This window comes from Rhinoraja longicauda, chromosome 29 (assembly GCF_053455715.1).
Source record: "Rhinoraja longicauda isolate Sanriku21f chromosome 29, sRhiLon1.1, whole genome shotgun sequence".
In the NCBI taxonomy this organism is placed as follows: Eukaryota; Metazoa; Chordata; class Chondrichthyes; order Rajiformes; family Arhynchobatidae; genus Rhinoraja; species Rhinoraja longicauda.
Window position 1 is genome coordinate 10,476,104 of NC_135981.1, and position 72,089 is coordinate 10,548,192.

At 42.5% G+C, this 72,089-nt stretch overlaps 1 protein-coding gene across 1 annotated transcript; it reads left to right on the forward strand.

Annotated features, from left to right (window-relative positions):
* Positions 1–3,749: 3,749 nt before the first annotated feature.
* Positions 3,750–35,425, forward strand: LOC144607504 (protein Wnt-9b-like). The gene is given in 5 exon segments (XM_078424392.1): positions 3,750–3,783; positions 3,786–3,963; positions 4,469–4,722; positions 23,985–24,250; positions 34,472–35,425. Coding segments are annotated over 5 exon segments (1,176 nt in total). The 5' UTR covers positions 3,750–3,779; the 3' UTR covers positions 34,946–35,425.
* The last annotated feature ends 36,664 nt before the right edge of the window (positions 35,426–72,089 follow it).

The following is a 72,089-nucleotide window of genomic DNA, read 5'->3' on the forward strand; positions in this document are numbered from 1 at the left end:
TTTATATATCAGATGAAAAACAAGGCAATTTTTAAATTCGTGCGTAAAGCAACTTGTGAACATTTAAATTCACGGGTAAAATAAAATGGATAATAAGAGTATTAGATCGTGGAGCATCGAAAACTTTGTGATGACGTATGCCTTGAGTCTCCTTGTAAAAATAAGGAACTGCAGATGCTGTTTAATACACAAAAGGACACAGAGTACTGGAGTAACTGAACCGGTCAGGCAGCATCTCTGGAGAACATAGATATGTGATATTTCGGGTCGAGATCCTTCTTCAGACTACTAAAATCCTTAACAAACGTGTTTAAATCTCGAAAATCTGCAGACAAACGGGATTTAGACATTTGAAATTTCAATCGCTCTTTTCCTTTACATCCGAACTGCGTGACTATCTGCAGAATTTCATTCTGGTTTACCTTTTGAGTTTTTTCCACGTAAATTCGTGATCTTCTAAAAACTCGAATTGGACATACTGCTAAATAATCGTTTCCGAACCAGACCCACACAGAGAACAGGCTTCACAAAATCATCTTTTTATACACCGTCGGTTCTTTTAGGGCACTTTCCATCGCTGACTAAATACCTGTGGCAGAACATCGTGGGATACTGTCGAACACTGATGCGTCGTAGTTTTAATTCAAACCATCGGAGGAGATGTCTTTACGCCAGGATATGATTTAATGTAGTTCGCGCCTCAATATCTGAGATACTGATCTAACGCCGCAGCTTGCTTGCAATATTCAAGGAGGATTGAAGTTTTTTTAAAACCCGTTTTCAGTTTTGTTAATTCGTTTTCTTACACACACTATCTGAAATAAACTGCGCGTGTTTTGCAAATCAAACTGATGAACCTCATCAACGTCGAAGGTTTTCTGCCCTCGAATTAAAGTTAAATCCACAAGATAGACACAAAAAGCTGGATTAACTCAGCGGGACAGGCAGCATTTCCAGAGAGAAGGAATGGGTGACGTTTCGGTTCGAGACCCTTCTTCAGACATATTCTGAAGTCGAGCAATTATGGCTATTTTCACTTTTCATTAATGAGAGCGAACGAAACGACTGCGGATACCAGCCCCTGTTTATAAATGACCCAGAGGATGGTTCTGCATCACGTAATTTAGTTCATATCGCGATATTCTGTTGGATTATTTTTGGATTGTAATAGTCGATCAAATTGTTTTATAACCGATTAATTTAATTGGAAACGAATACTTTTAAAATGTTTATGTTTTCATTGAGTTAATCGTTCAATCTCTTTTCTCTGCACGATAAGCAGAGTGTTTCCGACCGACACGACGAGATAAGATATAAATGATACTAATACTTATTCCAGGTGGAAATAGCAAATCGAGAACAAGTTGATTACAAAAGGAATAGAAGGCCGGGTTGTTTGAGCTTGTTTTTGATCTGCGCAAGATGTGTGAAATATAGTTCAGGAAGATCTTATAATTCTCAAATAATCTGCAAGGACTTTTGGGAAGGTTTTATTACTTCTGCGTGCTACGACACTTGAATTTACTGGAGGTGCGAATCGGATTGGTCTTGTGAGTTTTGCAACATAAATCGAAGTCTGAGAGATTATGTGAAATTCACCGGCGCTGATTCCGTTTCTGGCCGCCGTTACTTTCCTGAAATATTAGACAAAGTTTGACAAGTGTTCTGCAAAACACAAAATGCCGGGGAAACTCAGCGGGCCAGGCGGCATCTGTGGAGGGAATGGACAGGCAACGTTTCGGGTCGGGACCCTTCCTCGGACATAAAATGACCTGAAACGTCCCATGTCCATTCTCTCCACATATGCTGCCTGACACGTTGAATTTGTCCAGCGCTTGATGCTTTGCTGAAGATTCCAGCATCTGATATGTCTTGTGTCTCCATTGGAGAATGTTTAGGTTTATAGAATGTTGTTAACAATAGTCTCCAGCTGGAGCGCAATATTCACGCCCTTGGATCTGTGGACCTGTTGCCCCGGTGCGAACAGCAGGACCACGGTCTGAAGAAGGGTCTCGAACCGAAACGTCACCCATTCCTTCTCTCCTAGATGCTGCCTGACCTGCTGGGTTACTCCAGCATTTTGTAGTAGCTCCGTTGCGAGTGCGGGTATCCTTTCCTTTTGGGATAAGTTGGTCATTCTAAATCTTATCGTTCTGCTAATGGGAAACTTATAGATCACACGAGATGCTGGAAAGAACTCGGGACGTTTACATCCTAACCAAGTCACTTAACCCGACGGTGTGATCGTTTCTTTCACTGCTGTTTGTGAAACGTTGCTGATTTTAGCCGACCAAAGTGGCCGTGAGCTGGTTTGCTGAGGATAACAGATGGATTGTTATTTCAACTGAAGTTTATTTTTAATTGTTTCAATCTTCAAAAGAAGGGACAATACTCGGCGCCTACGTTGGCGTTGAGCAACGAACCGATCTTCCAGCACGTTGAACACCCGAGGTATCCGAGGCAGGTTACCGCAGAAATAGGGCAGTGCAGCCCCATCTTTCTTAGTTGCTGCAATCGCTAAATATCCAGTCACCAAATATTGATCACACTAAGATTTGGATTTGGGGAATTCTACGATGCATTTTCAGTCTGGAAAGTCTTTCCACAGTCGGTTGTTTTTGGGATGCAGTGACTATTGAGGAGAGAAGTCCGTTTATGAGTTTGTATTGGGAACGTCCCACAAACAGCAGAAATGATTGGCCAATTCACTCCATTGTGTTTAGCATGAAGATTGAATGGCCGCGGTCATTGGTGTGGTCTTCCGCTCTCCTTCAACCGACAGATGGACTGGATTTGTAATTTAAAGACCACCCCCCACTCCCCCAATAATGTTGTGCCTCTCCAGTTCCATAAGAAATGAGCCTCTGAATGTGGGCTACCTCTGTGGTGACCCTCGGGCAACCCTTGATCGGGCTTTGCTGGCTTCACCTTGCACTAAGCGTTATTCCCTTGCCATGTACATGTACACTGTGAATGGCTCGATTGTAATCATGTATTGTTTTTCCGCTGACTGGAGAGCAGGGAACAAACGCTTTCCACGGTCCCTCGGTAAACAATAGACAATAGGTGCAGGAGGAGGCCATTCGGCCCTTCGAGCCAGCACCGCCATTCAATGTGATCATGGCTGATCATTCTCAATCAGTACCCCGTTCCTGCCTTCTCCCCATACCCCCTGACTCCGCTATCCTTAAGAGCTCTATCCAGCTCTCTCTTGAATGCATTCAGAGAATTGGCCTCCACTGCCTTCTGAGGCAGAGAATTCCACAGATTCACAACTCTCTGACTGAAAAAGTTTTTCCTCATCTCAGTTCTAAATGGCCTACCCCTTATTCTTAAACTGTGGCCCCTTGTTCTGGACTCCCCCAACATTGGGAACATGTTTCCTGCCTCTAACGTGTCCAACCCCTTAATAATCTTATACGTTTCGATAAGATCTCCTCTCATCCTTCTAAATTCCAGTGTATACAAGCCTAGTCGCTCCAGTCTTTCAACGCGTGACAAAAAGTAAACTGAGCTGAACTCAATGAAAACGGTTCTGACCATGTTATAAATATCGCCATTAATTCATCATGAAAGGGAGTGGGGCGACTGGCCGGACTGAATGGAAGCCCGAAAGGAAAGGAGATTGGAAAGAAAAGCATCTCTGAGGAGAGATCTCCAGGTGTGAGAAGGCGAGGCGCACCTGAGCCTCGGATCCCCGCCCTCTCACCGAGGCAACCTATGGCTCGTTGGATGGGCCGAGACAGCCCAATCGGAAGAGCTGTGGGACGGGGCTGGGGATGGGCACGCTCCTTTAGTGGAGGCAACGCCTGGCGAACTGAGCACAGGCACACAAGACACCGCCAAACGAGATGAGGAGCGGCAGAGATCCGACAAAATGCGCTGCCGGCTCCCAAGCTTTGGATCACTGATCACCCTGCTCACGGCAGCCAGCACCATCGCTCCAGGCTCGGCTTACTTCGGGTAGGAAGGAACTGCAGATGCTGGTTTACACCGAAGATAGACACAAAATGCTGGAGTAAAAATGGGTAGGCGACGTTTCGGGACGAGATCCATCTTCAGACTTCCAGTCACCAGAGATGCTGCCTGACCCGCTGAGTTACTCCGGCTTTTTGTGTCTATCTTCGGCTTACACTGATTGCTCATATCATTCCAACCCAGGTTAATGAGGAGACTGGTGGGAGAGTTGAAATGATTACATTTAGGCGTAAACCTCATAAAGCGTTTGAACAAATTGACATTCGATTTAAACGCGTAATGTAGAGTGTGGAAGGTAAGCGAGGCAGGAAGTCACACAGTACCCGTCCGTATAAAGTTGGGTATCTTCTGCGAGATGCGCGCCGTGCACTGACTGGGGAAGAGTTTGTTCAGCCCGTTAGCCCGCAGGTTCTGCGCAGCGGTGTGCGGCGAATGCCTTGTGTTTCCCCTTCCCGCTGCTCTGGTTGATTCCATTCTTTCCCTTAAGCAGACTGACCGGGAAGGAGCCATTGGCTGTGTACTCCACCCCCATCCTCGAGGACTTCGGCGCTGGGAAGGTTCATCTGAAGCAGTGCGACAGCTTGAAGCTGTTCCGCCGGCAGAAGCGGCTGTGCCGGAGAGAGCCCGGGTTAGCGGATGGTCTGCAGGACGCGATCCGCCTCAGCGCGCTCGAGTGCCGGTATCAATTCAGGTCGGACCGCTGGAACTGCAGCTTGGAGGGGAGAGGAAACCTCATCAAGCGCGGTAAGAGAGGGCGCAAACCGAGCGGGGAAACACCCCCATTGGAGTGCAAGGAAAAGAGTTGTGGTGGGATGTTAACTGGGTTAAACTTTAAACAGAACCACTAATCATTGCATTAAATTGTAATGACAGAGATTTAATCTAGCGAATAATCCGGTTCAGTCTGAGAAGGATGCAGCCTAATTCACGTGCGCATGAGTGGCGATGTGTAGGAGGCACTTTGCAACCGCTCAGCGCCTGTCTCTCTCTCTGTCACTCTCTCTCTCTCTCTCTCTGTCTCTCTCTCTGTCTCTCTCCGTTTCTCTCTCTCCGTTTCTCTCTCTCCGTCTCTCTCTCGCTCGCTCTCTCTCTCGCGTGGTCCATGTACTCGTGTTTCCAGCATCGCTGCCATTCCCCTTTGGTGAGATATTCTCCAATGGGCCTGGATGGTCCCCGTCACCACATTTCCCCGGAGATCCCACTAATGCTCACGCTCCCCACAAGTGGGAGCCTAATCCGCCGGTGTTCAATTTCACTGCCCCATTCTCCTCCAATAAACCTGTCAAACAAAACGCGCTGCGAGTAGCGCCCGTCACGGGAAGACTGGAGTTTCAGAGGGCAGGATAGACACACAACGCCGGAGTAACTCATCGGCACAGGCAGCATCTCTGGAGAGAGGGAAGGGGTGACGTTTCGGGTGGAGACCCTTCTTCAGAAGGCAGGGGTGGAAAGGGAGAGTTGGTGCGTGCGGCAACGAGAGGTGTGACTGTGTGACTGTGTGGTGGAAAATGTAAATACAGCCCCATTCTCAGTGAAGAAAAGCTGATATAATCGGGAACTTCCCAGGCTCGCTTCACATGGGAAACAAAACAAATATAAAGGCTGCAGATTTCACTCACACACTATATGACTGTGCCGCGATAGTTACATATTGTATCGCAGAATAATTACATTATTTTGCCCCATAAGATCCTCCAGTACGCTGCAGGATATTAACATTCTTGCAAGATACTAGAGAATAGTGCGCTGCTGAAAATAGTGTGTCACTTAACATTGGGTTTCACAGATCATAGCTTCAAAACGTGTTAAACATAAATACACGGATTATACCGGCTGTACTATCTTCGCTTGGTCTAAATTCTGGAACCAGAGTACAGTCTTCAGCGGGATTCGGGAAGGCGGGGTGTACAATGAACCTGGCCTTGCCAGCGACGCCCAAATGTCCTTTAATGATTAAAAAAAGCCACCGAATCCCTTGGCGTATTTGCGGATATGGGGTGTTACAGGAGATTATAGAAAATTAGACCGTATTCTCGAGATCAGTAAACTTTGTAGCACTTTAAAGCACGTTTGTGTACTGCGGCAGATTAGGATACATGACAATCCACTGAAGATTTCAGCATATCATTTGATATTTTGACCATGACACGGTATAATATTGGATGGTTCAATATGATCACACACAATGGTTAATGGATATAATCTACAGAGGATCATGTCATCATCCTTTGATAAACGAAAAATATTAACTTAAATTAACACCAGATTTTAATTTACTTTAGTCAAAGAACAACATCGTGCCTATGTTCTAGTGATTTAATGCTGTCGTGCTACAGTGTTACAGGCAGCACGGGGAATTGCTGGCAAGTTTCCCAGACATGGAATACGGCTTGTGTCCGTGTCCTGAATCGACCGGTAAGCGAGCGTCGTATTGCACAGGGTGCACAGCTCAAATCCGGTGAAGATTATAAGTAGATGCACATTCGGAGTCATTTTCGTCCCCCCCCTAAGGGCTACAGGCATCAGAAACAGCGCACTCCCACAACATAGGAGCCCCAGGGAGAAATTGAGTCTTGAATGTAAGATTGTGTCACAGGAGCTCTCTCCCTGTCTGGGTCGCCGCCAAACGAGGCCCACCTGACCTCCAGTGCTGTAGTTTGACTGCATATCATTTCCCTCCGCCCAACCTCGCCCCTCTTCACAGCCTCTTCTCCTATCTCGAGCGATGAAGTATCCGTGCGGTGATTCGCACTCATGTGATGTAACGCCATTGGAGATCTTTAGCGGCTTAGACGCCTAAGGCGAGCTGTGGTTTATCACTGCCCGTGCATTTTGCTATGAAATTGTTCTTCTGCTTAGAATTTCTGCGCGCAAGAGAGAGAGAGATGGGGGTGGGGTTGTCAACTTGGCTTTAACGCATTTAGGGTATTGGCAGGGTTAACAACTATATTATATTCCCGTTACCAACCGCGTCTGGATCAACCGGCCACGCTTTGTCCTGCCTCTCCCCTCCACCAGCTTTCTCCACCCCTCCCCTATAATCAGTCTGAAGAAGGGTCCCGACACGAAACGTCACATTTCCTCTTTCTCCAAGTAAAATTAGCATTAAGATTAAGGTAGATTGTCCTAAATTGATATCACGAATAGAATATTTATATAATTGTATCGACCTCTGGAGCTGTTCTTTTATTTACCTGTACAAGTTGACGCCTGGAAGAATATTTCATATTACATACTAGCCCTCTCTCAGTGCCATTTCTCCGCCCCACCCGCACACATATCATGTCACACACGCAGATACGTCCTGTAAGCTAAACAGCTCCCTTTTATTGCTAATTTACCGTTTCATTGATTTACATCATTAATAATTAATAAAGCCCAACCGGTTGGAACATTCTCTAATGTATTATCTATTAAACTTCAACAGTACATGTTTACAAATGGGGTGGAAGCGGGCGATTTCATTCAGCGGATAAATGCCTGATAACAGCTCTTCGAGGTAGCTGAGCGGTCTGGGAACCTCTCCGAGAACTCCAGAACCGAGAAATCGCCTTGCTTCCTGGTTATCATTGAAAATGTGAGATCGCAGGTCCCACAGCCCAGTTACCATAACCGCCCGGAGCTCAATAGTGAGGCAGAGGTGGTTTTGGAATATTTCACATTTGAGCCTTTGGAGAGAGTGCAGAAGAGGTTTTGCCAGATGCCTGGATTAGAGAATATTAGCGATTGGGAGAGGTTGAACAAAGCCTGGAACGTCGGAGGCTGAGAGGAGATCTGATAGAAGTATATAACATCATGAGAAGCATAGTTTAGTTTAGTTTAGAGATACAACGTAGAAACAAGCCTTTCGGACCACCGAGTCCACGCCGACCAGCGATACACTAACTCTGTGTAATCCCACTTTCACATACTACACACTAAGGACAAATTATAGAAGCCAATTAACCTACAAACCTACAAACGTCTTTGGAATGTGGGAGGAAACCGGAGGACCCGGAGGAGACCCTTGCAGTCATAGGTAGAATCGACACTCAAAACATTTTACCCTGGGTGGAAATTATCAATGGCTCGTGGGCTTACCTTTAAGGTAAGAGGGGCAAAGTTTAAAGGAGATGTCCCGGGCAAGTTTTGTGTTTACATAGAGAGTGATGGTCGCCTGGAAGGTGCTGCCGGGGGCGGTGGAGGAAGCAGCTACGACATTGGCCACACGCGGGCATGTGTAGATAGGACATGTTGGTCGGTGAGGACAAATTGGGCCGAAGGGCCTGTTTCCACGCTGTATGACTCTCTGATAGTAGCGTTTAAGTAGTTTGTAGATTGGTACATGGATTGGCACAGGAAACTACACTCCAGAGATGCTGCCTGTCCCGCAGAGTTGCTCTATGTCTATGCCGAGTGTCTATGCAGGAAATGGACCAAGAGCATTATGGACCAGGAGATGAAGAGGGATTAGTTTAATGTGGCATTATGTTCGGCACGGACATTGTGGGCCGAAGGGTCTGGTCCTGGATTGCATTGGTCCATATGTGCCATGAAAAAGGTTCCAAGGTCCACGGTTCGTATGTTGAAAGGCTGGAGCAATTAGGCTTGTATACACTGGAATTTAGAAGGATGAGGGGGGATCTTATTGAAACATATAAGATAATTAGGGGATTGGACACATTAGAGGCAGGAAACATGTTCCCAATGTTGGGGGAGTCCAGAACAAGGGGCCACAGTTTAAGAATAAGGGGTAGGCCATTTAGAACGGAGATGAGGAAGAACTTTTTCAGTCAGAGAGTGGTGAAGGTGTGGAATTCTCTGCCTCAGAAGGCAGTGGAGGCCAGTTCGTTGGATGCTTTCAAGAGAGAGCTGGATAGAGCTCTTAAGGATAGCGGAGTGAGGGGGTATGGGGAGAAGGCAGGAACGGGGTACTGATTGAGAGTGATCAGCCATGATCGTATTGAATGGCGGTGCTGGCTTGAAGGGCTGAATGGCCTACTCCTGCATCTATTGTCTATTGTCATTGAATTTCACCCAGTCAGTCGGTAGTCCAGTTAATACTATCACGGCGACGGGAAATACACGGGGGGTGGGGGGTAGTGAGGGGAGGGGGTGAGGACGTCCGGGATCTAACAGAACACAGCACCCAGCGAGGAACCCACTTCGAAAAAGGACCCAAAGTGCTGGAGTAACACAGCGGGTCCCTTGTGAACACGGATAGGTGGCGTTTCGGCTCGGGATTCTTCTTTTCGACTGACTCCGTTTATTTTTCGCTTCCCAGTACTAGCCATCCAATGTCACAAAGCGCTCACAAACAGTCCGAGTGATAGTGACTGACGAACGATTGGTTTACTCGACCCATGAACGACTTCCCCTCCCAAACACTCCTTCGGCCCACGATGTCGGTTCGCTCATCCTTGGCCCAACTTCTGGAAATCTCTCTAATCACCGGGATATTTTTAGATCGGAAAGGCGTTCGGTTCCCAGAGGAAAAGGGCGTGCGGATATGAGCCCCTGCACGCAAACAGCGCCTTTAATCTCGGCAGAATTTCAGAGTCAAAATAAAACGCGGGACCGCCTGGGATGGGCCGCGATGCCGATGCAATAACATCGGTTCAATCAATTTAATTAACTTTCAGTTTAATATTTCCTTCAAATGGATTAAAGTCCAGGTTTAGCATGAGGCCGGAACAGACAACGCACCCCCAACATGCACACATGGGCAGAGCAGAGTGCAAGTAGCTGGGTAGGAGTCTGATTGTAATCCACCCCTCCCACTCCGCTCCAGGCCGGGCCCAATCATGAGAAGTCAGGGAGGGAACGAGCTGCAGGTGTTGGAATTCATAAATCACAGGGGTAAAACTAGGCCATTCGGCCCATCGAGTCTACTCCGCCATTCAATCATGGCCCATCTATCTTTCCTTCTCAACCCCATTCCCCAGCCTTCTCCCCATAACCCCCGCCTATCACTGATCAAGAAGCTGCCAATCTCCGCCTTGAAAATACCCATTGACTTGGCCTCCACGGCCGTCTGTGGCAATGAATTCCACAGATTTACCACCCTGTGACTAAAGAAATTTCTCCTCGTCTCCTTTCTAAAGGCAGGTCATTTTATCCCGAGGCAATGTCCTCTGGTCTTAGACTCTCCCACCAGTGGAAACATCCTCTCCGCATTCACTCTGTCCAGGCCTTTCACTATTCCACATCTATTAGATTGTGCACGTTGGGTTGATTGCATTAGTCAAAACAGGGTGGACCACAGGAAGGTTGCAAGATCCAGACCAGATCATCCCACACATCGTGAATGACTGCTCACTGAGGCTTTTCCCTGGTGCCATCAAGGCCATCCACCCAGCAACTGATGCTGCCCTGCCCTGGATGTCCACCCTTGACTTACAACTTTAGGCTGTGCACGTCACACGCAACAAGAAGACCATTCCACAAGTTTCAATGAGGTCTCCCCTCATCCTTATAAGAACCCATTCAAGTCCATTTAAAACAACGCTTGCAACGCCAATCCAACCAAAGCAAAATATTTACTTCATCAATTTTGGATAATTCAAGTTACAGAACTGAACTCTGCACAATGCATTGGGCTATGAGTTGAACAGGCGATGTGCTAGTGTATCAGTAAAATAGCCACGTGCTCTAAAATACAGGCACAAAATGCTGGTGTAACTCAGCGGGACAGGCAGCATCTCTGGAGAGACCAATGGGTGACGTTTCGGGTCGAGACCCTTCTTCAGACTCAGAGTCAGGGGAGAGGGAGACTAGATGGAAGGGTGAGGTGTGAAAATGACAGATCAATGCAGGCGATGATCAAGGAAATGTAGAATGGTTCATTGTTAGCTGAGGGGAAAGTGACAACAAGGCATACAGCCAGTGAAATATAATCAGGAGGACAGTGAAACTAGTTGGAGAACACCAGAATACTGTAGATACAAGGAACTACATATGCCTGTTTACAACAAAAGACACAAAGGTGCTGGAGTAACACAGCATGCTGCCTGACCCGCTGAGTTACTGCTGCACTTTGTACCAGAATACTGCTACACAATGCACAGTATACATTGGGGCAAGGCTTCCCCGGGTGCAGGTATTTCAGAACGTCTTCCTAATCGGTTTTCTTCAACGCAATAATACAAAAACACAGCGCAGCAACCCAAGACTCATTAGGCTGTTTGAAACAAAATTGAATCCACATCAAGGTAGAATATCCAAATCTTGCCCAAGTAAGTACCGCCTTAAGAAGGTAGAGTTTTGGGGAGGAGATGTCAGAGAGGGTGTCGACAACTCCACGCCCCCGGCTACTTCTTTTTCCATCATAGACTTAAAATGTTCCAACTTTCTTCCGCTGTATCTTGTTCTTGGACCGGATTCGAGATCGCTGTTTGTTAACTCTTTTATCATCGAATTTCCAATTCACGTTCTTATATTACCTTGTTTTTTACAAACAAAGTTTCTTATTAGATAAACAACATTAATTCATTATCAGCGCAATTATCAAACATCTCGCCTCTGGCGCTTCACCTGCTCAGTATTTGGGACATTGGACAATTCCATCCATACCTCTGGATGGGAACTGGTTGAAAATTACTTCAAGTGACTCAGTCTAGATGACAATTTGATCATAGTTCATGGTTTTATGACCAGAGTGCTGTAATTAAAAGATGGAAGTAGCTATTCCGTGTTGCCGAGATAGGAAGGATATGTCTGAGGCAATCAGAGCGGACACCTCAAAATGCTTTCTCCCAATAGCATGCACATAACAAATGGGCTTTTCCTCCCATCGAGCTTCCAATGCTCTCCTTTCTTCACCTGCCATCTCTGCTCCCTTTCCAATTACTCGCGTCTAACTTTATTTCACTTCATATAATATTCTCGAAACATGTTGCAAACTTAAAAATAACAAAACAAGGACTTGCTCCTTTGTATCATTCAGGACCTGGTAGCCGGTTTATTTTAAGTGCTTTAAATCCACAGAGCAAAGACCCTTGAGCAATCAAGGTGTCGATTTTACACGCCTTTTCCAGCCCTGCAATTATCTGCTTTACCTCGATTGAAGTTACTCACTTTCCTCCAAGTCAAATTCCCCTCCAGTTGATAATATTCCCTCCACTCTCTCACCCCTCCCCTAATCATTCCTATGGTCACAGTTGTCGTTAATACTTGCCATGCCCATTGATTCCACTTTGAAATAACATGTGGGCCAGACCAGAGCAAAACGTGATCTTCCCAACATGCCTGTTCCTAATCCAAACATGTGCCTTAGGAACATTGACAGAGCAAAGTGCACCTCTCCTTCACCGATAACGATACACAGGGGTCTCATCTCCTGAAAACAACATTTAAAAAATAAAAACAACTAATGCATCTCAGTTTAAAACAGACATATAACGATCCCCAAAGACATGTATTCAAATTTTGGAAATTCAGTTCCCCAAAAGTGTGGACATGGAAAGGATGGATCCAGTAATGGAAGTCTAGAACCAGAGGGGGCAGTCTCAGAATAAAAGGACTTAGCTTTAGAATGGAGATGAGGAGGGATTTCATTAGCCAGAGGGTGGTGACTCTGTGGAATGCGTTGCCACAGATAGCTGAGGAGTCCACAACATGGGGTATTGCTAAAGCAGAGATTGATAAGTTCTTGATTGGTAAGAGTGGAGAATGGGATTGAGAGAGAAAATAGATCAGCCATGAGAGAACTGTGGAGCAGACATATATCCTTCCTTTGTCCCGCCCCCCTGACATCAGTCTGAAGAAGGGTCTCGACCCGAAACGTCACCCATTCCTTCTCTCCTGAGATGCTGCCTGACCTGCTGAGTTACTCCAGCATTTTGTGAATAAATTAATATGTGGAGCAGACATGATGGGCTGAATGGCCTAATTCTGCAGATAGACACCAAAAGCTGGAGTAACTCAGCGGAACAGGAAGCATCTCTGGAGGGAAAGAATGGGTGGCATTTCAGGTCAGGACCCTTCCTAATTCTGCTCCTGTTTTATGGTCTGAACAACCAATTGTGTCCCAAAACCGCACTGAATCTCTCCCCCATCGAAAATATATATTTGCATCTGGAAACCTGACAGTAGTCAGTTGTTCCACCGGTCTTAATGTACGATGGATGCTGTCTCAGAACACAAAGGGCTTCTCCCTAACTTTGCTGTGGTTTAGCAGATTATTGAAACAGTATCACTAAAGTAACAGGTATAGACAGCAGCAACATGCCTGTCCTTACGGGCATGCAATTTTGGCAGCAATTATGAAAATGTTTCTATACTTAGTGAAGAAGTATTCACCTAACAGCTATAATAATTTAAGTCAGTGTATATTACCTCAATAGAAACTGGTTCTCCATATCAATTTCCCTTCATCTTGCTGTTTCTGAAGGGAATGACCTGGACAGAATGGAAATATTACATTACAATAGCAACTACACATCAGAATCACTGAAACCCCAAAACATTGTATGGATTATTTTTATGAAAGGCCATACATATTTTTTTCCTGACGATTCCTTCTCTATGTGCCATTCCATGTTGCTGAGATCATGCTATCCAATGCCAAGACCCTAGCCACAGCATGGCAAGGCCAAAGACTTAGGCACTCTGGAGCCCCTATTACGACACACACTGAGATCAGTCATCTCAGCGTAAACCAGTGTTTTGAACATCAAAAACAAAACAGCCGATGTTGTAAATATGGAATACAAACAGAAAATACTGGAAACATTCAGCAGGTCAGGCAGCATCTGTAAAGAAAGAGAAACAGTGATTAATAAGGAGCCTTCAATATGAAATGTTGTTTCTCTTTCGACATGTACTGCCTCACCCGCTGAGTGTTTCTGTTAAAGCTTTGCAATTGATATGGTAGGGGTCAATAAACCAACACCATCTTAAAAGGTGCAGTTAACAAACAATGGATCAAGTTGTAAATCTGATTATTTTCAGTCCAGTAATTTTCTGTTAAAGTACTTTGGGAGTTTAATGACTTCACTATTATTGTGTAAATGGTAGAACAAATTACAGGGAAACATTTTTCAAGCTAAAGCACAAGGGAAATCAAGCCCAAGTTTTGTGCAGTTTTGGTCTCCAAATTTGAGGAAGGATAGTCTTGCTATTGAGGGCGTGCTGCGTAGGTTTACTAGGTTAATTCACGGAATGGCGGGACGGTCATATGTTGAAAGACTGGAGCGACTAGGCTTGTATACACTGGAATTCAGAAGGATGAGAGGGGATCTTATCGAAACATATAGGATTATTAAGGTGTTGGACACGTTAGAGGCAGGAAACAAGTTCCCAATGTTGGGGGAGTCCTGAACCAGGGGCCACAGTTTAAGAATAAGGGGTAGGCCATTTAGAACGGAGATGAGGAAAAACCTTTTCAGTCAGAGAGTTGTAAATCTGTGGAATTCTCTGCCTCAGAAGGCAGTGAAAACCAATTCTCTGAATGCATTCAAGAGAGAGCTAGATAGAGCTCTTAAGGATAGCGGAGTCAGGGGGTATGGGGAGAAGGCAGGAATGGGGCACTGATTGAGAATGATCAGCCATGATCACTTTGAATGGTGGTGCTGGCTCGAAGGGCCGAATGACCTACTCCTGCACCTATTGTATATTGTCTATTGTCTATTGACACATAAGGACACAATGTGCTGGAGTAGTTCAGTGGGTCGTGCAGCATCTCAGGAGAACATGGATAGGCGATGTTTCATGTCAGTACCCTTCTTCATACTCTGAGATCTAAAGAACTCTGGAGGCTGAAGAAGGGTCCTGACCCGAAACGTTGCCTATCCATGTTCTCCTGAGATGCAGCCTGATCGGCTGAGCTATTCCAGCACAGCGTGTCTTATTTTGTAAACCAGCATCTGCAGTTCCTTGTTTTTACTATCCTGACACATTGTGAGATGTTCTAGACCAGCAAGATTTTGACTCACGTTAATCATATTCTCTATAAATAAAAAATCGATTGAAAGAACCATTTATTAACATTTTCATGTTTGCTTGTGGTTACTCATATTGCTTATTATAACTCTGCAATATTGTATCTTTTTTGCAACTCGATGTGATGATATTTTTTGTAAATTCTGCAGCTTTTTTTCAGATTATTTCTTTAAAAAATCAGATTGTGGTCTGTGATGCATTACTGCATTCTAGCTAAGGGCAGCATATACTATATATTTCCCTATTTTGTGGCTTTTAATGAAAACAAAGCAGATCAAAGTTTGTCTCAAGGGGCCAGTCACCAAGTCTTCAGGAACTTGGTGAATGTAGTGGAGCATATTACAGGAAAGCCATGGAAGGTATAGGTTTAGAATGCCAATTGAAGAAGATATATTTCCTAAACCAATCCTAGGTCAAACAGTCATATCCTCTGGTATCCCAATTTCACTCGACCAGATGCGACCACGTCCAAAAAGCTTTACACCACAAGCAAGACCTCTAACCATCTCCACAGTATTTCTTCCATTTATGTTTCCAAAGCTGGGACCAGCCATCAGGTGTCCCTGGATATAACCAATGTTTTTACATTTAACATTATCTTAGTGATAGTATGATTTTAATGTAGGAAAATTCAGTTTTGGATAGAAGGAGTTTGAGTCATATGCTCTGAAAAGTATTCCATGCCATATATTTTATGAACATTAGCCTATTGAAATGGTGGACTAGAATAAATATTTGTTGGTAAATATAATATAGGCGAGGAAGGCTCGACTAGCAGATGGGTGGAGTGTGTGACAAAAACTAGAGATGAAAACACTGGAATTTAGAAGGATGAAAGGGGATCTTATAGAAATGTATAAAATTATAAAAGGAATGGACAAGCTAGATGCAGGAAAAAACGTTCCCGGTGTTGGGGGAGTCCAGAACCAGGGGCCACATTCTAAGAATAAAGGGGAAGCCACTTAAAACTGAGGTGAGAAAAAACTTTTTCACCCAGAGAGTTGTGAACTTGTGGCATTCTCTGCCACAGAAGGCAGTGGAGGCCAATTCACTGGATGAATCTATAAGAGAGTTAGATAGAGATCTAGGGGTTAGCGGAATCAAGAGATGTGGGGAGAAGGCAGGCACGGGTTACTGATTGTGGATGATCAGCCATGGTCACAATAAATGGCGGTGCTGGCTCGAAGGGCCAAATGGCCTGCTCCTGCACCTATTTGTATGTTTCTATGAAAAGGAGACAAAAGGGTCTCATGTAAGGCGAGAACAGAGGAGTGAAATGTAAAACCAGAAGGAGGGATATAAGTGGAGGGGATGGGAGGGGAGGTGGAAGTGGGGCAGGATAATGGGGGAAATAGGTGTGCATGGGGATGGGGCTAGCAGAGGAAAGAGAGGCAGTGAAGGGGAGGGGGGCAGCTATTACTTAAAATTGGAGAATTCAATGTTTATGGTGTTGAATTCTATTCAGTTTTATGAAGGAAGCCTACTTTATCCTTGACATGTGTTGAAATGACCAAATTCTTTAAGAGTAGAGAAATGGGGCATACATTCTCACATTCCATAGTGGATCCAACGGCAGGTCTCAAACATAAAGGGATAGTATTTTAATTCATTACACTGCCCAGATTCTACCTCAGTCACGTGTTAGAAACAGTTGGGGAGCATTACTACCTGATTCTAGAAATCAGCGTTAGACAAGGTTGTGGATGAACGCAATGCATTTCATTATTTCATAACTTTGGGAAAGCTTTGGCGACATTTATAGAGTTAATTCAGTTAAAAACTCCACAGGGCAAAGTTGAGTAAATGCGGTAGGTGCTCATGTATTACTAACACAAGATGTAGCCAATAATATTATCCCTTGTGCATGTCTAATACAATTGAGTATGGCCTTGCACTGTGTGAATTTACTTCATACTACCTTCCAATCTTAGCAAAAGCCTGGCTGGTTTTGATTGCTCCAAGGTGGAATGTCCAGATTTTCCCTTTACTTGTCTGTGTTTCTGTTGTACATTTTCCTCTGCTCTGAGATTATTCGGTGCAGGTCAGTTGGAAAGTTTCCGGATTATGGTATATAAATCTCCACAAATGTTTGTAACATTTTGGATGGTCCAGAAGATTTTTTTTCTTTTGGACTTCTTTCTTTTTAGCTTTAAAAATAACGCTGAAGTTGCGGACAGAGGGAATCGTCTGTGTTGTTCTCTACCTCTAAGAAATAGACAATAGACAATAGACAATAGGTGCAGGAGTAGGCCATTTGGCCCTTCGAGCCAGCACCGCCATTCAATGTGATCATGGCTGATCATTCTCAATCAGTACCCCGTTCCTGCCTTCTCCCCATACCCCCTGACTCCGCTATCCTTAAGAGCTCTATCTAGCACTCTCTTGAATGCATCCAGAGAATTGGCCTCCACTGCCTTCTGAGGCAGAGAATTCCACAGATTTACAACTCTCTGGCTGAAAATGTTTTTCCTCATCTCCGTTCTAAATGGCCTACCCCTTATTCTTACAGTTAAATAGAAAACAAGCACTGCAAAATGCTTAGGAAAATGGGTTACAACTGTGAAATACACTGAAACTATATTATGTGTAGCAGTCACAAACTGGAACTTCAAATGCAATATTGTATTCAGTTGCACTCTCTGATTTAACAAGCAGTTGGCATTCAATGGCTCAGCTGACATGGGGGGATTGGACATTTGAATAAGGGACTGCAGAACAGTGATGGCCAATGAAATATTCCAACGAGAGTGAAGGATTGGAGTGGGGAGATTAAAAAAAAATCTGAAAAGAAAAGTAGAAGAAAGGTCAACCTTTAAAACATTCCAAATTGTCACCTGTGCCTGAGAAGGTATGATTATTTCATTATCCGATTAAAGACCATTTCTAATTTGGAATAATTCCAAAGCATATTTTGATGGTTTTATTTGGCAGTTTCAAGAAAGCAGTAAAAATATCTCTTTTATCTTAACACACATAAAAAGATTGGATTAAGAACCTTTGATTTGAAAACTCGTTCAGTATTTCTCCTTGGGGCCATTCATCAGCTATGATTGAGATGAACAGATTTTCGCCAAACCTTTATAAAGGAAGATTTGTTTTTTTCTCCAAGGACATCAGTCTGAAATATTAGACGCGAGTAGGCGGGAACTGCAGATGCTGGTTTAAACTGAAGATAGACAGAAAATGCTGGAGTAACAGTGGGTCACTGAGGCAGCATCTCTGGAGTGAAGGAATGGGTGACGTTTCAGGTTGAGACCCTTCTACAGACCCTTCTTCAGTCTGAAACTTTAACTCTGTTTCTATCTCCACAAACTCTAATCTGTTGAGTGTTTCCTGCGTAACACCTCATAACTTTAACTCTGTTTCTATCTCCACAAACTCTAATCTGTTGAGTGTTTCCTGCGTCTCTATTTCAAATTTCCAGCATCTGGAGTTTGTTTTTCTTTTAGTTGTGAAACAAGCCACTGAATGTGTTATGGTGGGTGGTGGGTTGAGATGGAGTGGGGGGGGGATATTAATAATTAATTACCAGCTATCATTTATTCTGCATCCATAAACATTAATTCCACCTTAGTTTAACAGTTTGCATTCATTTTGTGAACTGAGCCTTCTGTTCCATTTAATTCTGCTACAAGAAAGCAGGATTAAGATGTTACTGTGACATACCTGTTGAGAAGTTGTGCTATGATTCTGTCAAAGGTATGTCTGTATTTACCCCCCAGCACTGTAAGTTATTATCGGAAGCAGTATGAGATTTTCCCTGGCAGTAAGATAAATCCCTCTACTGTCCAGCTGTTGTGATGAAGCAGACTCTCTTTCATCATTCTTCTCCTCAAGGCAATGACTCATGCAATTCTATTGAAGCCAACAGCCCTACAGCCTAACCCTGCTATGTGATCATCTGTGCAGTGCGATTTAGGCTTGGGATGGCCTGGAATCTGTGTTGGATGCTGACTACAAGGGTGTTATCCAGTTAGGAGTGGCACTCTGCTAGTCATAGAGCTGCAGCCCAGTAGATGTTGAGATGCAATCCTCTTTATCCTTGCTCAGTTGCTGCCACGTCTTTGCATGGGCTGGCAGACATGCTGGGAATGGCGATTCAACCCTTTGGAGGTGTTCTCTGACCTTCGGCATTTTCAACAGTGAGTTTCACTTCTACCAGCAGAGTGGGTCTCTAACAAGTTAGATTAGTTAGAATGTTGGGCACATTGTCCAGGCGTTTGAGGAGCAACTATCTCGCCATTCTTGCTCAGGGGCACTTTGCACGAGGTTAGGGGTCAGTGGATAGTGATCTGGTTCAGGAATCCTTCTGGTTTTGTGTATCCTCCCTAGCCTGAGGACTCTGAGGTCAACCTTTGCACTCCCACACACCTGGCTGAGATCAGCCAGTCCTACTGCAACTAAGATACACTCTGGCAAGTTCCCGATCTGGAAGACAGACGTGTAACTGTTAATATATTTGCAGAAATGTATAACCAGGCCCCAATACATAGCAAAACTTATGAAAACGGAAAATTATTACAATAGAATGACAATTACTCTTTTGCATTGTCATATTTGAAGGAGGTGCAACAAAGTCCAAATCAACAGTTGTATCCGAATCACTATTCTTTGGGTGCAGTTCAGTATAACCATGCAGGCTTTAAAAGGATTTTACATTAACAGTGGCCTTAATTAAAAGACAAAAGAAATGACTATTGCTTCCTTCATGGCAATGCTACTGATATTCAAGAGGTATGTTGAAAGGTTCGATTTGCTTTATGATTGAATTGAAATATGGGAGATGATTTTTAATAAATTTAATGGACTTTTAAGTTATTAGAAGAAAACCAAATCAGAGAATCACCTCTCCAGATTTCAGCTGCATTAATGATAAAATGAGTTCAGGATAGTTTTCCATGCAAGCATAATACCTCCTTTGTAGTAAATCAAAGGATTCTTTAAAGACACAAACCCTATTTAAATTATTATATTTTAGTTAAGGGCATCCTCAGGGCTAAGTAAACAGGTTGTGGAATAAAGTTTGTGGAAACATGTGTTTATCTTCATTGTTTAGTTTAACAGCCCAAAGGGATAATATTGAGAATAAGGTTACAGGAAGCTAGCAGCTTATTGTGAGATTATGGTTGTGTTTTTGTTAGTAAATATTATCACTGTTGCATCTCCTCATTCTCAAGAGTCTGGATTGTGTATTTTCATTCTTTTTCCATTGAGGCTGCTAAACAAGACAAGAGTATTAGAGGGAAGATATTGGCATCGATAGAAGATCGGTTGAAATGGAGAAGACAAAGAGTGGGAACAAAGGTTTTTTTTTTCTGGTTGTCTGCGGTAACTGGTGTTTTCCGCTTGGGTCGGTGTTGGGCACCCTATGTTTCACGTTGTGTCTGAATGATGTGGATGATGGAATTGATGGCTTTGCGGTCAAGTTTGCAGATGATACGAAGATAGGTGAAGGAGCAGGTTGTGTGGAGGAAGCAGGATGTCTGCAGAAGGACTTGGACCAGTTGGGAGCTTGGGAAAAGAAGTGGCAGATGGAATGCAGAGTAGCAAAGAGTAAGGTCGTGCGCTTTGGTACTAGGAATAAAGGCGTAGATTATTTTCTAAATGTGGAGAGGATTCAGAAATCGGAGGTACAAAGAGACTTGGGAGTGCTGGTACAGGATTCCCAAAAGGTTAATTTTCAGATCGAATCAAGTGGTAAGGAAGGCAAATGCAATATTAGCATTAATTTCGAGAGGACTAGAATATTAAAGCACGGATGTAATGCTGAAGTTTTATAAGGCCTGGTCAAACCGCATTTGGGGTAATGTGAGCAGTATTGGGCCCTATATCTGAGGAGGGATGTGCTGCCATTGGAGGAGGTTTATGAGATTGATTCCCGGGATGATTGGGTTAATGAATGATGAGCTGGGCCTGTATTCGCTGGAGTTTAGATGAGGGGGGATGTCATAGAAACTTACCATATAATGAAAGGCCTGGATAGGGTAGATGTGGAGAGGATGATTCCACCAGTGGGAGATTCTAGGACCATAGGACACAGCCTCAGAATAAAAGGATGCAGCTTCATAAAAGGAATGAGGAGGGAAGTTCTTTAGCTAGAGGGTGATGAATCTGTGGAATTCATTGCCATAGAAGGCTGTGGAGGCCAAGTTGTTGGGTATTTTTAAAGCAGAGGTCAACAGGTATTTGATTAGTAAGTGTATCAAAGGGTTACGGGAAGAAGGCAGGAGAATGAGGATGAGTGGGAAAGATAGATCATCCATGACTGAATGGCGGAGTAGACTCATGGGGCCAAATGGCCCAAATGGCCCAATACTCCAATGACTTATGAACTTATGAACTTTATCTACAGTTTCCTTGAAACTGCTGATAAGCTGTGTGTAGTTCTACAGGTGACAGCCATATAACAGGCCTATTTTCATGAGCATGGCTATCGTAGCTAAGCCCTGTTCCCTCTACACCTCATACACATCAAACATATTTGATATGTGAGCCTGGGGGTAGAAAATGTGAGCAGAGACTCTGGCTGATTTTACCCCTCTCCTCTGATCAGATGTGGCACAAGGCAGTTCATGGAGTCATAGAATCATACAGTGTGGAAACAGGCCCTTCGGCCCAACTTGTGCACACCGGCCACCATGTCCCAGCTATTCTAGTCCCACCTGCCGGCGCTTGGCCCGTATCCATCCAAACATGTCCCTATCCATGTACCTGTCGAACTTTGTCTTAAACATTGGGATAGTCCCTTCCTCAACTACCTCATCTGGCAGCTTGTTCCATACACCCACCATCCTTTGTGTGAAAAAGCTACCCCTCAGATTCCTATTAAATCTTTTCCCTTTCACCTTCATGCAGTTGTAGACACAGCAGTTGCTTCCCTTCTGAGATTGTATGCCTCAACACCAACAAGACGTTGGGGGCATCATTGAATCTTTTTAATCAACTGGCTGCTGGAGGGCAAAAACCCAGGTTACAAAAGTGTTAGTTTCACTGCAAAGATATATCCTTAATGTATTTTATTTTAAAGCCTTTTAATCCTTTATAGCTGATGACTTTGTAATGGGATTGCTAACTTGGAAAATTAAATGATTCTAATTACCCTTTTTTAGAAGCAGCATTTAAGACCACATAGAAGATTAATATGTCAAATAATCAATACCTGGAAGGGAGATATGAATAATAATTTTATTAGTTGTTTCTAATAAAAGGTCAGAAAACATAACTGTAAAACTCAAGCAATAGGTTTAAAGATTAAAGGGAATGGAACTTTTCTCTTAGAGAACCAAGGCTGAGGGATGATCAAAAAGAGGTCCTGAAAAGGCTTTGTTAGAGACAAGGTTTCCAAAACTGCGGGTGATAAATATAACATAATGTCTAATTAGTCCAATAAGGAATTCTGGAGAAACCTCTTTAACAGGAGAATGTTAGAATGTGGAATTTACCATGTAAAAACATTGTTGAGGCAAATAGCATGAATGCATTAAGGTTAGTTGATCTGTGGATCATAATGAGAGGGTTCAAATTGTGGAGTCTACTCCGCCATTCAGTCATGGGTGATCTATCTTTCCCACTCAGCCTCATTCTCCTGCCTTTTTTCCGTAACCCTTTGATACACTTACTAATCAAATAACTGTCGACCTCTGCTTTAAAAATACCCAACAACTTGGCCTCCACAGCCTTCTATGGCAATGAATTCCACAGATTCACCACCCTCTAGCTAAAGAACTTCCTCCTCATTCCTTTTCTGAAGGTGCATCCTTTTATTCTGAGGCTGTGTCCTATGGTCCTAGAATCTCCCACTGGTGGAATCATCCTCTCCACATCTACCCTATTCAGGCCTTTCATTATATAGTAAGTTTCTATGAGATCCCCCCTCACCTAAACTCCAGCGAATACAGGCCCAGCTCATCATTCATTACCCAATCATCCCGGGAATAAAGTGTGGAAGATCCATGTCTGATATAACACCACCACTAACTCATTGTTGGAACGGCATGTTTTGGTGCATTAACTGTATGTAATTTTAACTATCAGACACCAGCCAAGTGATAGTACCCATGAAAGACCTGGTATATTCTAGTGACTTGGGGTGGCATGGTGGCACAGCGATAGAGTTGCTGCCTTTCAGTGCCGAAGACCTGGGTTCGATCCTGACTACGGGTGCTGTTGTCGAGTTCGCGTTCCTGGTCTGATAGATCTGGCTCTGCGTTCCTCATCTCCACACTGTCTGCACAGAGTTTGTATGTTCTCCGTATGACTGCATGGATTTTCTCTGGGTGCTCCGGGTTCCTCCCACACTCCAAAGACTCCAAAATTGTAAATGATCCCTAGTGTGTAGGATAAGGCTGGTGTACGTGGTGATCACTGGTCGGCACGGACTCGGTGGACCAATGGGCCTGTTTTTGCATTGTATCTCCATCAGAAAGTGCACATTTAAAGGCACTCAGGGGGAGAAAGGTAATCAGGGATAGATATGGAGGTTCTTAGAGTATTGCTGAGCTGAGGGAGCCTGCTTTGGAAGGAACAGAAATAATGGATAGGTTTATACAAAGCTTGAGACTGAGGTGTTGAGAATAAATCATGCTGATGCTGGATTTCTAATATAAAAACAGGAAATGCTGGAAAAGCACAGCAGGTCAGGCAGCATCTGTGAAAAGAGAAACAGTTAATGTTCCAGCTGAAAGGCTCTTCCTCAGAATGAGGTGTTGCTGGCCTTGGCGAATATAGGATGATGTGTTCCTGCTGTAATGGCTGTTTTCACTGACCACCTGCTTAATTTAAATACACATTAATACTCTCTTTAAAGAGTTAGTAATGGTAGCAAATCAGATGATTGCAGTTCCTGTCTAAACTATCAGTAAATTAGCTGAAACAAAACCAAAGCCATGCATTGCTTGTTCGTTTGCTGTAGAAGCAGGGGTTACATCAGGGAAAAGGCATCTGGGGTCAGGAGGAAGAGATTGATTAGCCATGGTTGAATGGCGGAGTAGACTTGATGGGTCGAATGGCCCGATTCTGCTCCTATCACTTATGACCTTATGAACGTAAACAACCTTGTGTGAATAATTTTATTCCTTCTCTTGCAGGGTTTAAGGAGACTGCCTTTCTGTTTGCGATTTCTTCAGCTGGACTCACCCATTCACTGGCCAAGGCTTGTAGTTCAGGCCGCATGGAGCGCTGCACCTGTGATGAGTCCCCTGACCTGGAGAACAAAGAGGCGTGGCAATGGGGCGGCTGTGGGGACAACCTCAAGTACAGCATTAAATTTATCAAGCACTTCCTGGGCCAGAGGAAAGCCAGCAAGGACCTCAGAGCCAGGGTTGATATGCACAACACCAACGTGGGCATCAAGGTGAGGCATTGATAATTATTCATGATTGGATTCATAATTATTTATCGAGTTGAGATGTATGGATACATACAGGGAGGGGTCTGAGCAAAAAAACGATCACTCTCTGGTCAGGGAACCTGGAGTCTGTTGTTGTGTGTCAATGCTGTTTAGAAACCAGAATTCTCCTGTCGTAAAGTTGGGTGCAAAGTAAACGTATCAAGTTCTTACATTTTAAATAGCTGAAAGCAAATGAGAAAAACTCTCTCAAAGTTAGCAGAGGAATATCAGCGACAATTTTACACTTTCCTTTACACTTTCACCGTCATTCTTTCTTTCTTCTTTTCGTATGTCAACGACAACATTCAAAAGTGGCAATTGGTGCTTCAGAGTACCGTAGTTAACGCTTTGCTGCAAATGTTGCCAGTTCTGTAGGACTACCCAGGGTGGACAACAAGGACATAAAGCAGCTCCCACCCCAACGTCCTTCTGTCTTTCTGTTTGCATAACATTCGTGAAATTCTGTCGTGATATTCTTCTCCTGATACCATGGTGAATCAGCTACCATTTTCACCTTTACCATGTGATCCTTTGGGACAGTATAAAGCAGGACAGGAGAATGTACACCACAGGAAATGGTAATTGAGGCTCACTTTCCGCAGTTGTAATATTACATTATTTTTCCGTTTCTTTACTATGGTCCAGAAATGATTTGGCACTTGGACAAGCACGTCAATTGGTAGTTTGTGGTGAGTCCAAGTGGAATTCCTTCAAGGGCCTGCCATTGAAAGAACCTGTTATGCGTGAACTCCAAAGTATTGTTTACAATGGATCGGGTCCTGCACTATTTGCCTTTTCAGCAAAGGATAACTGGTAGATCTTATGTGTAAGAAGGAACCGCAGATGCTGGTTTAAACCGAAGATAGACACAAAATGCTGGAGTAACTCAGCAGGACAGGCAGTATCTTTGGAGAGAAGGAATCGGTGACGTTTCGGGTTGGGACCCTTCTTCAGACTGAGGGTAGATCTTAGACTGGTTCGGAGGAATGAGGGAGTTCAGGGTTAAACAAAGAGTTATTCACAAAATGCTGGAGTAACTCAGCAGGTCAGGCAGCATCTCGGGAGAGAAGGAATGGGTGATGTTTCGGGTCAAGACCCTTCTTCAGACTGAGGGTCTCGACCCGAAACGTCACCCATTCCTTCTCTCCCGAGATGCTGCCTGACCTGCTGAGTTACTCCAGCATTTTGTGAATAAATCGATTTGTACCAGCATCTGCAGTTATTTTCTTGTTAAACAAAGAGTCCCTGAGATGGGAAGAATTGGGCTCCAGGTGATTGTTTTGATTGTTTAGCAGTTTGTCAGGATAACGTCAAAGTTATATTGTGTTAGAGTTAAAATTTCTTGTCTTTTCACTATAATCCCCCTTGCAATAAAGACTAACAGACCAATCTACATTAAATAGCCTCCAAAGTGCTGGACACAATGGCACGGGACTTAGATAGGCAGTTCTTCTTTAATTAACAATATAGCTGGGCATCTGAATAACCCAAGCTCTTTTATGAGTGGCTGCGATAATCTATAACAGCTGCAGGGAAAGCCCAGGAGGAAAATCATTTAAAACAAGACACAAGGTGCCCGAGTAACTCAGTGGGTCAGGCAATATCTCTAGAGAAGATATCAAGAAGATATCTAGAGAAGTCTGAAGAAGGATCTCGACCCGAAACGTCACCCATTCCTTCTCTCCTGAGATGCTGCCTGACCCGATGAGTTACTCCAGCATTTTGTGATACTGTAGTGGGTCTGAACGCAGCAGGAATCAGGCAAGACGCCAGGTAAGGATTAACAATAACTTTAATACAGCATCAGAACATCCACTCTCTTCAGTCCCCCGCATGAGTAAACTCTAGCCCCTTCAGGCAAACGCCATAGCACCAGACCCCTCTACAGTACTGCCCACTCAGTGCCGAGGGGAATGACCCAGGGAGTGGCCTAACCCCCCCTGCCCACTCAGTGCCGAGGGGAATGACCCAGGGAGTGGCCTAACCCCCCCTGCCCACTCAGTGCCGAGGGGAATGACCCAGGGAGTGGCCTAACCCCCGGGTATCGCCACAATACCTTCGATTTGTACCAGCATCTGCAGTTATTTTTCTACACATCTCTAGAAAACATGATAGGTGACATTTCGGGCTGGGACCCTTCTTCAGACTGATTGTGGTAGGGGGGGAGAAAGTTGGAAGAGAGGCGGGGGCAGGACAAAACCTAGCGTGTGATGTATTCAAGAGAGAGTTAGATACAGCTCTTAGGGCTAACGGAATCAAGGAATATGGGGAAGAAGCAGGAGCGGGGCATTGATTTTGAATGATCAGCCATGATCACATTGAATGGCGGTGCTGGCTCGAAGGACCGAATGGCCTACTCCTGCACCTATTTTGTATGTTTCTGTAGGTGGATACGGAAGAGAGGGATTGTGTCTTATTTTTGTAAACTAGCACCTGCAGTTCCTTGGGTCAACAGAAAGTCATTTACTCTTGCGATATTTTATTTAATAATCATTTTCTGAACCACGCACACACACAAATATTGTGCTTCACTCTAGAATTTGTAGGTTTATATCACTTATATCCTTGAGTCAATTCTTTTACCAGGTACCAACAACTTCTCTCTGAATTTGCTGTGTCCCTGCCAAGTAATAGCATTTTTACAACCGCTTGGTGCATGTATTTAACAGCCTCTGTATTCTATAGCAAAATCTCCCTCTTCACCTTCTCTTTTCTGAACCTGACTTCAAGATCGAGGGATCAAGAATATTTATTTGACATATGAACCGGAAAACTTACTTGCTGCAGCTTGCTGTAGAAAACACAAGAAGATTTAACTCTAACACAATACAACAACAAATAAATATAACATAAATGATCAGATGTTCAAAGTAAATTAGACCACAATGGTGCAAAATCAAAGTACGCAGGTCAACCATAATAGTACAATGTCTGTAATCGTTTGGAGCTAAGGTAGGGTCGTGGTTAGAATTGTACAGTATGCTTCAAAAACCCAATATAGATAGATGGGAATAAGCTGTTCTTGAACCTGGAGATAGTGGTTCTCAGGTTCCGATACTATCTTCCCAATGGTAGCAATAAGAAATGAGAGTGGCCTGGGTGCTGGGTCTTTGATGATATGTTGTTTTCTTGAGACAATGTTTCCTGCAGATCACTTTGATGGTGGGGAGATCAGTTCTTATGATGGATTGGGAAAAGCCCACCATATTCTGCAGCTTCCTTTGCTCTTGAGCATTTGAAGTAGCGAATCAGGCCGTGATGCAACCAGTCAATATGTTCTCCACTGTGCACCTGTAGAAGTTCAATAGAATATTCACCAACATGCCAAATCTCCTCAGACGTCTGAGGAAGTAGAGATGTTGATGAGCTTTCTTTGTGATTGCATCAATGTGCAGGGCCCAGGAAAGATCTTCAAAGATGCATAAGATCACAAATGATTTTAATCTGTTGTGGTGGTTGATGAATTGAAATGGGTCCAGGTCATTTTTGAGGCAAGAATTGATTTGCATCTTAACCAACTTCTTGAAGCGTTTCATCACGATGGTCGTACGTGCTACCATTCAGTAGTTATTGAGGTATGTCACCTTGCTCTTCCTGAGCACTGGTATTATGGATATCCTTTTAAAGAAGTTGAGGGTCATGAACTAGTAGTAATGACAGTTTGAAGAACTCCTCAAAATGGAGCCAGTTTATCCATGTAGATACGAGAATGCAGCCAGGTACACGATCAGGACTGGGTGCTTTCCAAGAGTTCATTCTCATCATGACTCTTCTGACATCGACCTCGGTTTTGGAGATCACAGTGTTGTTGGAGCTGTGGAGACTCGTAAAGATATATCATCATCATCATCATCATATATATACAGCCGGAAACAGGCCTTTTCGGCCCTCCAAGTCCGTGCCGCCCAGCGATCCCCGCACATTAACACTATCCTACACCCACTAGGGACAATTTTTTTTTTTTACATTTACCCAGCCAATTAACCTACATACCTGTACGTCTTTGGAGTGTGGGAGGAAACCGAAGATCTCGGAGAAAACCCACGCAGGTCACGGGGAGAACGTACAAACTCCTTACAGTGCAGCACGTGTAGTCAGGATCGAACCTGAGTCTCCGGCGCTGCATTCGCTGTAAAGCAGCAACTCTACCGCTGTGCTACCGTGCCGCCCTTGTTATCATTGTTCTAACTTTTGAAATGAGCATAGAAAGCTTTGAGCTCGTCCAGGAGTGATGCATCACTGTCACTTGAGCTCGTCAGTCTCACCTTGTAGGAAGCATTGGCAAGACCTGTCACTGTTGCCGAGCATCCGTTTGAGCCACCAGTTTAATCCCAAAGTGTCCCTTGGTGTTTGCAAAGGCCTTCCATCTAGATGTTGTAGCTGGACTTTTTGTATGAATCTGGATTGTCGGATTTAAACGCCATAGTTCTGGTCCTCGGTAAATTGCTGTTTCACCCAATGCTTCTGGCTAGAGAACACTCGCATAGTCTTGATGAGAACACACTCCTCCACATATTTTCTTATGGAGTCGGTAACAACCATGGCATGTTCGTTCAAGTCCATTGATGTGTTCTTGAACATCTCCCAGTCTGTCAAATCTAAGCAGTTGTGAAGTTGCTCCTCTGCATTCCCAGACCAGCTCTGTATAATTATCTAGGTTGGAGTGGCACTCTTCAGTTTCTGCCTAAATGCAGGCAGAAGCAGTACAGTCACGTGGTCCAACTTGGCAAAGTACGCACAAGGGATAGAGTGACATGTGTCTCTGGAGGTGGAGTAGTAGTGATCAAGAGTGTTTGATCCTCTGGTGCTGCAGAAGATTTGCCGATGGTAGTTTGGAAGCTACCATCTAGCTGTTCAAGCTGTTGAACTTTCTTTAGAATATATACTTTAGAGAGACAGCATGGAAACAGGCCCTTCAGCCCACCAAGTCTGTGCCAACCCGCCATCACCCCATACACTAGCACCAGCCTACAGACTAGGGATAATTTACAATTTTACCAAAGCCAATTAACCCACAAACCTGTACATCTTTGGTGTGTGGGAGGAAACCAGAGCACCCAGAATAAACCCACGTGGTCACAAGGGGAATGTACAACTCCATACAGAGAGCACCTGTAGTCAGGATCCAACCAGGGTCTCTGGCACTGTAACTCTACAGCTGTGCCACTGTGCTGCCCCCTGGCCATGGTGGAGATGCTGTTAGGGTCAGCCATCTTGTGCTTATTGACCATGGCCTCTAGTTCCTCAAGTGTTAGCTGAAGGTCTGCCTGGGACGGGATGTAGACTGCAGTCATGACGATGGAGGTGAATTCCTTTGGGAGGTAGACAGGATGTTACTTCACTGCATCATGTTCCAGGTGGGGTGGGGGGAGGTGGGGGAGGTGGGGGGGGGGGGGGGGGAGGTGGGAGGAGTTGGACAAGACCTCCACGTCTGAACACCACAAGGAGCTGAACATGAGGCAGACGCTGCTGCCTGTCTCTTTTCACGATGATGCTGTCTTGTAATCAAAATGCTGTCTTGTCAAAGAAACCTTTGAGCTGGAGAGCTTGGAACACAGCCTTCCCTCAAGTTCCTTTGGGAAAGCAATCTATCTTCCCTGAGGACCGTGCAGACACACAATTCCAGAAACACAAGTTTTAATTCTAGTACTTGCAATAACACAGCACAGTGGCATAGTGGTAGAACAGTGCCAGAGACCCAGGTTCTATCTTGATGATGAGTGCTGTCTGTACAGTGTTGGTACACTCTCCCTGTGACCACCTGGGTTTTCTCTGGGTGTTTCTGTTTCCTCCTACACTCCAAAAACGTACTGATTTGTGGTGTGGTGGATGTTCATGTTTAAAATTTATTTGGGTATCTTGTTGCTCTTTATTGGTATGACTGTAAAATCAAATTCCTTGTATGTTGCCAAACATACTTGGCTAATAAATTACTATTATGATTATTATGATTATTTATTTGTAGGTTAATTGGGTTCAGTTAAAAAAATTGTAAATTGTCCCTAGTGTGTAGGATAGTGCTTGTTTTTTGGGTAATCGCTGCTCAGCATGGACTCACTGGGCCGAAGGGCCTGTTTCCTCACTGAATCTCTAAACACCATGGTCTGATCATGGGACCTTTTGTTATTGAGTCATATAGTCATAGATATATAGAGCATGAAATAGGGTCCTGCACCGTCTGCACTGATGAACAAACACCCATTCATGCCAAACCTACACTAATTCCATTTTATACTCCCCATATTCCATCAATTACCCCGTCTCAATCGGGTAATTTACAGTGTTCCATTAGCCCACCAACCTGCACGTCTTTGGAATGTGGGAGGAAATTGAAGTACCTGGCGGAAACCCATACGGTGACAGGGAGAACATGCAAACTCCACACAGACAGCACCCGAGATCAAGACTGAATGCGGGTTGCTGGCAATGTAAGAGAGCTATTCTCCTGTTGCACCATGAATAGTGTTTTGGGCCACCATTCTTCTTTCATCCTCCTTGAATGTGGACATGGTGGGGGGAATTTGTATGCCTGCAGATCATATTGAAAGTTCAAAATGTTGTTTCATTAAAATGAATGGACTGATGAGCATGTTGATCATCTGTGACTGAATGTGGGATCCTGGCATGTCCAGTCCATGTGCATGCGTTCATAAGATCTACCCCTTTAACCTGAGCGATGTGAACTTAAAGGATGAAATAAGGTAAAGCCTGACAGCATGGTTTCTGATTACTGCACATTCTTAGATTTGAGGAATTGCTGTTCTCTGAGGAAGTGATTGTTTTGTAAGTTTGATTTGGCCTTTCTCTCAACTCTTCTCAGCACACACAATGCATGGTCTTGAATTGTTGTCTCCCCTGTCAACAGTTCATCTGGTAGGGAATTGCAAGTTTGAGTGTACTTGCAGTTCCGCAATTCTACTGCTTGACAAAACTACCGGCGTTGAAAAACAAATTTAAAAAGAAATAACATTTTAAAGGCCTTGGAAATTGTCAGTAAATCATACAGAATCCCTAAGATCCTTGATTGCTGAATTAATTGTGTTTGACCTACATGGTACTGCAAGAAAATTGCTGTTACCTCACTGACAGGGACTCACGATCAATCTAACTCTTCACTGTTTACACATCATTTTCTTTTTAGAAAGGAAAGTAATTAAAAGAAGTACAACAAACATAAAGCTCTTCCAATTGACAAGATTTATTGGTAGCAGAAAATGTTCCTTTTGGTTAAATGATCCTGGTTTATAAAGTATCTGTTGCAAAACCCACCATGGGAATCTCATTTGTCGGAAAATAGCTAAAAATTGTGTCACAATTACCAAAATATGTTTTAATCTTTTTATATTAATTGTAGCTACCAGGTCCCTTAGTGCTAATATAGTTGGAGGCAAAGGTTAGCAGGTTAGCTGCCATCCTGATAAGAAACATTGCCTGCAGGGTGTTTACCCTCTGAATGCAAAGGATTGCAAATAAGGAATTAGTCAGGATAAAGCATGTTTATGCAAAGAGAGTAAAGCATTGCAATGCTTTTAGGAAACCAGAGATGATCACTTAAGTATTTAAAGTTAACCAGATACCCCAATAATTGGGATAAGTATTGCACACTGACTCATCAAAGCTATACCTTTTCGAGCTGCCCTCATCTGGAAAAAGGTAAATCTTTTGAAATTTCACTTAAATTACAATTAGATTTTTGAAATAATTTTCTTCATCGTGTTTCATTCAATGCAGTGCTAATAATTTAATGCCTTGGTTAAAATTGCAGCCAAAGTCCTGATGAACAAGTTAAGCAAAAGGTTGATCAAATTGGAAATGCGTAATTATCAGACCTATTCAATTTTAGGAATTACGATGCTAATTTCACTTTATGCTAAATTATGATGCTAATTTCACCAGCTATTTTTTTAAACCAAGTTTAAGAGGCTGAATTATATTCATAAAGCATCTTGATTTTATCACTGTGCTCCTTCCATTTTCCAAACAAATTACAACAAAATAAACATATGCACTATTCCCAATTTATGAGATGTCAATCCAGATTATGAGTGGTTTAATGCTCTATTGATTTAATTAGAGTGAAATGCTCTGAATCAAATTTTACTGATAACTGTAGACTGAATTTAAATACAAGGTAATCAATTTAGAAAGTCCAACTGACTGAATCAGTTGAGGCAAGATGGTTTAGGATTTAGTCCAACTGAATTTGGAATTTTTGTAGAATCAAAATTTAGACATTTATGGTTGGAAGTTGAAAAGAAAATGCTCATAAAACAATAAGGTGTCACTTGTCTTGTTTAAGCCCTATCTATCATCTTGCAAAATAATAACAATATGTTCATATTTCATTGATCTGCCGTTATTTGTGCTTGCTAAATTACGTGGAACTAATTGTCCAAAGATTGAGTACGTTATTTATCCGACAGATAGCGAGCATTCATTTTCATCACAAATATAAAATTTGATTAACTGTAAATTTCTGAGTCCATTTTTACTTCAATTCATGCAAGTTAATTCCAGAAAAATGGAAGAATAATGATCAGCATGATCTAGAAATGCAATAGGATCCTATTTCTCTGTCATGTAAAACAGGTGCAACTATCTTGATTGTTTGGAAGAAGCAGCGTGGAAACAGGCCCTTTGACCCACTGAGTCCACACTGACCATCAATCACCTAGTTGCACTTATCTCATTTTTGCATCCACTCCATGCACACTAGGGAAAATTTGTAGAGGCCAATTGACCTACAAACCTGCATGGCTTTGGGATGTGGAAGGAAACAGGAGCATCCGGAGGAAACATACGGTCACAGGGAGAACGTGCAAACTCCACACAGACAGCACCCGAAGTCAAGATTGAACCGGGCCTCTGGAGCTGTGAGTCAGCAGTTCTATCATGCTCACCATTGCACCACCTTCAAAAATCTCTTTCTGAATGTGTGAGTTTCCCCTAAGTACCCCTGTCTCCTCCCATATCCCAAAGATGTGCTAGGAAGTTAATTGGCTATTGTAAATTAACAAATGAGCTGAGGAATTTCATTGTAGATGATTGTAAATTGCTCTGGGTGCAGGAGCACTGGGTGGGGGTGGGGGTGGTGTAGGAGCACTGGGTGGGGGTGGGGGTGGGTGTGGGTGCAGGAGCACTGGGCGGGGGTGGGGTTGGTGTTGGAGTTGATGGCGATGTGTCGGGGAAACATGGGATTAGTGTGGATGGATGCGGAAGTGGTGGGCTGAAGGATAATGAGTATCTCTACAGTGTCTCTAAGTCAGTGTCTCGCCTGAGTTTCCCCGGTGTGGGACGAATAAAGGAATTTATTATTAGTTCGGGACACTGTACCAGGAGTTCTCTAGATGTTCTGTCATATAGACATTACAAAGAGTACAATCAGAAATGCTCTTTAATCTATTGAGCTTTCTTCTTCACACATCTAATTATGAACTTTTAATTGATCTGCGGGAGATGAATAACTTAATAATAGATTGAAGTTGGAGAATTTGATACAATTCTTTCTTCTCATCGAAGGTGATTCAATAAAAAACTCATTATGTCTTCCTGACAGAATCTAATCTAATCTGTTAAATTCCCATGATCCCAGCAAGCTTGTAATATTACATTCAATATTTGATCATTTCATCGTGCCCAGCACTGTACAACACTCCAGCCCACCAGAGGGTCACCAGCCACAGTATAGGGAGAAGGATCTGCATTAATTATCTAAATGACCTAAGGAATGACAGATAGGTTTATTGTAGATGATTTTCAGGTAATCTGTACATTAAATTGTATACAGTACAACATCTGTGATTTGATGCTATGAATTGATGAAGTTGCAATACTGTTTGTTCTGATATTCCATTTTGAAAAGCACTATAGTGTCAACTGCAACATGGAATACAACAAAGCAGACCATTAAAGGACACAAAGTGCTGGAGTAACTCAGCAGGTCAGGCAGCACGTCTGGATAACATGGATAGGTGACGATTTTGAGAAGGATCCCAACCCGAAATATCACCTATCTGTAATCTCCAGAGATACTGCCTGACCCGCTGAGCAACCCCCGAAGTGTGCGTCCCTTTGTGTATTAACCAGCAGCTGCAGTTCTTCGTTTCCATAAAGTAGTCCATTAATGGCCACCGTGCATTGTTCAGCTATATATTTGTCTATTTAAATGATTTCTTTCTCTTCCAGGCTGTGAAAAGTGGTTTGAAGACCACTTGTAAATGCCATGGTGTATCTGGATCCTGTGCTGTTAGAACCTGTTGGAAGCAGCTCTCATCTTTTCATGACACGGGCAAGCTTCTCAAACTCAAGTACGAAACAGCCGTCAGAGTCCACAGTGTCACCAATGACGCCACAGGTGAGACTGAGCTCATCAGTCCCAAAAAGCACAGTTATATTTTAAAGAACCACATCCCAAGGACTACAGATCTCGTTTATATGGAGGACTCCCCAAGTTTCTGTCGACCGAGTAAATATTCACCTGGAACTGCAGGCAGGGTGTGCTCTAAGGAGACAAACTGTGAAAGTATGTGCTGTGGGCAGGGTTACAACACCCAGAGTCTCCTGGTACACAGACCCTGCCACTGTCAAGTGCAGTGGTGCTGCTATGTGGAATGCCAGCAGTGTTCTCAAAGGGAGGAGATCTACACTTGCAAACACTAACAACAAGAAGATAAGGCAACAAGAGAAACACGGTGGTGGAAAGAACACGGCATTGAAATGACCAGTTATGCTGTGGTTTGTGCCTGTTGCTCTGACAGTCATATAACCCCCGAAAAGTAATATTTTAGAGCTAAGCCTTATTGAAAATGTACAATTTTCAATTCAGTTCAGTGCATCTTTACTCAGATGATTTCAGCTGAATCAACATCTATCCGAGCTATAGAGGAGTGGAAAGTAGACTTTGGAGTTTCAAGTTGACTGGTATAGCAGGTAAAATTGAAGGAAGCTCCGTATGACTCCTTCATTTAAGTTAAAGAGTGACCAGTAAATAAACAATGGTCCACAATGGTCATTTCACTAATTAAATATGGTCTCCTTCAAAGTGTGGGTGCAGTGCTGGGGACCAGGTGAAACTACTTGTGATCTTTTGGCCAGTTCTATAAAGTGTGCAAACAAAACATCCTGTGGTGTAGGGTATGAGAGGGAATGTGTAACTTCCTGTGCCCATCATTGTTCAAAGGAACCTTCATCTTTCAGTCAGATTGATGGAGTATCGTCATTTAACCTTTGCACAGGTTTTGAACCAACATGCCCCCAGGTTAGCATTAACCTTTCTCCAGGTTTGTCCCTAAGTTCCTTCCCCTTTTCTGCCGCTTAGTCATCTACATGGCATTCCGTGAATGAAATATATACACACTTGCAATGTTCTTGGAAGCTACAGATTCTTCAGCAGTCAGTCGTCACTAATCATGGGGGTGATTTGATTGCGTTCACATAATTTCTCGAGTTTTTAGAAAATTAATCATTATTTAACAGAGTATCATTTTGGTGAAAAATCCTTCGGTCTTTAACTGTCAGAAAATAAAAAATATATTTTCTGCAAGCACCTTGATTCAAACCTTGTAGTAATGGCTGTAGCGTTAGAATGAATACTTCTGCATCTTAAAAATAGGGCTTTAAACTATTGTATCACAGACTGAACAGTAAACAGCATTAAAGTTGGCTGCTATCCACTGACCATTTCACTTTGTTCTTCAAATCTTTTCTCTCATCGCATATTCTAACAAGATGCCATCAATACATATCCATGGAGATTCATTTGCCATCAATACACATTCATTGGAGATATCTTTGAAATAATTTCAAATAATTGGTGGTTTATGAACCTAATCTCAATTTATTACCATTGTTCCAGTCATATACTGAATGCAAGGGAAGTAGTGACACTTTGTGCATCTTTCATCTATTCACTTAATAAATCAGTGATATCATGATTACAGATAGGTTAACAAAGCTAATCATATATGAACAAGATTGCTGCATTTCTGACAATTAATGTATGTTATTTAATATGTAATTGGTGCATGTTTATAATTATTGATCTTTATTCTGCAAGTTTTATGGACTACTGTAAAAAAGTTTATTTTTTAATCATAACTGGAATAGGTGCATTTCTACTAACAGCCCTATTTTGGGAAATTATGTTGGATATGAATACTAATGGTAACTTTGCAAAAATTTGCATCAAGGTGTACTTTTACTTTGATATCTACCTGGCATGTAGCAGAGGTGTATAGAATATGAAAAAGTATTTTGTGCATCGATCTACTGACAAACGCAGCAGTAGTTATAATCTTCACATGGTTATTTCATTTGCTAAGCACTCTTTTGTACATCAACTTATTTTACAGTTATTAACTGTGGTGCAAGAGGCACTATTGTCACATTTGGAGAGAGGTAGCTGAGCCTAACATTATCCATCATGTTAGAGAGCTATGGCGTGGAAAACAAAATAAAACTTGCGGTCTAAAAAACAGAAATGAAAAATAAAAATAAATCTAAAGCAAAGCCAGAAGATGTTGGGCACACTCAGCAATTCAGGCAGCATCTGTGTGTATATGTGCAGGAAGGAATTGCAGATGCTGGTTTAAACCAAGGATAGACACAAAATGGCGGACTAACTCAGCGGGCCAGGCAGCATCTCATTTCTTCTGTCCAGTGATGCTGCCTGTCCCGCCGAGTTACTCCAGCATTTTGTGTCTATCTTCAGCATCTGTGAGTGCTGTGGAGGAAGAAACGGGGTCAACTTTTCCAGTTGAAGATCCTTAGGCAGAACTGACGTTTCCGAAGAAGGATATTCGGTTTGAAATATGGACTCTGTTTCCCTTTCCACAGATGCTGCCTGACCTTGCTGAGGGTTTCCAGCATTTATAGTTATTCCGGGAGTGTTTCCTCAGTCAGCCTCGAGAGATCACAATTCATATACGTTCTTCTAGGGATCTCTGGACATCTGCAAAATAAATCTTTCAAAACTAACTAAAAAAATCCATTGTTCTCATTCATTTCTTTGCTCAAATATAAATTTGGAACTGTGGCCCTCAACAGAAATTTGAAAAATTTGATAGTATTTTTGTTAGTAAGGGTTGTAGAACTGAGATCTGTAGCTGGTGTTCATATACACATCAGCTTTAGCATGACTGTTTGGAAGAACTTCATGAAGGGAGCTGATGACTGGCCTGGATTCTTTACCATTGTTTTAGGGGAAGATAAATGAGAAGATTCTAATAAAATCCACAATATTGGAATTCCTTTCGCAGATTAAAAGGCAGAAGGCTTCTATGATCTCAATTAAGTCAACGTGTTTCCCACTAACTCTAATGGTCGAGCAGTACTTGGAGATCGGGGATGACATTGTGAATGCATTTGCTTCCCTTTGATACCGTCAGGAGTTCACTGCAGATCATTGAAAATGTAATTCAATCAACGGTAACCATGAGATTAAAATATGAACCCATCATGCTGGTTAGCATCAACTATGCATAATGAACACTAGATCCAGGTGTTATGTTTTGGTAATGCATTTATTGGGGGTATAGCAGCACTTTATAACTTAGCGGGGCCAAAGACAATAGGTTAAACACGGTGAAAGGATGACATAGGGAAGATGGCAGAAGCAATGCTGTGGTTGATGAAATTATCCCTGGCTATTGAAGTGTAGGTAATAGCTTGAGATTGATTGAACAATATTTAGTCCAGGTTTTTTTTATCTTGGAGAGTTAGGCCAAATGGTTTCCCAAATTTGTGCTGATCCTAGGTTTGCACAGCTACTTGATCAATGCAATGTTAAAGTATTTAACAAGAATACATCCACTCTAGAATGAATCCTAATGGGAATGAGAAAAAGGTCATCCTTGATGCTTCATTGGCCATATGTTGATAATTTCAGGCAATATCCCTAAGAATTCCATAAGAGGAAGTCAAAGGCCTGAACTACCAGTATGTTTCCTTCAAAACTCCTCAATATCAGATTACAGTGAAAGGACATTCCCACTTCTCATTTTTTTGTTGGCATTGGCTCATTTAAATCATTTTCTAATCTGATTTCCACTTTCTTTCGCCAAACTATTTTAGATTTTTTTACAATATCATATATTTCTCAAAATTATTTTTAAGAAATGCTATTGTATTGGCTCAGTAGTCAGACTTTAAACATTCATACTTATTCCAATCAATTTCCACTATCCTTCCAAATTATGTTTCCTTAAAAGCTGTATATAAATGGATATTTAGTTAAAACGATTCCGGAGATGTGCTCAAAAATTACAGAGATGTTTGTGACTTTTATATAACGAAGCGGCTTTAAGTTCTGTCCATGTTGGGAGGCTTTCGTGATGACAGGAGATACGGAGGGTTTGTTTAATTTATGTCGTTGACATGTTCGTTGAATTGTAACAGTAAAGCATTTATGTAAAACATGGCTGTGGTACACAGGGCTGAAGGTGTTACCTAATTCTGCGCCCCCACTGTTTTACGCAAAAAAAACCATAGTGCTTCTCAAGTGACATTAGAGTTTAACTTTTCTTTCTTTATAGGGGAGATTTCCACACTTTGCTAAGCAAAGCTCATTATGTTTCTCTTATGATTAGCAATGCTTAGGGTTCCATTTAATTTTCTGTATCATTTTTAGCTTGACGAATAAAAATAATCTTTCTGTTATTTTAATGCAACATTCAACCTATTTTAAATATATATTTTTGAATCAGTTCAGTACAATCACTGCAAAAACGACACCTTCCATTTATGTAATATCCTCAACTCATGACAAGATCAGTGATGCAGACTGGAATTGATCATAAACTCACACAGTAATGTGTGTACTAAACGCAGTCCAGAAAGGAAAGTCACCCCCTAATGCTTAAAAAAACCAGTTGATTTATTGCCAATTAAAATAAACAATAATTAGAATACTATAGGTCACAGTGTATCACTGACACTGTTCAATTCAAGAATACTAGTTTGAGAGTTAGCAATCCCATGCTATAAAACAGAACAACCTTGAATCACAAGGGAAAGCAATGAAACATTAGGGTAACTTACACTTGGAGCTCCATTATTAAGGAGTCATGAAAAGTAACACATTTTCTAAGAAATGCTCCTTTATCTATCTCCTTGTAAATCCTATGACAAGCAGTTCAGTGATGCACTGTGACTTATTTGATGGGCTTAATTGACACACAATAAATGACCAATAAAGAACGACAGACCCCTTTGCTTTATTAATTTATCTGTTGATGTTCTAAGGGAAAGTAAAATTATTTTTCTACCTCATGTGTACAGCCTGTAGGTAAATAAAATCTTAAAGTGTATTTAAGTTATTTATCATCTTTATATATCACAAAGAGAAAATCCTTTTGGATCAATTTGGGCAGTGAAGGCACATTAATCATGTGGTTAATGTGTATTCTCTCTGCTTTTTATATGTTGTTATTTATACTTTTTTCATGATGGTTGAAAAGCAGGTTTCATGCATTTATAGAACAAGTTGCACTAATGTTTCTCAGCTTTCTGGTGGTATTGATATCAATAAAATGGTGTTTTTACGACAACTTTGAATGACATTTGTTACTGTGTCTTAACTCTTAGCATTTGTGTAACTTATTTCAAGATTCAAGAGAGTCAAGTATTTTTAATTGTCACATGTTCCAAAACAGAACAATACTTGCACCAGCATCACAGGTTTCTAACTAGTACCCAATAGATAACATAATAAACACATTTAATACATCGATGGAGGTGGCATGGAGATGCTTTGTTTCTGCGATTATTAGAAAGAAAGAAGTTGAATTTATGAAGTCACTTTCATGATATTAGGATTCCCCAATACTTCATGGGTAACACAATATTTTGAAGTAATGGAATAATTGGAGTGGTGGCTATCAGAAAACTCCCAGAAATTCCCACAAACTCCGATGTACTATTACACCATTTAAGAAACATTTAGACAGGAACATGAATGGGATAGGTTTAGGGGGGATATGGGCCAAACACTGAAAAGTGGGATTAATGTGAATGGAGCATGTTGGTCAGTGTGGGCAAGTTTGGTCGAAGGGCCTATTTCCACGCTGTATGACTCTAAATAGCAATAACTAATGGCCTTGTTTTAAATAAGTTAGTTGAGGGAAAACAGCTCTTCCTTAAAATAATGCTATAAGATCCTTTACGTGCACCTGAAAAGGCAGGCAATGACTTGTTTAATGTCTCATTTAAAACGAGGCAAAAAAACATATCACATGTGTTTTTAAGTACTACGTTGTTGACTTGAAGTGTAAAATTGGCACAATACTGCATTGTAAAATTGGATCACTGCATTATAATGTGAAAGTCCTAAGCATGCAGCCTTCAGGGCAAGAAGAGTGACCTCACTTGACAGTTTTTTTTTAAATTTCAAAAGTAAACATCATTCATAAAATATATACAGGGAATACAATACAATTAGTCTTTCTTTACTTTCATTGTGCCTTCATTCCAATGCAGACACTTACAAAGCACCGAATGCCAAATGACAAAAAATGAACATCTGTTAGCACGGTTGAGGATTGGAAAACCACATCGAGGTTTGAGAAATTGCATGGATTTCAACAGAAAAATAAGCCTTATTATAGGGAATGTGTCTCAGTAAAAAAGCTGGCCCACATCTGAGCTTATTTCATGGAGTCCGCCACTGAATCTGGCCATTCAATCTTCAGGATCCTGGAGTACTTTGGAGGCCTTTTCTCCCTCCAAAGTAAGGCCAAGAGAGTGTGTGCTGGACCTCTCCAATGATTATACTTCACTTGGACATCTCTACACCAATGATGCATGGTCATTCATGAGAAATGCAAGCTGCTCAGTCACGTATTGGTTCAACCACTCCAAGTTTTTACACTACAATTCAGACCCACTTTGGGAAGCAGTGGTTCCCATTCAGAACTGCTGTTTCTACCATTTCTAGACCGCAATTCTGTCTCAGAAATGCACTGAAGCTTCAGTCCAAATTATGTTCTTCACTGAAAATGAAAACAATTGCAGATGTTGATAATCTGAAATAACAACAGAGGGTGCTGGGAAATACACAGCAGATCAGGCCGCAACATTGGATGGAGAAACAAAGTTAAAGCTTCTGCAAAAGAATCAAGCTGGTTGAGGAATTCTAAAGGCAGGAAGCCTGTGGAGGGAAATGGACCTCCACCTACATGGTCCGATTCCTTATACAGATATTGCCTGGCCCACTGAGTTCCTCCACCAGTTTGTTTTTAGCTTATGATTCCAGCATCTGCAGTTTCTGGTGTTTCTAATGATCAGGTTGATTTGTTTTTAAGTCTAAATCTGAATTGAACTTAAAACCCATATTTTTTTTACTGAAAGGAGACAGGGTTATCAAATGAGTTGAGATAGATAGCTGCTGCACCCATTGCTGATGCCATGGTGTAGACCTGAACACAGAACATAAGGTCCAAGGAGGCCAAACTGTCATTATTTTTAACTCATCTTAGATGCACGAGATGCCACTCGTCCCTTCCTACCCAAACCACCCCATCCCCGGGCACTTTCCCCTGCAACCGCACGAGATGCAACACCTGTCCCTTTACCTCCCCCCTCAACTCCATCCAAGGACCCAAACAGTCTTTCCAGGTGAGACAAAGGTTCACCTGCACCTCCTCCAACCTTATCTATTGCATCCGCTGCTCTAGATGTCAACTTATTTACATCGGTGAAACCAAGTGCAGGCTCGGCGATCGCTTCACTCAACACCTGCGCTCGGTCTGCATTGACCAAACTGATCTCCCGGTGGCCGAGCACTTCAACTCCCCCTCCCATTCCCAGTCTGAGCTTTCTGTCATGGGCCTCCTCCAGTGCCATAGTGAGGCCCACCGGAAATTGGAGGAACAGCACCTCATATTTCACCTGGGCAGCTTGCAGCCCAGTGGTATGAACATCGACTTCTCCAACTTTAGATAGTTCCTCTGTCCCTCTCTTCCCCTCCTCCTTCCCAGATCTCCCTCTATCTTCCTGTCTCCACCTATATCCTTCCTTTGTCCCACCCCCCTGACATCAGTCTGAAGAAGGGTCTTGACCCGAAACGTCACCCATTCCTTCTCTCCTGAGATGCTGCCTGACCTGCTGAGTTACTCCAGCATTTTGTGAATAAATACCTTCGATTAAATGCATATTCCTCCTTACTCCATGAAGTCTAGTTTCTGTTATGATCTAAAGGGAAGGCAATAATCTCCTAAAATAAATAAACATCAAAAAAGGCCCAGTAGCAGTGTTCAATTTTCATAATGCATTACTGGAAAGGTTCTGACACAGGTTTGATGTTACCAGACCCATATCCATTAGTGTTCTTCAGAGCTCTATTTGCTCAACCAACTGCCTTTATATTTGAACCCTCCTCAATGAAGAAAATGTTGCTAGAATCAGCTTTTCAATGTTCTTACAAATTTCAATTAAATCATGTTGAAGCTTTGGTAATACAAGGTGTATAGAAGTGCAATGATGCTCGAAACAACATGAATCCAATCCCCTCACCTCTGATTAGAGTACACCACCAATCAAAGATAGCATGGATGGACCACCCAACATCAATCCAAGTAAGAGATGCGTTGATGCCACAGTTGCTTCTTGCTCAGTCGACCTCTTCTCGAATATCTGGAGACTGGAGTCTGAATGGGGAATGGGGAATGCTGTCTCATAGGTTAGCTCAGCAATACCTTGACATAGTCATGCACACCAAATCATATTTTACATGCAATATGCTGGACCCCACCATTGCAAATCCTAAGTGCATCCTGTTCCCATTATAGGGGAGTCCTAAGAGGGATGGCTGTACAGTAGTAAACAAACAGGAAAGGGTTGCCCGGGGAATTATTAGCTTTGTCAGCAGAGCACATGAAGTCTCAAGGCATCAGTCAGACATGGGGAGGGAAACCGTCTCCCAATCACTTAGATCAGGAGCTAAGCCTCCTCCAAGGCTAAGACACCTAGCTTCCTCCTTGAGCTGGCAAATCAAAGTTCCTCCACATTGAATTACATTTGGAAGTAGCAAGGATGCCAAATGTAATCCAGGTAGAGGCTGCAATGTTAATCACCAGGAGTAGCTTAGCAAACCACCTAGGACAGAGTTGGCTGAGACCTGTGGACCCAATCTTCAAGATGGGGCTCAGCAGCAGGTAGTGAACAAAGTTACAACATATTAATCCTGCCTAACCTCATATTTGTCAATGTATCAGTTGCACATGCTTCTATCCAGGACAGCATTGGCAGGAGTGACCACAGAGTGTCTCCTCCATTGCATTGAATGTCTGTATTCACGCTACATGGAATAAAGACAGAACAAATATGGTGGTTTGAAACCTGGGCATCCATGAGGTACTATAGACCATCCACAGCAGTAGAAATGCACACCACGCGAGAACCTTATAGCCTACGTTACTTTCTTGTTGCTCCCTCAAATAACATGAAGAAATGCCTGGGAGCACTTTATATAGCAACGTTTCCCCAGGGCCTGATGGTCTGCATCAGCCATGATCACATTGAATGGCGGTGCTGGCTCGAAGGGCCGAATGGCCTCCTCCTGCACCTATTGTCTATTGTCTATTGTCTATTGGGCCATACAAAATGCTGGCCGTAATAGATATTTTTTTAAACTGAGAAATGGATTTTACTTTAAAACAAAGCTAACCTATCCAAGAAATATGGTGATTTCAGTGATATATTAAGCCCCAAATAATTTTTAATGGTTTGGCAATTCTGGGAAATAGTAAACATTTTGGCATCTTCCCCATAAACATAATCCGTTAACTAGACACGCTTGTGAAAAATTATTGGTGTAACATGGGCGCCTTGCTTGCCAACGTAAAGCCTCTGTGCCTCATGTTGAGGAATTTTAAAGTACATTCATATTAGTATCATTATTAATAATGCTAATCGTTACTTTTATTGGGTCAAGAAGGGAGAGAAAAGAATACACGTGTCTAGGTATAAGAGTTGAAATGTCACTGGCAAAAGTAAATTAACATTCAGTAATAGAAATCTGTCAAAAGCCCTACTAACTCCCACAGCTCACTCATCACTCTCCAGTCCCAATGTAGTCTCAGATGTAACATCATTCCATTAAACTGAAATGATTCAGTATGGGGAGGTAAATTAATAAATACATATGAAGCCTTTATAAAGGAAACTTATTACAGATTTATTAAACGTGCATTAAACAAGGTTGATGGATCATCAAGGTCATGCATTAAACAAGGTTAAACTTGTATTACAGATTAAATTCCATTAAATGAGAATCAGTTTTGTTCCTCTTTACCTCTGCCATGCAAATGCTGCAAAGTGAAGAATTGCAATTTCTACAGTAACTAATGCTAAGGTATAAGAAAGGAATGATTATTGTGACTATCAGAACTAGAATGTCTAACTATATACCTTCTGGTGAATGAACCTTTGACCAGTGATTGACCTCCTCACTTCTTTCTGGTGATTAACTAATGATGAAGACAGCACACTGCAGTTAATCGCGTTTACAATGTGGTTGCTATGGCAAGGAGCAGAAGTGTACATTTAAGGAGAAATCAACCATCTCTAGCTGTCTGTGACCAATTTACTTCAAACACCAAGCAGACAGCTGATGCTAAAAAACAGAGACTGAATAACTAACTATACTACACTTCAAAAGGTCCAGCTAATGCCTCCAGGTCACAATATATTAAAGAAATCAATTAAGATGAGAACGGTTTGAGACAAAATGGCAGTACAGTGATCTCCAACTTGAGGTGTGTAGAAAACAAAATTGATGCATTTTTGCCTACTTCAACGAAATGCAAATCGAGCTACAATGTGCCTGAACTGACAAGTTTTTTTAGACTTTCATCCAAATACGAACACACCAACAGAGAAACCAACATGAATCTCAATCGGAAATGTCACCTATTCCTTCCCTTCAGAGATGCTGCCTGTCCCGTGTTACTCCAGTATTTTGTGTCTACCTCCAAGGCTGCTTTTCCCTCAGTGAATTGACCAGTGATTTCCCTGATTGTGTGGAAGACCCAATGGGGGTGGGGAGAGGTGAGTAGTTCTGGCCTTTAGAACAACACCTCCTCTTTTACAACAGCAATAGCTTTAGTCTGGCCTTCACTTCCTCAGCGAGATGACAAGATTGAGAAATGGTTCAATTCCATTATGAAGCCAGTTGAAAGTCAAAGCCTTAACTCATCAGAATGGTGTTAACCAAGCTAATTCATGTGGCCTATGTATTTACACATGTATTTCCTTTATTTGCAGAAGATTAAGAGATGATCTAATTAAGGTGTTTGGGATCTCTAAAATGTCGAGAGGAATAGAGACATTTATCTGGTGTGGAGGCTTGCGGTGAGAAAGCATTTCTCCATGCACAAGGGTAATCCACATCTGGACTCTATTTCTGAACAAAAAGTTCAAGTTAAGGTGAACTGAAAATCTGAAATATGATTTCAGTGGCTTTCTGTTTGGCAACATTACTTAACCAAGGAATGCAGATGAATGAAAACATAGTCCAACCACTATCTAGCTGAAAATCAGGCCAGGCCTGTCCACGTTTCTCATGAATGGGGAAGTGATCCCATAATTAGGGGCCAGGCATGGACCACAGAATTTGTCTGAGGTAACTGGAGAAATCCACTGCACCGCTTTGGAATTTACGTCTTCACTGCATTATCTATCCATTTCTCTTAACTCTTTCAACTTCGCCATGGACATTATTTATTTGTAGTATTATGTGCAGTTCTGGTTGCCCCATAGCGGGAACGATGTGGAGGCTTTGGAGAAGGTGTAGAGGAGGTTTACCGAAATGCTGCCTGGATTAGAGGGTGTCAGCTATGGGGAGTAGATGGATAAACGTGGGTTGCTTTCTCTGGAATGTCAGAAGCTCAGGGGAGACTTGAGAGAAGTATATCAAATTATGAGTCGACAGTCAGAACCTTTTTCCAGGGTGGAATTGTTCAATACTAGAGGGCATAGCTATAAGGTGAGAGGGAGGAAGTTTAATGGGGATGTTTATTATACAGAGAGTAGTGGGAGACTGGAATGCATTCCAGGGGTGGTGGTGGAGGCAGATATGATAGTGGCGTCTAAGAGGCTTTTAGATGGGCACATGGAAGTGCAGAAAATAGAGGGTTATGGATCATGTACAGGCAGATGAGATCAGTTTGGCTTGGCATCATGTTTGACACACACATTGTGGGCCATTCCTATGCTGCACTGTTCTATGGACATGTTCTCTCAACAAATCTGCACGGAAGAGAAATGAGATTCCCGGAGTTATGAATGGCTTCTCACCTTCATTGGACTTAACTGACAGAAGTACGGAAGTCCCATGATTACCCAACCGGACTAACAGCTTGAGTTATAATTCCACCAGAGTACAATGAAAAGATGACCACTAAAACTTGTCGAATGTCGTAGGAGAGAAAATGGCCCAATAATCTAATCCAACACTGTTTCATCAATATTACACTCCCTCTAGTCATGCACTGGTTCACTGATGTCATTCCAGCTTTAGTTCCCCACTTTGGTTCCTGTCCATTTTGACAATTGATAGTTATCAGAGAAGATCACTTTCTGACCATCCAGAGAACACACCAGTGCTTCTAACAGTGTTTATTTAAATCATTCTAATATAAAGTTTGAACTCAATTGTGATTATTTTAAGCCTCAGATATCCTAAAAACCAAAAGGACTAAACCTACTCAGTTTCATTTAAGAAAACTTGAACAGAACATCTCCAATCTCTCCAGATAATTTCAACCTTCATTGACATCTACTTGTGCAGTCGTCATTTATCATTGTTTTCATATTTTTCCTGTGAGTGGCTGCAAAACATTGTACCTCAGTTGTGACCTCGAGAGGGTCTTGCAAAATTTGAGTCTGACTTCCTAGTCTTTCTTTTCGACACATCCACACACCAAGGATTCGCTTTATCTTTTTAATGGTCATAACTAGCAAAGCCACCTTTACTAAGCGACAAAGCAAAGCATCAAGCACACCACACTTCTCTATTCCATTTAACATTTCAATGTTAAGTTACATTTATTATCCTGTTTAAGACCACATTCCCCCAATTTGGTATTACTAGTAGATTTTGATATTATCTCCATTTTCTGATCCCATTCTTCATATAGTAACATAGATTGTTTTAAGAAGCAATTTTGATAAGATCCATCGATCTTGTTCCATGAATGACCATGGTATATCCATACAAAGAAAAATGCTTTAATATACATTACAGATCCACAGAAATCCATAATTAAAAAGCAGTTACCTATTTATTAACTGCCATTTGTCTTGCAAATTGTCTCAAGGTGGCCCAGAGGGTGTTTTGTTCAAGGGCCATGCACTTTGGAATCTAATACCAACCACAGCTTAAGGCATTGTTTAGTACTGCACAGGCCCGCACACTGAGAGACGTTTTTTACAAGCACTCCGTAACGGCCAAGCCTATCAAAATAATCAGAGGAAACGAGTCTGGGGCTTAGGTATTGCACCAATGCGTGGAGGCCACGTAGGATTGTAGTCAATAAGAATGCCACAAATGCTTGATGTTGTTGTTGCAATGCTGATGCACACTAAGTGCTAAAAGTGCTAAAAGTCTCATTTGGAAACGTGGACTGTAGTCGGAGGATGCAGTGTTGCTTATGTGAAAGTTCAAAGGGCAATCCTTACCTGAGTTGCTGTTGAGAACATCACTGAAAACAGCCTAGTCCACCAACGGAGGTAGGTTCTGCTTGAAAGCTGCACCTTTGAGAGTTCCATCCATTGCCATGAGAAGTTGGAGCTTCCCAAGTGACTTTTGAGACAAGTTACTGAGTATAACGGTGAAAGTCTGGGATTCATGCGGTTTATATGCACAGCTCTTCACCAGCTAATCTTCATATTTCTCTATCAATGAAGAGATTGGTTGTCCAAAGATTCTTTTCGATGAAATAGTAATCAATGAATTTGTGCATTGGTCTATTTTGTCCGTTTCACAGTGAAAGAAATGCTCTTGTTTGCATTAGCATGCATTACTCATTGTCTGTCACCAACATTATTTCCACTTCTCTGCACAATCCATCCAGTTACCTGTATAACTTGTCATGAATCTGTGACTATTATTTGTATTATTCTTTACAACCTCAAAATTTCCTGCAGGGTCATTGTATTTATAAGGACCGAAAGAACAAATAAAGTGAGAGGCAAGCATTGAACTGTGAAACTGTGAAGTTGTAGCAGTTTAGATCGGCTTGTGGGTAGGTGACAATCGGACGCCTCTCCTAAAGAACAGACCACTGGAGTTGAACTGAGAGCAGACAGCAAGCAGGCAGCGTGACTCTGCATTTATTTTAGGTCTTTTGTCATTTTTGCTGATTTTCTATTAGGTCAGTGCAGATCCTAATATTTTGTGGTGTGAACTTAGTATCACGCGGAGGTTAATAAATAGGAAGCTCAAAAAGAGGCAATCAGCTTAAATTCTTTGTTTTCCTAAAGGAATGTAGGAAGTGAAACTCCACTCAGGTGCAGTTGCTTGGTCTGTGCAGTCTGACTGTTCGGAGTCTCAGCGTGGTATTCAAAACCTCTGTCGTGTTCAATCTCACCGTACTATTTAGAATCTCACTGTAGAGTTCAGTCCCATGAGAAGGTTGAACAACTCAATGTAGTCAAGATTTCACTGTCACATTCGGTATCTCATTGTAGTGTTCAGAGTCTTCTTGCAATGTTCAAAATTCACAGCAGGAGCTAGTGCTATAGATGCACTGCAAGGGTTGGAATAGTGTTTAGGATCTCAGTGTTCAGTTCGGAAACTCACTATGTCATTCTTTGTCTTATTGTGCTATTCAAAATCTCACTGTGCTGTTCAGACCTGCTGTAGTGTGCAAATGCTAGATTCCATATCGTTATAGGCCCAGACTCATTGCAGTCACTTGATTGCATGTATTATCTTGGTGTCATGTGAAGGTTACCAAATAGGAAGTTGAAAAGGAGGTCATTGGCTTTCTTACTCAATCACGTATAAGAATGCAAGAAGTGCAACTTCATCATAGTGCATCTTTGACGAAATTAGAACATAAAGCAGAGACCATAGAACGGTACAGCACAAGAATAGGCCCTCTGACTCACATTGTCTGTGCTGAAAATGATGCCAAGACCAACTCTTGGTTTCCTGCACATTATCCATATCCCTCCATACCCTGCATATTCCTCTGCCTACCCTAAAGACACTGAAATGTGTAAAAAAAAAACTTGCCCTGCTCATCCTGCTTAAACTTTCCTCATTTCACCTTAAAGCTATGCCCTCTAGTATTTGATTTTTTCCATTCTGGAAAAAATGTTCTGACTCTACCCTATCTATGCCTCTCCTCATTTTATATCCATCTATCAAGTCTCCCTGCGACCTCCAGCATTCCTGAGAAAACAATCAAAGTCTGTCCAATCTCTCCCAGTAGCTAATATCCATCTAATTCAGGCATCAATCCAGGTAAACCTCCTCTGTACCCTTTCCAAAGTCTCCACATCCTTCTGTAAAGGGGTGTCCAGAACAGTAGGCAATATTCCAAATGTGGCCTAACCGAAGTCCTATAAAGCTACATCATGACTTCCTGGCTCTTATACTCAATGCCCCGGCCTGTGAAAGCAGGTGTAACATATGCCTTCTTTACTACTACATCAATGTGTTGCTATTTTCAGGGAATTATGGACTTGGACCCCAAGATCCCTCTGTACATCATTGCTGTTATGCCATTAATTGTATAGTTTCCCCTTACATTTGACCTCCCAAAGTGCACCATCTTGCACTTGCTCTGTTTAAATTCCTTCTGCCATTTCCCCACCCATTTATGTAGTTGATCTATATCCCATGGTATACTTGGAGAACCTCCCTCACAGTCTGTGAGCACAGAACCCTGCGGAACACAACTGGTTACACACCTCCAGACTGAAGTCGTGTGCATTCACATCCACTCAGTGTAGTATGCAGAGCGTCTACAATACTAATGTTTGAACCTTAATCTTCTCTGTAGTTAGCATCTTACTTAAAGGTTCACAATCTCATTGCAGAGTTCACAGTCTTATCATAGTATTCAGAATCTCATAGTACAGTTCAATTCCACAAAAGAACATGAGAAACAGGAGTAGGCATAGGTCACCAAGCCCTTAAAGTCTACTCCTCCAATCCTCAAGATCACGGCTGATCTTCCACCTCAGCGTTCTTCAGCACTATCCCACTCGTTCCTGATTAAGTTAATGATCAGAAATCTATCGATCTGTGATTTGAGTGAATATAACGAGTCCCTTCATAGCTGTCTGAGTGAAGTAGTCTCCCTCAGTTCAGTCCTAATCAGTACGTTGCTTATTCTGAAACTAAACTCTCTGGTCTCAGACGCTTTGGTCAGGGGAAACATCTTCCTTTTATCTAGACTGTCAAGCCTTTTACAAATTTTGTATGTTACATGACAAGATTGCTTGCCATTATTTTAAACCCTATAGAGTTCTACCCCAGTCTACACAATTCCTTGCAAACCTTCATTTCTTGTAACTGGTTTAGTGAATCTTTGATGCACTCCCTCTGTGGGCAAATAGATCCTTTCTTAAGTAGGGAAACCAAGACTGTACTTGATACTCTAGGTGCCATCTCCCTAAGGGCCTACACAATTGCATTAAGACTTACTCCTGTATTCAAATACACATGTGAATCTCAGAGTGAAACTCTCACTATAGCAATCAGAATCTGACAGCAGAGTTCAGAATCGTGACGTCACTTTCAGAAGCCGGTTACACCATTCAGAGTCTCACTTCGTTCCAGAGTTTCATTGCTGCATTTAGAATATCAAGGTTCTGTTTAGAATCTCACTGCCATTTTGAGACTCAAACTGACAATCAGAAACACAATCTACAGTTCTGAGTCTCATAGGAGTATACAGGGTCTCATAGTAGAGTTTGATACTCATCTTAGAGCTCGGTGTCTCACTGTAACCTTCAGAATCTGACTGTACTGTTCAGTCTCCCTGTAACACAGACAATGTCACTGTACTTCAGTTGGACTGTCACTTCCAATAGACAATAGACAATAGGTGCAGGAGGAGGCCATTCGGCCCTTCGAGCCAGCACCGCCATTCAATGTGATCATGGCTGATCATTCTCAATCAGTACCCCGTTCCTGCCTTCTCCCCATACCCCCTGACTCTGCTATCCTTAAGAGCTCTATCCAGCTCTCTCTTGAATGCATTCAGAGAATTGGCCTCCACTTCCTTCTGAGGCAGAGAATTCCACAGATTCACAACTCTCTGACTGAAAAAGTCTTTCCTCATCTCAGTTCTAAATGGCCTACCCCTTATTCTTAAACTGTGGCCCCTTGTTCTGGACTCCCCCAACATTGGGAACATGTTTCCTGCCTCTAATGTGTCCAACCCCTTAATAATCCTATACGTTTCGATAAGATCTCCTCTCATCCTTCTAAATTCCAGTGTATACAAGCCTAGTCGCTCCAGTCTTCCATAGCTTTGCTGCAGGATTCAGATACATGCTGCTGACTTCAGGATCTCAGTTCAGAATCACACTGTTCAGGGACTCGCCCTAGCATTTAGAGCCTCACTACAAACCTCTTCAATCGTAGTGTAGCATACAGGATCCCACAGTATTGTTCACTTTCTTGATGTAGTAATTAAATAAGTCTCGCTGTACATTTCAGAATCTCACCGTATCTCTTAGAGACTCATACCAGCATTTAGAAACACACTCTGCTATCCTGAGTCTCACCGTATTTTTCAGGGTCTAAGCTTAGCATTAAGAATCTCACTTCACTGCTCAGTCTTCCTGTAGCATTTTGAAATCACAGCCTGTTCAAAGTCTCATATAATATTTCTAATTTCACCGTTCTGTTCAGAATCTCACTCTAGTACTCTGAAGCTCACTTCTGCATTCAGATTCTCACTTCAAAATTTAGAATTTCACTGTGGCATTTGGACTGTAATAATGTCTGCATTTGGAGTCCTAATGCAGTCTTCAGAATCTCACTGAAAAGTTCAGAATTTCATTGTCTCATTCAGAAACCTATTGTACGGTTCAAAGCCTCAAAGCAGAATTCAGAATCTTACTGTGCTGTTGCAATTTTGACTGTAGTATTCAGATTATCACTGCTCTGTCTCTCGGTGTAGAATTCAGAATATCACCGCAATATTCACAATCTCACTGTGGCGTTCAGAGACGCACAACAGCCATCAGAAGCTCCCGTTAAAGAGCCTCACTGTAATTTATGGAACCGCAATATAGAATGTGCAGGAAGGAACTGCAAATGTCTGTAGAGTCTGAAGAAGGGTCTTGACCCGAAATGTTATCTATTCCTTTTCTCCAGAGATGCTGCCTGACCCGTTGAGTTACTCCAGCTTTTTGTGTCACACACAAAGAATGTATCGTTTCACGCCAGCACTCAGAGTCTCACTGTTTTTACAGTCTCACTGTAGCGTTAGGATTATGACTGTACTGTTGAGTTTGTCATTATTGTATTCACAACCTCACTGTATCATTGAGAGACTCACATTAGCGTACAATACCTCACTCCGTGGTCTCACTGTCGTATTCTTCTTCTTACTGTAGAGGTCAGAGTTTTACTGTAACATTCACAATCTCATAGACACCGTTACTGAAAATGTTGCTGTTTGGGTCAGTCTCATTGTAACACACATTCTCACTGTGCTGTCTAGAGCCTCAGTGTGTTGTTCAAAATATCACAATGCTGTTCACAATGTTATGGCAGCACTGAGAACCTCCCGGTGGTGATAAAGGCCTAACTGTGGATTTCAGAATGTCACTGGAGCATTCAGACTTTCATTGTACTTTTCTGAGTCTCTTTGTAAAATTCAGAAACACTAAAAATGTCAGTCTTACTGTTGTAATCAGGATCTCACTGTAGAGCAGAAAGAGTCTCTGTAACCAATAGAAACCTACAATAGTTCTGGATTATTGTCATTAGAATTCAGAGATACACAGTCGCATTTATAATCTCACTGGAAGATCTCAATGTAGAATCTGAATCTCAAGTCCCAATTCTGAAAAGCGGCAGATAGACTGTTGGAGCAAATAGACTGTTGAATCTCAATGTAGTTTGTAGGTGTAACTCTTCAGTTGCTGCTGTTTGGTGAAAGAATATCCCATGCAATATCCCATGAGGTCACTCATGTGGGTCCCTATCATAGGGAGGTTGTGGTACTATTGACACTGCCTACTTGTGCTGACAAGCAGGTGACCACAGCCAATGTTAGGTTGGCCACCATAAGCACCATGTAGGCTGGATTAAGGGAAGTTTCAACTCAGATTGTCCATTTTACAACAATCATCCGATAGTATGAAAATTCAGATGTATCTTGGGACGAAGTTTAATAAAATCAACCTAAGTAGGTGTCTTTTTCCTGCTCCTGAGTCAAAATGTTATCTATGAGTCAGAAGAAGGCCCCCGACCTGAAACGTCACCTATCCATGTCGTCCAGAGATGCTGCCTGACCCACGGAGTTACTCCAGCACGTTGTGTTTATTTTGTCTTTTTTTTCTTTATTGGACTAGAAACATATAGTATTGTGGTATTGAAATTATTTTAAGTATATAGCAGCAAAATCTTAATAACATGGATACATATAAGAATATCATTCACAGGATATGAAATTTGCTGGATAGCTGGATTGCTAATTCCCTGTGATGTAAGGTTTAACAATATTGGTCAGTCAGACAATGGGTAAATTGAGTAAGGACAGCAGAATCTGCTTTCTTGAAGGACTCTATGGAACCAAGTGGGGTGTTAGGACATTCTGGAGATACAAGAGACTGCAGATACTGTCCTTTGGTTCAGTGATGAACTAAAGAAGCTTCCATGGTTATGAGGGATGAGGGTTATCAGATATGACAGGAAGAGATCACTAATGTGGATCCCTATCATATAAGCTGAGATCATATCAGCTTGGAGAGCAATTGTTCCATGTAATTGATTGTCTACCCTTAAGGCAGCAAATAGCAGGACGTGATATTCTCAGACCAAAGGTTGCTTGGTATATTACCAGATGGTAAATGCTGTTGAATCATTAAGTCTCTGAAGTTAATCAGCAAAACTCTATGCGGACCAGTCAATCAGTAGACTCCAATACCATGTTTCACAATCAATTTTATAAAGGCTGGAATTGTATCCACTTCATTTGTCAGAGCCTTGCTGGGCTTTTGAGAAGCAGGGTAGTAGAGATGAGGGCTACTCTGGGGTTGTTTCTTCCAACAGTAATGATGAACATGAGTCAGTGGCCCCAATGTTCTGCAGAGATAACATATAGGTCTCTTGTCTACTTCATGATTTATGGTTTAGCTTAGTTTGGTTTGGAGATACAGTGCAGAAACAGGCATGTCTGTCCACCGAGTCCACGCCGGCCATGACACCCCATACACTGGCTCTATCCTACAGACTAGTTACAATTTACAATTACCGAAGCCAAATTAACCTACACAACTGAATGCCTTTGGAGTGTGCGAGGAAACCGGAGCATCCGGGGAAAACCCACATGGTTATAGCAAGATAGTACAAACTCCATACAGAAAGCACCTGCGGTCAGGATTAAACCCGGGTCTCTGGCGCAGTAAGTCTGCAACTTAACCGCTGGGCCACCGTGCTGCCCCAGTTGATATGGTTAGATGCGGTTGGAGTATCAGTGCACTCCACCATCACTACATGTTCCCCCTTGTCAGTAGTACTCAGCATGAAGACTTACACCATGTCCTGGCAAAGGTTCGCTGTTTTCAAAAGGTCGACCCGTAGTTAGTGCAGTTTATTGTCACACGTACCGAGGCACAGTGAAAAACCTATGTTGCTTGCGAACCAGTCAGCAAAAAAGATTATACATGATTAAAATTGAGCCGTCCACAGTGTACTGATACATGATAAAAGGAATCATTTTTAGTGCAAGATTAAGTCCAGTATAGTTTGATTAAAGATAGGCCATAGATCTCCAATGAGGTAGATAGTAGCTCAGGACTGCTCTCTAGTTGGTGATAGGATGGTTCAGTTGCCTGATAACAGCTGGGAAGAAACTGTCCCCGAATCTGGAGGCGTGCGTTTCACACTTCCGTACCTCTTGCCTGCTGGGAGAGGGGAGAAGAGGGAGTGACCAGGGTGAGAATCACTCCAGTAGTGGTCTTGACCACTGATTAGACCCATTCATTATTGATTGTTTGCACACTGCATTGTTTGGATGGTGAACAGGGATGTCAGATGGGTAAATTCAAATAAATGATGCAGTTGATTGGCGTAAGCAATAGTGTAAGAAAATAACTGCAGATGCTGGTACAAATCGAAGGTATTTATTCACAAAATGCTGGAGTAACTCAGCAGGTCAGGCAGCATCTCAGGAGAGAAGGAATGGGTGACGTTTCGGGTCAAGACCCTTCTGGACAACTTTTCCCACTTGTTTGATATTTGACAGATTCAAAATTGTGTAGGAAGGAATTGCAGATGCAGGTTTACACCGAAGATAGGCACAAAATGCTGGAGTAACTCAGTGGGACAGGCAGCATCTCTGGATAGACTTCTACTACTTCTCTCCAGAGATGCTGCCTGTCCTGTTTGAGTTACTGAAGCATTTTGCGTCGAGATTAAAAATTATGTTAGTTTTCATGAAGTGGCTGCAGTGACCTGCGTGGAATCCAGGACTGCAGGCCGGGTGCTTACTTAACTTCTGAGGAGAAGTCTTAATCCAGTGTGAGCTCTCCTACATTACTGGCACGATCCTTCAACAGACAACCGGCAGGGGCTGGTGAATTCTAAGACTGCAGAAACAGAGCAGAGAAACTATAGACTACAGTAACAGAGCAAATACTAATTTGAAAGCCCTTCCCAGCAGAGTGGAATGAGCTGAGCTGAGTGTTCTTGTTTTGCAGTTTGTGATTGAAGATCTTCAGACCCACCCCCTCATATTACATGTGTAGGGAAGAACTGCAGATGCTGGTTTAAATCAAAGGTAGGCACAAAATGCAGGAGTAGCTTAGCGGGACAGGCAGCATCTCTGGAGAGAAGGAATGGTTTTCGGGTCGAGACCACTTCTTCAGTCTGAAGAAGGGTCTCGACCCGAAACGTCACCCATTCCTTCTCTCCAGAGATGCTGCCTGTCCCGCTGAGTTACTCCAGCATTTTGTGGCTACCCTCATATTACATCTTATTTCCCTGGTATTTTATTACCAATCCCACTTTACGTCAGAATCCATTCACCTCCGAGTTCATGCTGCTCTCTGATCAGGAAAACATCTCTCCAAAACGGCAGGAAACTTTTTTTTTCCCTGATGGCTCAATCCGAAACCTTGCAGAGTTCAAGAGAAAACAAAAGTAGCAAGACCTTGGCAGGGTTTGGGTTTAGTTCATTTGCCCCCCAGACACTTCCTAATTCTAAGTAGCATGTGCAACGGTCAGTCAGTCAGCCTTGTGCAGATAGTTTCAGCATGACTGCGTGGATGAGGAGCTACTCAGGGATGTCAAACAGAAATTTTGGCTAATTTGTGAAAATCCCTTTCCCATGACATTAAAGTCTTAGCAAGGGCTGGATCGTAGGTGAACTTCATGCCAGTAGGGCAGATTAATTTTTGCTCAGACAATAACAATTTAAGCATTAAAGCCTGTCACAGAATGCATACGGTTCTTTAGAGGAGCAGATTAAACTCATGATTGAGGGAGCAGCCAGTCGGCAGATGAGTTTTAACCCTTGCCTCATCACAGCAGTTAAAAATAAAACAATCACTCCTCTGGTCAGAACGACTGAAAACAGTGGAGCCGTGAGTTTATTGCCCTATGCACAGGTATGGTGAGCTACGTACACTGAAAACATCTTGCTTGCAGCAGCAGCATGGGCACAGACTCAGACAAACTCAGAGAAACAAATTATACATAAATTATTTATAAAGTTCCTAAAAGAAAGAAGACAGTGTAAAACAACAAGACATTAGTGCAAAAACATAAATAGAAAAGAAAACAAGTCCATGGTAGTGCAGGAGATGGACCATGATGTTCCTTTGTCAAGGTAGGGCTAGGGTTGTGTAAGTTGGTTCAAGAAGCTGATAGTTAAAAGAAAGGCACTGCTCCTGAACTTGATGGTGTGGGACTTCAGGGTTCTTTATCTTCAATGTACGGGCTTTTCCAATGTGCAGCAGGCCACATTGCGAACATTGAATGCTGTACATTAGAGAGCAGTAGACTGTTTGGTTGGTCAATTGACAACTGTAAATTGCCGCCAGTGTGTAGATGAATGGTAGAATCTGTGGCAGTCGAGCGGAAGTTGAAGAGATAAGGGGTACAATAACATTGAATTTGTGTAATATTAATGTAAATGAGTGCTGATAGTTAGTTTAGCTTACTGTCACGTGTACTGAGGTACAGTGAAAAGCTTTTTGTTGCATACTATCCAGTCAGCTGAAAGTCTATACATGATTACAATGAATCGTCCGCAGTGTAGGAAGGAACTGCAGATGCTGGTTTAAACAGAAGATAGACACAAAATGCTAGAGTAACTCAGCAGGACAGGCAGCATCTCTGGAGAAATGGAATGGGTGACGCGTTCCTTCTCTCCAAAGATGCGGCGTGTCCCACAGTGTACAGATACAGGATAAAGGGAACAATGTTCAGTGCAAGATTAAGGTCCAATTACAGAAAGTCCAATGGTCTCCAATGAGGTAGATGGTAGCTCAGGACCATTCTCTAATAGTTGATAGGATAGTTCAGTTGTCTGATGACAGCTGGGAAGAAACTATGCGTTTTCACACTTCTGTACTTCTTGCCTGATGGGAGAGCGGAGAAGAGGGAAAGACCAGGTTGAGACGTCCTTGATTACGCTGGTGACCTTGCTGAGGCAGCGTGAACATGATGTCAGCATGGACGGGATGTATGAAGAGCTGTTTCTGTGTTGTTTGACTCTCTGATTCTATAACTCCTGGAATTTTCTATCTGCGTTGTAGGAGCACCTACACGAGAAGAGAGCATTCATACAAGATGGTGGCATAATAAAACTCGATTAATAAAAGTCCTTGATGACGTAGTAAAGGGGAGTCGGATACTCTTGCCATAAACAGTGTGTAATTGGAAGTCAACGATAAACAGGAAATATATCATATTGCACATTGCCACCTATTGCTTAGAAATATACGGCACTCTGTCAATAACAGCTCATCACCAATCATCCATGTGTGACAAGAAAGTTCTATTAAATCAAACTAAATTTGCCATGGTGAGTCAGGCAAGTATTTAATGATACGAGGGCCCAATGAGTAATGCTATTTATGTTCCTGCCATGCTTTTCAATCTTAGTGGCTTAATCTTGGTTTAAGAAGGGCAAATAAACAAAAAACTAGGAAATTATCGTCCGCTGAACCAGGCACCAGTGACACAGAAATTATTGGAGAAGATTCTTAGAGGTAGGATTTACTCATATCTGGACATATTAAGGATAGCCAGCATTGCCGTGAGTGAGGGAGGTCATGTCTTACCAACTTGATCGGGTTTTATGAGAAGGTGACAAAGGTGATTGATGAGAGTAGGCGGTGGATGTTGTTTTCATGGTCTTTAGTAAAGCACTTGACAAGGTGCCTTGTTGCAAGACGATCCAGAAGATTAAGGTACAAGGGATCCACGCAGACTTGGTACATTGGATTAGAATGGGCTTGACTGTGGAAGAGATAGAGTAGTGATGCAGAGGTATACTTCTGAATGGAGGATTGTGACTAGAGATGTTCCGCAGAGATAAGTGCTGGAACCTCTGTTATTTGTGGTGTTTATAAATGATATAGATGAAAGTGTAAGTGGTCTGATTAGCAAGTTTGAATATTTCATGCGGTCTGGCAGAACATGCAGATGCTGGCAGCAGCATCCAGCGCACCTAAAGCTGAGATCCCTGTCTGGTGAAGCTGCAACACAGCGCAACCAACTGCATGGGAGCATCAGTGCTTCCCGCATTGTTCTCACGGAGACTAAGTCTCGCCCTCTCATTGAATGCAACCACAGCTGATCAATGGGCTTGAATGCAATGATAAGGTGATAATGTGGAGCTATGATGTTATAGATTGTGGACGAATACAGTGGAAGATTGCTGATGCTGTTGGCCCCCAGTACTTCAACAATGTCCATTTATAGTCTAATCATTTAATATGGTGGTAGGTGCCACAAGATAAAGCATGGCCACTCCTTGCAGTGCTGTCGTGATACATGCACCTATAAAGGTAGATTGGTGAAGACACTCTCTTCTAGTCACAGAGTAATAGAGTCATAGAGTGATACAGTGTGGAGACAGGCCCTTTGGCCCAACTTGCCCACACCGGCCAACATGTCCCAGCTACACTAGTCCCACCTGCCCGTGTTTGGTCCATATCCCTCCAAACCTGTCATCATCATCATCATCATATATATACAGCCGGAAACAGGCCTTTTCGGCCCACCAAGTCCGTGCCGCCCAGCGATCCCCGCACATTAATACTATCCTACACCCACTAGGGACAATTTTTACATTTACCCAGGCAATTAACCTACATACCTGTACGTCTTTGGAGTGTGGGAGGAAACCGAAGATCTCGGAGAAAACCCACGCAGGTCACGGGGAGAACGTACAAACTCCTTACAGTGCAGCACCCGTAGTCAGGATCAAACCTGAGTCTCCGGCGCTGCATTCGCTGTAAAGCAGCAACTCTACCGCTGCGCTACCGTACCTGTCTAAGTGTTTCTTAAACGTTGCGATAGGTCCTGCCTCAACTACATCCTCTGGCAGCTTGTTCCATACACCCACCACCCTTTGTGTGAAAAAGTTACCCTTCAGATTCCTATTAAATCTTTTCCCCTTCACCTTAAACCTATGTCCCCTGGTCCTCGATTCACCTACTCTGGGCAAGAAACTCTGTGCATCAACCCGATCTATTCCTCTCATGATTTTATCATTCCTCGCATGACATTAGTGTTGGTTTACTCACAGGGATCCAGCCTGACAGCTACCCTATTGAGGACACTGATTAGTGGTGGTATTCCCTAGCCAGTCTTGCTGCAGTGCCCAAGTCCCCTAGCCAGTGGTCTTTGCTACTTTCGTTGCTACTTTCGTTGCTTCTTCCAAGTATTTTGTTCAACGTAGAGGAGCACTGATTTATCCTTTGAGGAGCAATGAGATTGTTTATCAAATAAATTAACTATTTTAAATCCACAATATATTTGAATTCAAATCTCTGAAGTATTAGTCCAGGCTCTGGATTACATAACTGGTATTTTACCCTCAGCATCTTCTCACCCCTGTATATGATACAACTTCTCCAAAGTTTATAAAATATTAATTTTTTAATACATATTTATTTCCTATTCTCCCTTTTCTCCCCTTTCCTTATTCTGCTTTACTTTCCATTTCTTGGGTTTCTTTTATCCAATTTAATTGAAATTCATCAAATTTCCTCCCTTCATTTTGTTTAAAAAAAAAAAAATCTTAAATCTCACTGGATTTGCAATAGAATTCATTGTGGCTCAGAGGGTCTTCATGACCTTCCCTGAGGTGGTAGCTGTGGTATGAGGCAATGCTCTATGCTGGCAAATGATGTAGCGTGGTCAGGATCACTTCCATTTCATGAGCAGCACATGCCAGAACTGTGTGTGATCAAACCTCCGAAAATATATTCAACTTGCAACCGGGGTGGCAAGTTGATGCAGCAGTGGAGCTGCTGCCTTACAGTGCCAGAGAACCGGGTTCAATCCTGACTGCTGATGCTGTCTATACGGAGTTTGTATATTCGCCCTGTGACCACGTGGGTTACCTCCGGGTGCTCCGGTTTCTTCCCATACTCCAAAGTTGCGCAGGTTTGTAGGTTAATTGGCTTTGGTAAAATTGTAAATTTTCCCTAGTGTGTAGTGCTAGTGTCTGGGGTGATCGATGGTCAGCGCGGACTCGGTGGGCCAAAGGGCCTGTTTCCGCGCTGTATCGCTAAAGGCTAACGTCTAGAATGAACAACTCTAACAGTAGATGACCATTGTAACAATGTTATCCATTCAATAGCCTGGATATTTCTTGTGCTACTTCAGCTCACATGCTGGAGTTACACACTGGGATGTTGATTAAACTGCGAGAATATAAATGGGTGTATTGTAGAAATTCAGTAATGAATGCTTAACACATGAGATTTACATTCCTCATTTTTTGTGACCTATCTAATATAATACTTCCATTATTGTGGCACCAGCCCACTGTGGAACCACTTTAATGGGTGTAAGAAGTATGTTTGGAGGTCCATGATATTTGGTCTGGTTTGCATGGATGTTTGTGAGTTAAATCACTGCAGGTGCCACATTGGTCTAGGTGTTGTAAGAAAATAACTGCAGATCTGAATGGTGTCAAGTTAGGAGGAGGGGGAGTTCAACGAGATCTGGGTGTCCTTGTGCATCAGTCAATGAAAGGAAGCATGCAGGTACAGCAGGCAGTGAAGAAAGCCAATGGAATGTTGGCCTTCGTAACAAGAGGAGTTGAGTATAGGAGCAAAGAGGTCCTTCTACAGTTGTACCGGGCCCTGGTGAGACCGCACATGGAGTACTGTGTGCAGTTTTGGTCTCCAAATTTGAGGAAGGATATTCTTGCTATGGAGGGCGTGCAGCGTAGGTTCACTAGGTTAATTCCCGGAATGGCGGGACTGTCGTATGTTGAAAGGCTGGAGCGATTGGGCTTGTATACACTGGAATTTAGAAGGATGAGGGGGGATCTTATTGAAACATATAAGATAATTAGGGGATTGGACACATTAGAGGCAGGAAACATGTTCCCAATGTTGGGGGAGTCCAGAACAAGGGGCCACAGTTTAAGAATAAGGGGTAGGCCATTTAGAACGGAGATGAGGAAGAACTTTTTCAGTCAGAGAGTGGTGAAGGTGTGGAATTCTCTGCCTCAGAAGGCAGTGGAGGCCAGTTCATTGGATGCTTTCAAGAGAGAGCTGGATAGAGCTCATAAGGATAGCGGAGTGAGGGGGTATGGGGAGAAGGCAGGAACGGGGTACTGATTGAGAGTGATCAGCCATGATCGCATTGAATGGCGGTGCTGGCTCGAAGGGCTGAATGGCCTACTCCTGCACCTATTGTCTATTGTCTATTGTCTATTGATCCTGGTACAAATCGAAGGCATTTATTTCACAAAATGCTGGAGTAACTCAGCAGGTCAGGCAGCATCTCAGGAGAGAAGGAATGGGTGACGTTTCGGGTCGAGACCCTTCTTCAGACTTGGTCTAGGTGCTAGTGTGCAGATAATGACCTGTCTGCAAGAAGTATGCAGAGCAGGAGGATATATAGAAACATAGAAAATAGGTGCAGTAGGCCATTCGGCCCTTCGAACCAGCATTGCCATTCAATATCAGTACCCCGTTCCTGCTTTCTCCCCATATCCTTTGATTCCGTTAGCCCTATGAGCTATATCTAACTCTCCCTTGAATACTTATAGAACTAATTTGACACCAGTCACTATTACATTACATCTTCACACTATGTAGTATCTCTCTATCTTAACCTTGCAGAGCTGAACATATCTTCACAGCAAACAATATCCTCCACAAGTGCTACTTAAAAAGATTGTGCTTTTTGTCTGCTGATCTCAGCACAATTGCCTGAATGTTCAGAGGTGGGTTCCAAGGGAATTATGATGGCAGGTATTCATTGATATCAAAATCATGCCTTGAATTGGGGTAAGGACTGGGATCGGAGGTGGAGGAGGGCTGTCAATGAGTGAAAGAGAGGCATTGGTGTCCCAACCTAATAGATTTTGGCTAATGGATTTTGGAAAGAGGGTCGAAGGCTGCATTTTGTTTCAAGAGTGGATAGGGAGAGGGATCATAGCTTGTACTGGTTTGGTGGTAATAGGCATGTTAGGGGAATGGAGAAAAGTGGTATCTGCACTGTGCTACGCGTGGCAAGAGGCAAAGTGATCAGAGCTTGAGGCACAGCCTGCAGTTGAGAGAAGAAGAATTGACCTAGGATGGGTGATGGGGCCCCAGATCACATAAGGAATATCGTAAGTGGCGGGAAGGAAGGTTTTAGAGCCATGGATTTCTGTTGCAGATTGTGTGGTCAGAAATTTTCATGATAGAATAAAGACCATGGCTTATGCCTCAGAGAATTGTAAGGTTGGGTTAAAATATGGAAGACAGTAGATGTCATATAGATTCTGATTGTGTGTGAGAGACTGATATTGTGTGTATATACGAGGGAGAGAGAGAAAGAGTGTGTGCGGCTGTGCATGTGTGAGAGAGTGTGTGTGTGTGTGTGTGTGAAAAAGGGAGAGAGAGTGAGTGTGTGTATGAAACAGAGTATGTGTTTGTGCGACAAAGCCAGTGTGTCGGAGTGTGTAAGCCAGTGATTTACCTTGCAGGGGTCCCATTTCCGTGCAGCAATGGGAGGGTCAAGTTATCCTTGGAGTGACTGTTGCACCCAGGACAACATGGTCCAATAACCCTCCTCCAAAAGGATATTCCATGCTCAGGAGACTACGATGTTGTGTGGGATAGACAGAAGGTAATTACAAAGTGAGATTTGCTGTGAGTTAGAAAGACAGAAATAGATAGATCAAGGTTAGAGACCGTACAAGGGAGGTACTGGCCAAGAGGGAATCCAATGTGGTTTGGTCTGAGAAAATACATTAGTGACTAAGAGGATGTTCCCATGATGAGGAAAGGCTGGGTAAACCATGCTGAGTGCCCAGGATCAGCTGTGTCACTAAGAATATGGAGAATGAGAAGAATCGTCAGTGGGGTTGATGTCACAGATGCTTGGAGACTGACAATGAAAGGTCATTCAAAAGCCTTGAGCCCAGCATGAATTACACAGGAGGCAAGGGATAGACAAGCAACGTAATTTCTGCAGAATATGACCACTTCAGAGTATTTGTGATGTGTTACAATCCCCATTGTGGGAAGGCTTAAAGTAATGTATGTGGTGATAACCGGGATATTGGTATTAGTAATCAAATCAGAATTGGGACATACCTTCATTCATTTATTTGAGCGGATTTTACAAGTGTGTGTCATTTTGGACTTTGTGTAAAAGCACAGTAGCACATCAAAAATGTAAAGGGGGTAGGGACTGAGAGACCAGTAATCCCTGGAGAAGCATTAATGGTGGCCTTAACAGCCTCCAGCCTGGGTTGTCCTAACGTTCTGGTAATGAGGGCAGGATTATAACGATCATTTAGCGGCAGTGCCTCAAAGTTGGGGGGTGGGGGGTGGTGGGGGGAGCAGATAAAGAGAAGGTATGTAACTTAGAATCAGACAGGAACGATTTCAGCTATGCTGATCCCAACACCCAGTCTGTGCATGTCTATTAAAGACAATGCATACCACATGCACTGTCAGTAACCTACTATTTTTCCCCTTTTTAATATGTGAGGAGCTTTTTTAAAAACTTTAAGTCTTTTGAATTCTACAACCTTCTGCAAGAGCTGAAGAGCACGCAATTGCAGGTGTTTAACCTTGGGCAATAAAAGTCTTCTGAGGATCACCTGGGCAAGGTACTCCGGTGTAGATCACCACGTGAAGCCTTTGTTATTAGCAGGAATCTAAGGGTGTGTTTTAATGCTTTTAGCTTCCCCTGAGAGCGGAGCATTAACTCTTCCAGGACAAAACACGCTTATTTTCTGTGTGGACTATCTGTATACATTATGGGCACTTAGAAAACAGAGTGTAAAATATGTATCAGTTATCAGTGAAGGACTGCTGCTGATTTCAGTGGCGTTGACTTAAAAATTGGGAGACTTGCTTAGAAATGACACCTTGGATATCGCACGATCAACCAAATCCTAATCTGAGGAAAGACATTCTTGCCATAGAGGGAGTACAGAGAAGGTTCACCAGATTGATTCCTGGGATATGAAGAAAGACTGGATAGACTCGGCTTGTACTCGCTGGAATTTAGAAGATTGAGGGGGGATCTTATAGAAACTTACAAAATTCTTAAGGGGTTGGACAGGCTAGATGCAGGAAGATTGTTCCCGATGTTGGGGAAGTCCAGAACAAGGGGTCACAGTTTAAGGATAAGGGGGAAGTCTTTTAGGAAACTAGATGAGAAAGTTTTTTTTCACACAGAGAGTGGTGAATCTGTGGAATTCTCTGCCACAGAAGGTAGTTGAGGCCAGTTCATTGGCTATATTTAAGAGGGAGTTAGATGTGGTCCTTGTGGCTAAAGGGATCGGGGATATGGAGAGAAGGCAGGTACGGGATACTGAGTTGGATGATCAGCCATGATCATATTGCATGGCGGTTCAGGCTCGAAGGGCCGAATGGCCTACTCCTGCACTTATTTTCTATGTTTCTAAATTACTCCCACAACCTTTGCCTTGCTGCATCTTTGACCTCTCTCCAAACCAAGTTGCTGTCCATACATAAAGTGTACCACGCCTACGTATGCCATACCATCCCAATCTAGGGTGAGCTATTTGCACGCATGCCACATTATTCCCAATGTCCTCCCATTGTCCCAATCCATGGTATAATAACATGCATGGGATATAATCCCCATACACGTCACCGCACAGGATATATATTCCCTGTGCATGTTGCAGGAAACCCACACTGTCCTTACCAAAACATAAAGTACTGGAGGAACTCAGCAGGTCAGGCAGCATGTGGGGAGGAAATGAACAGGTGACTTTTCGGATAAAGAAAAGTCCTGACCCAAAACGTCACCTGCCCATTCCCTCCCCAGATGATCCTTGACTCGCTGAGTTCCTCCAGTTTTGGTCAGGTTTCCAGTATCTGCATTCTATCTTGTGTCACCACACAATCCCTAATAGTGTATCTTCACCAAACATGGTCTATCATTCTTGTATATGGAACAATGTTTGCATGCATAATATGCGATTCCCATTCATGATGTTAATTGCTATTTACAACATCCTAACCCAATCAATGTAATACCACTCACACGCCTGCTATATGTTCACAATGCATGTTATATTATCCTCTTGTAGGGTATGTTCTTTAGATAGCTTATCATTCCTCCACACCATAGCATATCAATGACGGAGGCAGCTTTAAAGCAGAACCAGACAAGCATTCTGAGCCATTGGGAATTTATTCAGTCAGAATATAACAGTTTTCCACAAAATATATATTCTGAAACAGTTATATGAAGACAAGAAATAGAAAGCCATGCCCTTCATACATTATTTGGAAAAATATGTAGCTTCCTAGCCATTTGTCAGTCATACTGGTCTTTCAGTACCATGAACAACAGTGACAGATCTTGAACCCTCTATATTACTACATGACCAGGCAGCATCTAAGGAGGGAGTGCACAGTTCACTTTTCAGGTGAGGTGTTTCGAGTTTAGAGATTCAGCGTGGAAACAGGCCCTTTGGTCCACCGAGTTCGCGGCGACCAGCGATCCCCACTGGCACTATCCGACACATTAAGGCCAATTTCCAATTTTTACCAATGCCAATTAAAGTACAAACCTGCACAACTTTAGAGGAAGGGGAGATTGAAATAGAAATGCCTTTTTTATTATAATGACAAAGTTAACCATTAAGTTTGAGCGTTAGTACATTTTATCTATTCTGTATTATTCCTAAGCGTAATAATTTCCATACCATTGCAACTTCTCCATCCCACTGCATGGATCCCACTGGTGCCATTCTGTGTGCTCTATGGTAATATATCTGCTCTTCTCTGGAGAGAGTGGCAAATCTCTGCCCTATGCTGGGCACCTTTTGTCTCTTTATTTGACTTGAAGTGCAATCAAATCCCAATAAACTTTTAATGCTTCAGGCCAATCAATCACTCCTTGACTTATGTACAATAGGTATTCCAGCTTTGGTTAAATGTACCAGTTGGCGGAGGAGTATGGATTCTAATCACAGTTGTAAAACAGATATTACAGCTGTATATCTGAAAAATTGGTCAAATGACAAAGAAAACTGCAGGTACTTTGACGTCTGATATAAAACCAGAAAATGCTGGAGACACGCAGCAGGTGGAAAGAGAAACAGAATTAACGTGTTAGGTCCAAGGTCCTTCATCAGTTTGACAGCACCGAAACAGACCATTTGGCTCACCATGTCTACCAAATAGTCATTGACACCAGACCCATTTTGCAAACTTTAGTCCATATCTTTCTGAACTTTTGGATTCTTCTGCGATGTGAGGATGTCTCTCACCAGTACCCTCAGACAATATGCACCAACCACCCTGCGGGTAAAAATAAAATCTTCCTAAGACCCCATATAACCTCTAACTCCTTACTTGAAAGCTCTGCCCTGTGTTGAAAGACTGGAGCGACTAGGCTTGTATACACTGGAATTCAGAAGGATGAGAGGGGAGCTTATCGAAACGTATAAGATTATTAAGGGGTTGGACACGTTAGAGGCAGGAAACATGTTCCCAATGTTGGGGGAGTCCAGAACAAGGGGCCACAGTTTAAGAATAAGGGGTAGGCCATTTAGAACGGAGATGAGGAAAAACTTTTTCAAGTCAGAGAGTTGTAAATCTGTGGAATTCTCTGCTTCAGAAGGCAGTGGAGGCCAATTCTCTGAATGCATTCAAGAGAGAGCTAGATAGAGCTGTTAAGGATAGCGGAGTCAGGGGGTATGGGGAGAAGGCAGGAACGGGGTACTGATTGAGAATGATCAGCCATGATCACATTGAATGGCGGTGCTGGCTCGAAGGGCCGAATGGCCTACTCCTGCACCTATTGTCTATTGTCCATTGTCTATAGCAGTATCTGATGTCAACTCTGCAGAAGGAAAAAGTTTCTTACTAACTATAATAATTTTTATAATATATTAAAAAATTATAATAATTCATCATTTTTATGGTATACATATTTCACTTATCTTTGGGCACTCAGGTTACACTCTGTGGTAATAAGTCCTTATTACCCAAGGGTTGACCAATGTTTGGTGCCTGAGGACTTTGTAATTTGCACAGAAAATGTGGTCATCACCAAATTTAAAAAATGCAACATGGTTTGCTAATCAACTGGTCAAGATTCATGATGAGTGCAATTTGACCAGCAAATTTTCATGCAAGCTATTTACTCTGGGTTAAATCAATCTTCAGTTGTTTTGCAATCTTCAACTGTAATCTAATTTCTTGGAACATTCTCTTAAATCATAAGTTCATGAAGCAAAAATGGAAAATAATAATTCAGGAACAAAAATTTAAAAATGCAAAAATGTTAAATACATTTGAGAGAAGGACAGAGAAAAATTGAATATATGGTACTTACTGAAATAAAGATAATAGCTGAAAAATAATTGGGAGTATTGTGGTTGTAGACAGCAAGTTCTGCTTAAAGATGAAGTGGCTGTCATTTTATATTAGTAACACTTTTCTTCCTTCAGCTTAAAGTTTATGCATGGCCAAACTGCAGTCAAATAGTTAAGCAATCAGATTTTCATTAATGTTATAAATAGCTTTAGATTGATGCTTTAGCTGATCTGAGATTGTAATACAGAAAAGGAAGGAATCTCTCACGCAACACTTCCAAGGCTGAGCACAGAGCATGCACAATAATCCTACACAAGGAAAGCCTGTTATCCACATGATGAGGTATTCAGGAGCCAGGCAGGAAGTTAGGATGCTTAGGTTGGTGGAGCAATAGAGTTTACTAATATTATGGGATTTAAGATAATGCTCGTTTGCAGGTTAATTGTCCTCTGTAAAATCATCCCTAATGTGGAGAGTATAGGATGAGAAAGTGGGAGAAGATAACTGCAAGAATGGCAAATGTAATGAGTGCCCAACTCCCACACTAATGTGGGAATTGGGCACTCATTAGGTATGAGGTACTTACACAATCACCAGCAGTGAACCTCACCAGGCCACACACATTATTGATGGTTATGAGACAAAAGAATCCTGGAAAAGTGAGACTAAACTGATAATTCCCTTAAAATCTTTCAAACGAATCACTTTGCCCACGGTTGTTATGCTTTATATAATGTAGTCCACTCTAAACCTGGTTGAACTCCCTTTGGATGGCTTGTGGAAAGGCAACGTGAAGCTCCGAAAGTGTTGCAGGGGACAACAATTCACTAGAAGAAGAGGAACCATTTAACATCCAAATTATTCATTTGTAGCTGATGGTCTGACTGCCATTTGGTCTCTTTGGTTCATTCATTGGAGCACTGAACCTTTTGGTTATTACAAGGAGCCTGTTTCTAGAAATGCTGGCTTCCCATCTTATGTGCTGCTTACTCCTTCCATTTATTTTGCAAGAAGTCACAAGTGTCAAAGATTTCTTGATGCCTTAGAAATGTGTCTTAAAACTTGCCCTTCATTTAACTTGCATTTGAGCAAGATTTCAGGATTAATTTGCATTTTCCTATCTGTCCTTCTTAATAGTCTTTTATGCTTGGCTTGCGCAATGGCTAAGCATTCCATACCAAGGAATTTTTGCTTCTCATTTGTCTGCTACCATACTTCAGAATGGAAACAAGACTTGGAGTATGGGATCACACAACACAATAGAGTGTTTGTCCATTGTGTTGGTCTTTAAATATTAACCAGTGCAATTCCTCTGCTCTTCTTTGAATCCGTTTAACAGTTCATTCGAAGTAACCACTGACAGTGTAGTATCCTCCCCACTTACAATGAAACACTCACCGTGATTTGTTCTTACGTGTGCGGAGTGGGGCTTGAGCTTACTCAGAGGTGTAAACCCACTATGCTTAATATCATGGCGGCACAAATGTTAAAGGATCTGTGTCTGCTTCTAGTTCATTAGTTAACTATGCCAAGAAAAATATTCCCTCTGAAGCAAGGGAACTAAATCAATGGAATTTACCCAGTGAAACCAGTGAATTGAATTGTCCCAGCTAGACGAGCAGAACAAAACTAGTTCTTCATATGGGGGAATTGTTGGCTTCTAACTGCGGAAACTCTATAGCAACCCGTTACAATCATGTGTTTCTGTAGGCCCGCCATGATGCCAGCCTACAGTTGAATTTTTTGATCTTGGGCAAAATTGATGCATGGAATCAGAAAGAACACAGTGTTGGCCACTGCGAAACTCATATTGAAATTGGTTTGGAATTTTAAGCATAATGGTCCATGTGTGTGGCAGTCCTGTCAGAACATCAAAAAATACTGTGGGAGAGTTTAATTGGTTGAAAGTTAACATTTGTCATCTTGTGTATGTTAGCATCAATTGTTGCAAACAAGGCATACCAAATTTATTTCACTCGTCGTGGGCAAAAATATTTCCTCACTTCATTCATGGTTTTCCCCACTTCATTCATGGAAGGTACAGAGTCATGGAATGTAGACTGTAGAAACAGGCTCTTCGGCCCATCTTGTCCATGCCAAACAAGTTGGTAAAATAATCCCATTTGTCTCTATCTGGCCCATGGGTCTAAGGTCTTCTTATCCATATATCTCCCCAAATGTCTTTTAAAAGTTGTAATTGTATCTGCTTCTGCAGCTTCCTCTGGCAGCTCATTCTAGATATGGACTACACTCCCCGATTAAATTTCTCCCCTCTCACCCTAAGCCTATGCCCTCTATAGACAATAGACAATAGACAATAGGTGCAGGAGTAAGCCATTCAGCCCTTCGAGCCAGCACCGCCATTCAATGCGATCATGGCTGATCACTCTCAATCAGTACCCCATTCCTGCCTTCTCCCCATACCCCCTCACTCCGCTATCCTTAAGAGCTCTATCCAGCTCTCTCTTGAAAGCATCCAACGAACTGGCCTCCACTGCCTTCTGAGGCAGAGAATTCCACACCTTCACCACTCTCTGACTGAAAAAGTTCTTCCTCATCTCCGTTCTAAATGGCCTACCCCTTATTCTTAAACTGTGGCCCCTTGTTCTGGACTCCCCCACAATTGGGAACATGTTTCCTGCCTCTAATGTGTCCAATCCCCTAATTATCTTATATGTTTCAATAAGATCCCCCCTCATCCTTCTAAATTCCAGTGTATACAAGCCTAATTGCTCCAGCTTTTCAACATACGACAGTCCCGCCATTCCGGGAATTAACCTAGTGAACCTACGCTGCACGCCCTCAATAGCAAGAATATCCTTCCTCAAATTTGGAGACCAAAACTGCACACAGTACTCCAGGTGCAGTCTCACCAGGGCCCGGTACAACTGTAGAAGGACCTCTTTGCTCCTATACTCAACTCCTCTTGTTAAGAAGGCCAACATTCCATTGGCTTTCTTCACTGCCTGCTGTACCTGCATGCTTCCTTTCAGTGACTGATGCACTAGAACACCCAGATCTCGTTGAACATCCCCTCTTCCTAACTTGACACCATTCAGATAATAATCTGCCTTTCTATTCTTACTTCCAAAGTGAATAACCTCACACTTATCTACATTAAACTGCATCTGCCATGTATCCGCCCACTCACACAACCTGTCCAAGTCACCCTGCAGCCTTATTGCATCTTCCTCACAATTCACACTACCCCCCAGCTTAGTATCATCTGCAAATTTGCTAATGGGACTTTTAATCCCTTCATCTAAGTCATTAATGTATATCGTAAATAGCTGGGGTCCCAGCACCGAACCTTGCAGTACCCCACTGGTCACTGCCTGCCATTCCGAAAGGGACCCATTTATCCCCACTCTTTGCTTTCTGTCTGTCAACCAATTTTCTATCCATGTCAGTACCCTACCCCCAATACCATGTGCTCTAATTTTGCCCACTGATCTCCTATGTGGGACCTTGTCGAAGGCTTTCTGAAAGTCGAGGTACACCACATCCACCGACTCTCCCCTGTCAATTTTCCTAGTAGATTTGTCAAGCATGATTTCCCCTCCGTAAATCCATGCTGACTCGGAATGATCCTGTTACTGCTATCCAAATGCTC